Consider the following 72,089-nt stretch of genomic DNA (forward strand, 5'->3'; position numbering starts at 1 on the left):
GTTTTCACAAAATAAGACACCATGACCTGTTTGATAGTGTGAATGTTCTCGGAGCTGCTCTAGCTATCACAGCCTTTTTAACTTGCAGGTTTTTGTAAAGCCACTTGATGTAGATTCATTTTCATAAGTTCTGCTTTATCAGCCTCCTCACAGGTTTGCATTCCACTGAAAACAACTGCTTCACAGCAGTATTTTTTTTAAGTTAAGGGCATCAATTGTTCAAAACTTTTGTTATGTAAACTTTATGAATGTTAAACTCCTGGAGGCAACAAGGTTACAAATGATTCATTTCGATGATTCATCCTTCACAGATTTAAAAGAAAAAATATTTTAAATGCAGAATGACAAATGTTGCTAGTGTTTGAGAGGACGTTAAAGTAACAATGACAAAATATTTTTTTATGAGAAACATCTGAAGGATCTTATTAAAGCGGACACTTTCAAATTTGTGCATTGCATAGCCTAGGTCCCATTAAGATGTGCACACTCCCACAGTGTTGGGTTTTTTGCTCTCGAGAATCAAAAAGGCCATCTGGCCAGAAAGCAACACAATGACCACAAAGCAGAGTGTGCCATCTATTTCACCTACAAACCAGCTTTTGTCGCTCCTCAACCCCCCAGTCTTTCCCCTACGTTACTCTTTTCACTTGCTGCTCCTTACCACATTCAAAGCCTGGATTATCACTGAACTGAATGTTAACTTTCCTTCTTGCTTTATGTTTGCTTGTATATCTCTGTTGTAATGGAGACTACTCTTATTCAGGTTCAATTAATAATAATAATTTAAAAAAAAAACTATATATATATTTATAGTTTAGCGGTTAGTTGTTTCAACTAATGGCACATTTCATTAACTTATTAGATTCACCAAGTTTGAAGGCATAATATTTAATGCAGTCAAGCTTTCATTTGGGTCCCAAAGGTTTCTAGCCACCCACTCACCTCCTTAATTAAATCCTGCTAAAATGTATGGCACTCTGCAAATTGTGCAGTTCATCACCAGCAGATAAAGCCTTCCTAAAAAGTTTTGCAGTGATTTGGTTAAATGGTCATGGCAGTTGTTAAACCAAGATAGGATGCTGTGTTGTGTTATTCTGAAAAGTTTTAAGTCATTAAATATGTTTGAAGTTTGAAGGCAAACTTATAAGGCATGCTTGTAGAAACATGCTTCACCATGTTTAAAATATTTTTTTCTGGGGAAAATGATTGTTGTAGTGATGATGGATTTCCCTCCCTGAATGACCAAAAATTGCACCAGTTATCAAGTTTGCAACCCCCAATCTTCTTTTCTCAGCATAAAGTCCAGCTGCACTCAACACACTTTAAGTGGGCGTAGCCCATTGTTTTGGATACCCAAGGCAGATGGTCATTTGGGCCTTTTCTCTACATGACCACTTGTGTAAAGGAATCTCTGGACACCCCATGAATGACCAGTGAAGAGAAGGTCACCATCTGCTGCCCAAAGGTCTCTCATCTAAAGACCAGGGTGTTGCATGCTTCAGTTATTTACATATTCCACCCCCCTCAGAAGCTCATCACAACAACCTCTCAGTGACAAAAGAATCTCTGCTGACAACAAGAGTGATGCATGATAGTGAAGGAAACACTTGAATGCAACTAATCACACTTGAATGGGAATGCATGATTGAGTGATGCCCCCCTATCCAAGAAGCCTAATTATATCAAAACGTCAAATGCAAAGAACACAACTGTTGTGGTAGGATATGAGATCATCCTATTTATTGACTGAGTTTTATCAGACCAGTTGCCAAGTTATCAAATGTTTACATCATGGTTACACCAATAGACAGATAGTGACAAACATTAAAGACAATTGTTCAGGTAAAAAAAATGAGCGGTCATGTCATCACTGTTTCAGCAATCGGAAATGTCCCATTTTCACATGCACATCAAAAGCAGTAAATGCTGCTAGGCAACACGCTGGGCCACTGTATTAGTTTGTATTTGTTATCTTACATGCGGCAGAGACCAGAGAGACTTCATAAACATAAAAGCAAGCTTGCAATTAATACCTTAGTGTCTGATAAAAATGGCTGGTAGTGTCTAAGCAAAATGCAAGCCTTGACATCTTTAAAAACAAGGAAGAAAATAAATAGACAATGTCCTCTTCATTAAACACACTAACTCCTGTGAACCAGATCAATACAGAAGATGTATCAACATTTCTGATCAGACAGTCTTGTCATTGCAAGAAAGGTATGAATGCTGACAGTTAAGTATTAGTACATTAGTGTTGTTCCAGTTTATTATTCTGAAGCTTTTTACCACCTAATGGGCCTCCCTTGGCGTGATATCACTCTAAGAACAACATGTACCCAGCGAACATTTCCATCTGGGCCTCAGGTAGGGCACGTAGGTCTCCTGGGTACAGAGCGCGCATGGGCTAGAGGTGGGCAATGGTACTGGTTTACATGCGGATACCATTTGGGGTTTGAGGGCATGGGCTAAAACAGGGCAAACGTTGTAGGTGATATTAGAGTTATGATACGGGTTATGTGTGTGCTAAGTGGGCATTGATTAGAACTGGTTAATTATGTCTGGGTTCCGAGAACTGGTCACCCGTGTATGGTTCTCATATGGAATGTATGTAGGCTAAGTGGGGTTACTCATACCTATAGGCATGAACTATAAAAGTAGTGAATTATTTAACTCAAACTCAAAGGCCAAAAGTACTAGTATATACTGTATGGGCACTTTTTTCACAATCTTGACGAGCAAATGTGTACGTGTGGGACACATGAATACATATTTTTACAAAAATAGCATCACTTATACATCTTAGGCCTGTAAAATAGGAGTACTTTTAATATCAGTGCTGCAACTGACCAATCAAAACCACTGGGAGCCTTAAACTGGCAAACACAACTTTGGCCTACATGGGATGCATATAATTTGTTCAGCTGGAACCCAAATAAGGACCGTCCCACACTTGAGGGAAACATGGTTAAGACTTTAAATTGCCACTTTAGGACCCGCTTAACTCCCAGTCAGAAACCCACCTAATCGGCTGACAAATGTGGCGACCCGGTGGGACCTAGGAGCAAAACCGGATGGAATCCATATTGGGCAAACACAAGTGTGGCATACATGGGTCACATATAGTTCATCCTGCAAGAATGCAGTTCAAGCCCACAAAGGGCAAATACACTTGGGGAATACATAGATCAGACATAAAATTGCCCCTTTAGAACTTACCTAAAACCCAATCAGAGACCAATGTATGCCCATATGGGCTATGATCTAGTGGAACTCAGGAGAAAACTCAAATGGTACCTATTATGGGTAAAAACAAAGGTCATATATAGTTAACCAATTCAGAAACCTGATAAAGCCCATTCAGTTCAAGCCCATATGAGCAAATACAAGTAAAACACATTTGGTTCCCACATAACATTGCCCAGTCGGAAGCCACCTAAGACCCAGTAAAAAGCCCATGTGAGCTAACATAGGTGTGCCAGCAACTGAACCCAGGAGCAAAATCAGATGGGACCCATGCTCATGCGCCCATGTTAAAACCCCTATGGGGCCCAGATGGAAATGTTCGCAAGATAGTTTAGAGCAGGGCAACTCCTTCTGCTCAGTCACGAAACTGACCATTTTTCTTAATCTGTGAAAAGATCAAAGGCATGGAGAGAAAAGTAATGATTCGACAATGGCATGTTGTTAGTTGTCCATTTAGTTGCTTGCTGTTAAGTCATATTGCTGTTAATCATATTGCTCTGTCATATCAATGATGCTGATATAATTACTATATCTGGGGATTCCTATGTGATACTTTATTATTTGAAAATATCAGACTATTGTTCACAATTTTTGAAAATCAACTATTAGGGGTAACAACCATGTTGCTTTGAATTCATGCCAAATGAATGAGGGAATGCTGTTTAGAGTTCACACATTTAGCCATTTCTGAAGTAAAACGTTTATTTTTTGTTTATAATTATTTTGATGAAATCATTTTTTATTTTAAACACATTTTGTCACTTGCTGCCCACTGCTTGACATCACCTGCACTCAGGGCTCATGTAAGAACCAAATACGACTCAGCTTGCAAACATAAGAAAACCGAACCCAGAAAACAGGTTATCTGTGATGCCATTACATCATGCCCTGTATAGAAACAAAATGGCAAAATTAAGTGTTTAAACTTATTCAGTGTATATAAAAAAAATTTGAAAAAAAAAATCATAATAGCTAAATAAGTAGACGTGATACAAGATACATGCTCTGATACAAGATACATGTTCTGGGTAGAGCAACATCAAAATGTGTGCGTTCCCTGTAAAGCCAACGTTCTTTGTATTTTCCTTTCAATTTACAGTAAGTACTTCTATGCCTTTCTGAGACTGTAATAATTGGGGAGTTCGCAGTTTTACATCTGCAAGCAAGATTTGAATGCAGCCTCCACATATCCCCTCGAGTGTCTGACTAAAGTGCCCCCACTGATGTATTGGAAAATGAGGGAAGTGGTTTTCCCTAAGGTGAATATTTTGCCATAGTTTCTGCAAAACTGCCTGAGTGTGCCAGAAAATACATGTCACTTGTTTGTCCTCAGCACTGGTGGTTTCTTGTAAATCAAATTAGAGGCGCAAAATGGGGCCATACAGAGTTAGATTTTAAACACATGATTCTTCTTAAATGACTAAAAGGCCTTACCTTATCTTTATCAAATACCGTATAGCAAAAATGTGCTTTTTTTTTCCCTTTTAATTGCAAACTGCCTCTTTCAGTCAAGCATCCCGGGAAGGTGAACAAGACACTTTTCGCAGAACAAGTCACTTCCACATGGATACCGCTTCTTCCTGTGTTGTTAAATTAGGTAGGCAGAGGCATTTGCAGACCACCTCCAGTCTTTCATGTGTTCGGTATGCATAGATTTTCTTTCACAAAAGTCCCTAAGATTCTGGTTCAGCACTTGTACACTTACAGGGCCAGAACATCTTGGGCAATTGTGCAAAGATAGTGGCTTTTTGGCAAGGGTCAGTCTTCGGCGGACCGTGACTAAACAAAATTGCACGGTGCCTTTTGACACACTGCATTAGTATCTCCACCTTTTTATCCTTTAAATGTAGCTTCCTCTTAGACATTATTTTCATGTTTCTTTGACAAAAGTGGAGGGTTTTCTTCAATAGGACTATACTTTGGCCTGCAGCAAAGCATTATTATTAAGCGTTTCCTAAATAAAATTACCGGTAGTTTGTTTGTGGGCACACCTGATTTGTGATAGGTAAAACTAAAAATCAATTGGTTTTAATAATCTAGTGCAGGTGTCACCAACTTGGTGCCAGCAGGCACCAGGTACATTCAAAGAACCACTTGAATAGCCTGCAACCTCTTTATAAATCATCTGTTTCATTATTGGGTGACAGTCTCCTTGTCAGTCATTGTCAATCACACATTTTGGTTAAGGCTGCTGTTCATAGAGATATACACGCTAACAATGGATTGGTGAAATTGACCTACAAAAAAGAGAAAATCTTGACATAGGTAACCTTGGTCGAGTCAGAGGTGTCAAACTCAAGGCCTGGGGGCCAGATCCGGCCCACCACATCATTTTATGTTTATCTCCATGTTTCTGAATAAAATACCAAATTTGTAAGTTGATTTCAACTTAAAAAAAAAAGTGTGTGTGTGCGTGTGTGTGTGTGTGTGGGGGGGGGGGGGGGGTGGATTAATGGATTCACGTCGTAACACGGGGGCCCACTGTATTCAAAATTTCTTTGTGACGAGCAGTACAAGACAAACATATGGTATCCTCTGGTGACATTTTGTTGACTGTTGACCTTGAATGAACTGAGAAGCACTAAAAGTTGCTACCTTTGCCAAAACTTGCAAGCGTTCACCTGTCAGCGTGATAGTGGTTTTAGAGGACCAGCCAAACTGCCCAACTCAAAAATGGAGCCGTGTCCAGTTTTCAGCTTCCTGGCTCATCAAAGAGCATTTGAATTGTTTTAATATGCACACAACATACATTATAAATGCATATGATCCAAATAATAATTAACACCCTATAATGAATTATTTGAGTCTGCTTTTCACCAGTTCATCATTTTATCATGTAACAAGTATGAGCATGCAGGCTATGAAGAGTGGTGAAGTATGTCTGCAAGTGCCAATGGACGGGTCTCATCCTGTATCTAAACTGGACACCCAGTAAAATGCTGTTGTGAGTATTTCACATATAGCTATCTACACTACTACAATGATTTAGTTGGGCTAGGTCTTAAATTCTAACTTACTGTTGTCAATACTAAACTTAGCGTTTTCTGTCGTTCACATACCCACAATGGTGACAGCTGGATTTTATGATAAGCTTTGAACGATTGCCAGTACCACACAACTATGAGGGTTTTGATTTAAACAGCACTTGAAATATTATTATCCGTCGTTCTCTAAGGATCGTGCCTCCGCATTGTCTTCTTAAGAAAAATCTGTATGAACCCCGAGTAGGAATTGAGTCTGGACTGGGAGAGCAGAAATGGAAAGATCAGGGAGGGAAATAAGTGCTGTTTTGTTGCTGAACTGAGGTTCAGCATCTTCACACTTGATTTTAGTTTAGCTTTAATGTCCCTTTTTTTTGCAGACATTAAATAGGCATTTAAAATGATCTTAATCTTTGTATCAAATAAATGTATATTGATAAGTGAAAACACAGTTTTCGGGGTGTAAAGCGATTGCATCTTGATTTTTGATTTGGTCAAAAAGCTTGTTAGTGAGTTTGGGAATATGGCTTGTAGTTAAGAGAAATATGGTACTTTTGTAGGTCTTCATTTTGGCTCTGGTATTTGGCCTGAAATGCCATACTAGTAGGTAATATTTGACATATGAGTAAAAAAACATAGATCTAATTACAAAGTAATATTTGACATACGAGTTAGAAAAAATATAGAGGGTTAGATCTGAATACAGAGTAACATATAAGTTACAGAACATGAATTGATTGAGCAATCTATCCCTCAGTCTTTTGTGGATAGCTGTTTATAGCTTGGCAGACCGCCCTGGCTGGAGTTGATATTGCTGGCGTGTCCTGGCTGTGGTTCGACCCCACTAGCGTCCGTTTGATCCGGTGGGATGCTCAGAGCATTTGCAATACGGTTCAACATCAGATCCATGTGTGCTATCTAGAAAAAGGAATGCAATATATGAATCATGGTCAGGAAATACAACGGTATTATATTGACACTAGTATATCCAGAACTTTGCTGCCAGACTGGACATATGGTTAGCGCTTTGTGGAGTTTGTTCTTCTCTTGTTTGCATGTTTTAAAACCTCTAAATTGGCCACATACTCTATGTGAATGTAAGTATGAATGACTGTTTGTGTGCCCTCCATTAGTCTGGCGTACCCCGTGCTGCACCCCAAAACTCAATCAGGATAGTCTCAGGTTCATTTGCAACTCTAGTTGTAACTAATATTTTTCTTAACATTCAATTCTACCCATTCTAAAACAACAAGAGAACTTTGTTCACATTGTCCTGACCTGAGCGCATTTTGAGGAAATTTTACATTTAGAAGTGTGTTTAGTGAAAAACATTAAAAGGTGTTTAAAGAAAAGTGAAAGAAGATATACTTTACCTTGTCCTCCATCCTGCTGAGCCGGGATCCAATAGAGTTGTTTCCCTTGTCTTTTCCTCGATCTAACAACAGTAACAGGAGTTGAAAAGGTATATTCCCGCTTCAACAGTTAATATTTATTAAAAAAAAAAAAACATTTCAGTGATTAATTACCAGCTCCGGTCTGGAATGAGGCTATCTTCCCCAATGAATGGTCCAGTCTGACGACATGAAAAATAATGAGACACTCAACAAAGCCTTAAAATAACATTATTCCTTGTGACCTGAGTGAGTAAGATTAGCTTGCTTTGCTATGTATAAAGGTTGTCAAAGAGACCCATTTACCTTCTCTGCAGTTCCTTAAGCCGCACCATTACGTTGAGATGACCATGGCTGTATTGCTCAATCACATCTCGGACCTCATATGGCTTACGAGCTTGCTGTTAGGAAAAACAGTGCTATATTTTATCAAACCTTTTCAAATTATATGTGTTATAATCCTTTTTGCACAAGACAGATTGGATTAATAAACTGTAAAATGTATTTTACCATACAATATTTCTTTATTATTTTAACATAACTGTTACAAAACAAGTGTTTTTAATTGAAGTTTCTGGTATAGATTAGGACTCTTTCACATTGTACATGTAATGAGTTTTTGGACCGTCAAACAAAAGGCACCTTTTAGTATTTAATGTGACACTGTGTCAGATTTAGGCCGTTTTTCAAGAAAAAGGAATAAATTAAATGATTAAAAATTTCAAAAAATTGCAAATAGATGTGTTCTTAACGATAACAGTTTGTTTTAAATATAATCGTAGGTCTAGTTATCATTAAATTATATTACATGGGTGGTCGCACTTCTCCGGGGGCTGCCATGTTCCTTATAGCTACGGACAATGGTAAATGCAGCACCTCCTGCTGTCCATAATTAAAAACTGTCAAATCTTACATAGTGTCCGTTTAAAACCATTACAAACGACAACTTTAGTTAAATTATATTATCAAATGCACTGTACTCTCTCAAAGTGCCAGCTTAAACTCTTTCTTCCAAAAAAAAAAAATCCCGTAACTTAAATTCAAATGTTTTTCACTATGCAAAAGTATGCACTGACCTGGAACTTGCTCTTAGCCACAAAAAAGCGCATTTTCTGGATCACGTGGATAGCTCGCCTGTGGGACTCTGTTAGTCTGTTGAAAAAGTTTTCAAATGAAATAATGTGAAGTTGTTCATATAAAAAAAAATAAATCCACATATAATTATTAAAAGCATTCATCAGAAGCTGTTACCATCACAAAATATATCTAAAATAAAAAAGATGGCTCACCACCCTTTAAGTTACGATGGCTACCTAATTTTCCAATAGAAATTTGGTGGATTAAAGTTAGGCAATCTAAGAGCTCCATCTAAATAAATTTGACATATCGAACTATACCAATGAAATGAATTCAAATATAAGGTGTTTAAAACAGGAAAGGCACCATATTATACACAGAATGATTTAAAATGGTGCTGTTGCCGCTTTTTACACAAGTAGTCCAATGAAAAATAATCCTACTGGAAAAATAACAAACAACAACAAAAGCTAAAAATAAATACTTCAGATTTAGCTGCTGTAACACAGAGCAAAGTGTACGTGAATCTAGCTGAATTGTGAAATCCGCACAATATCGTCCCACAGAGATTTTAGATGGTAGTGTATTTAGCGACAGTTATTATGGTGAGCTAATAATTCTTACTTGGACTCATTACCCAGGAAAAACCATTGAATGGGTAAGTACAAGGAACAGCATTGTTAATTTTATTATGGAGAGTTTCATCTGGAAATATCAACTGCCCAACACAAAATAAGTATTAGCTCATAAATGCTGTGTTTTGTATAATTGTATAGTATAAAAAAAAAACTATGTTGAAGACGGAATCTATTGTTGACCAATTTATCATGAACAGAGCAAATAAATCCTAATCCAACTTTGAAGCTTTGCAAAGAATAATGAGACACTGGCACACATATAGTAATTGTGTGTTAATGGGTATTGAATACTAAGGCTGTAAACATGCTTATAGCTTGGGATGAAGACTCATAATTGGCTTAAGACAAAGAATGGAAAACATCCAATGAGGCGATCTACAGAATATTTTTGAGACGAACCTGTTACATAATTCTTATTCAATAATAAAACAGTATCATCTATAGAATCTTGTAAGTACACATTGTTACATTGGCAGAGGAAAGCTGATGGATGATAAATTTGATAAGTTGAACTCAGCACAGCAGAGATCTTTCCCAACAACTCTGCTGCAAGCAATTCCAGCTCTGCATCATTACCCTACAATTTAGTAAGAAGGTCCCATGGGTCAAAACTGAAGACCTCATTTGTTTCAATTAGTGTAAGCTCTCACATTATAGTGCAGTTACTTAACAGTTATTTCCTCTGATTAGACTCAGCTTCTCGCTGTCCAAGTACTTGAGCCACATCACAAAAGTGCCACTTTCCCTAATAGACAGCCAATTCACATCAGTGCTCTTTGGATGACATCGTACAGGTTAATTGAAGACAACAAATACATTTGTAGGGCACTTCATTAGAAATACACGAAGAATGAAAGGAGAGTCAATATACGACTCGGTCAGACATTAACCGCGGCCCGCAGGCCCTTGGCTCATTTAGTACTGCGTTGGGCATACAGCAGGTATCCCGTATTTGTATGGCTTGGCAACAGATGACAGTGTCGAGCAGTGTATTTTGCTGTGTGAGTGTGTATGTGCAAGATCATGTGTAGGTGTAAAGATAATAATAAAGCACATCCGTCTGTTTGTCTGTCTGTCTGCCTATCTATCTATCTATCTATCTATCTATCTATCTATCTATCTATCTATCTATCTATCTATCTATCTATCTATCTATCTATCTATCTATCTATCTATCTATCTATCTATCTATCTATCTATCTATCTATCTATCTATCTTTTATGAAGTGGATGTCGAACCATGATCCCCCCACCTTACCTATTCAAGTACCTAATTCCTTACAGATGAGCTAATGCTGGCTTTTAAAAAAAACCCCACATTTATACACTCTTACACAGAATAGCCACAGTTTGACTAAGTCTAAACTTACTGTGACATGGAGGTAACTGCAGTCAGTGCACCATCTCGTTCCAACTCCTGCTCCAGGTTGTCTGCAAAATTGTTGATCCCTCTCAAGCCAGTTGAAGAATGAACATCCGGAAGGCCAGAGTTTTTCTCTAGAAATATACAGTTCATACTATTTTGTAAACTCGACTCTCATGCTCATGTTATAATCCATAGCTTATCTAAGGATATACTGCTGCAATATTCATATTGTTGGGGTGCAAGCGTGTGACACAATATGTGAAAACATTAACCTATCTCTCAGAAAATTGTTTTTTTTTGTTTCATTTCTGATTATGATGATGATGAGCATCAAAAGTGAATTTTGAGAGTCACATTACTCTAATAAAATTGCCAAACGACGACTGTCACACAAAAGAACTCTGTGGTGATGATTATAATAACAGTTCTTATTCTTGTTTTTATGTTGTAAGGCTGAAAATAGTGCTGTCAGCTGTAATTGTCTAATCAGTTTCCTAGGAATTTGAGTGAGTACCACATTAGCAGGTTCTTTTCATCTGGGGCTCTATATTCTCTGGATAATTTGGATGGCGGATGTCTTTTCAAGCAGACAAGATTGAATTAATACTGCAACTATGACGCTTGCAGCACAACAGAGTGGCAATTTAAAACTGAAAAGAAGAAACCTCATTACTTGCTGAAAAAACACACACATTAGCAACAACGAGTGCAGGAACCTCTGAGGCATTGTTGCACGTATTTTTTTATTTTTTTGTTAATGCGAATAGTCAAGTTAAGAAAATGAATGCCAATTAGTGTCCATTGCGTTCTGTTTGACAGGTTAACCCTGTGTAGTGTGAGTTGCAGGTGTGACACCAATTTGGGACTTAACGCACAAACTATGGATATTAGAATACTGGTTGATGGGGAGATTCGTATTTGTTTTCTGAGCACTGCCAATGTGGCCTTAAGAAAAGCAACAAATGCTCAAGGAATGAGCTATGAATCTGTGCAAGTGTGTGGGATGTGTTTGAACTGGGAAAAAAAAAAGAAATCAGTCACTTCACTGGACTGAGAATGGTGTGACAAATTGTGTGCTGTGTACCTTCTATTTAAGTTTTCAAAGCTTTATACAATAAAGACGGGTATTCAGATGTTATTTTCATAAATTATGGAGACAAGCATGTGTATGTTTTAAATCATGGTAATTCCAACTCAGACTGTTGCTAATCTTTATCTTATTATAAAAATTAAAATACATATTTAAAACTGATATTTAAGACTTCAATTTGATTCTAAAACAGCTTGTCTTTATGCTTGCTTTAAATCTTCTTATTCTGCAAACAACCATATATACAGGTATATTAGGGATACACTGGATTTTCGGCCACCAAAAATCTCGTCCGAAGAGGACCAAAAAAACAATTAAAATCAAAACAATACTTCCAAAAACCTTGTTATGGCGCAAAAACCAGCACACATCTGTATGAATTTCACACAAGTAAACAGAAAGAGAGGGGCATTGTTGTACTACTGTAATGCATTTCAACGAGTGACACCAAGGAAGTTGAACAACATCACATTGCACTCCACTGTTTTACAAAGGACAACTTCAAAATGAAACACCGGATAATAAATGGACAGCAATGCAATAGGCTTTGGTTTTGAAGTTGGCTTTTGTAACTTTGGTAGCAGACTGTATGTACAGTATGTATTTATTTCACCTACAAACCAGCTTTTGTCGCCCCAGTCTTTCCCCAACGTTACTCTTTTCACTTGCCGCTCCTTACCACATTCAAAGCCTGGATTATCAATGGACTGAATGTTCACTTTCCTTCTTTATGTTTAATTGTATATCTGTTATAATGGAGTCTACTCTTATTCAGGTTCAATTAATAATATATATATATATATATATATATATATATATATATATATATATATATATATATATATATATATATATATATATATATATATATATATATATATGTGTATGTATGAGTGATAACCAGTGATGCTTTTCATCAACAATACATGAATATAAAAATAGTTGAAAACTTAAATTATGTTAAGTGTTATGTTATTTATTTAATTTAATACTACTACTACTAATAATAATATTTAATAAATTTAATTTAATTACGTACTTACTTAATTAATTAATTAAAGTGTAGCAATGCTTCACTTGTCAGATAATAATCCCTAAGAAATATTCTAAAAGCTTTACTTAAAGGGAGAGTAACGTTTAGAATGTTTTTCTTTCAAAAGGAATACATGAAAGGATTGTAAATTTCAAAAACTTGCAAATGAATGTGTTGTTAATGACCAACAGTATGTTTGAAATATAATTGGAGGTCTAGTTATCGGTACATGATATTAAATGGGAGGTGGCACTTCTACGGAGGCGGCCATGTTATAGCTATGGACAGTGGTAAATGCAGCACCTCATGCTTTTCCGTAATGAAAAACGCTCTAAAGCGCTCTAAAACGCTTTTTAAGCTTACACACAGTCCTTTTAATCCAGTGAATGTGACGATTTTCTTTATTTTACACTACTTAGATGCAATAGTCCAAGTCTATGGTGATCAACAAATTTAAACTGTCAGTTGATTGTAACAGATTCAAAAAGCAGCACAGTGATCTATATTCAGGGGTGCACATAACTGGTACGCTGTGCGCTGTTAATGTGGGAGCAGTACTAAGAAGGATATTGAGAAAGAGGTTTTTTTTTTTTAGTGTCAAAAAGTGTGCGTATCAAACACTATGTCCTGGTGCATGTGAGTAATTAAAAAAAAAAAAGATGTGCACACCTGCCCTTATTGCGTAACTCACTTTTTGCGAAAAATGTTATGGACGAAGGGAAAGTGAGGTGTCCAAATAACTAGCTATGGCCCAAGACTGCTCATTTGCAACTCAACTATGACTTAACCACAACAATAAACAAAACAAACATATAAATAAATGTAATGAATTAATCTGTATTTGATTATAGGATTCAAATTCAGTTATCATGTGTGTATCAGAATCAATGGAATCAACAGTTCTTTCAAATCAACTCCACTGTTTATTTCTGCCAGGAGTGATCTCAAGCTGCTCCACAAGCTTCTGAAAATGGAACCATTTTTCTGAGCAATTGGCCGCAAATGGTCCACAAATGCTTCATTTGACCATCACTAAAAATGTGCACACATTATTCTTAACATTGAAGCGTAATGAGCAATTGAAAGCTCCATATTCCTTGCCGTTATATTCTGTCATTCTTTATTCACGCATGCGTGGAGGATGACTCGCAGATCGACACTTTTCCTGGTAGCTTGGAGTGACGTCATCTCAATTTGCATTTTGTAGCTCAAACCAAAGTCCAAAGCCGTAGCCTTGCAACGGAGACTTGTACGCAAATTACTGTATTCCTAACTTTTACAGATACAAATAGTTAAACATGCACACGTCTTTTTGATGACAATGTTACTCCATAGAGAACACCCTGCCTTTAACTGATGTCTTACCAAACTTTCAACCTGTTTGAGCAATTTCACCTGTGTGTTTTTTAATTTGTTTTTTTAAGTATCATAAGAAATAAGTGTTGTTGTCCTCACAGTTAATATATACTGTATTTGTCACTATGGCAATGAGCAAGACCCAATTCAACAGTAGTCATAATTAACATGCACATAGCACTTCACAGGGGTAATGTTGGTAGCCTACATGATACATCAACATCAGTATCACTGTAAATTTAAAAACTGCAAATAGGAACTGAGACATTTTAAGATAAGTGTGAAAGGGATTACACCATATGGTACGCATTTCAGTTTGAAAAGCTCTTCTGGCATTCTTTACATATTTTTTCCTCACGCTCCGTCAACCCCATGTGCTGAATAAACGTTTACATGCCTTTATATGAAGCAAATATGAACATACAAGATGCAAGTACCTATTATTTTTTGATGCGCAAGTTGACTTTTTCCTGCGGGCAGAGAGGGTGAGAGCAGTGTGCATTTGCACATGCACGCAGCTTAGAGGGAACGTTGAACATAACACTGTTATCTTTCCTGGCACACTTTTGATTTTCACACCAAATACGATAGCGAATGCACTGTCCATTCTGTTTTTAATCATTAGGGTTGACTTTGGATGAGAGATGGGGTAAACCCTGGACTCGTCAGTCACAGAGCACATAACGAGAACGGTGTTCTAGCGTTTTCAATAAACCTAAGAATATTTCAGCAAAAAGGAGGAAACCAGAGTCCCTGCAGAAAACCCATGCAAACACCACATAAGAAGGCTGAAGCAATGATCCTAACCCCCAACCTGAAACCTGCATGGTCAAGGAGCACACCACTCAGCGCCACCACTGTCACACTCGTGCTGCTCATTTCAAACTGCCATTGCATGTCGATTGCTGATTCACGAAAACAATAAGAATACACAATGAATCACTGTGCCCTTTTATGTCTACATGATGCAAACTACGCTTAGACTTGTTGAGCGATAAAAGGTTTTTCAGCTTTGTGCTGTATGGATTTTACTCATAAGATAGAATGTATTATACCTTTTCTGATATTGTATTTTTTGCTTGTTTGAAAAAGCATCCATTAAAAGCTTGAGGGATTGGTTGAATAAACGGTTTATGTATCCACACTCGTCCAAACACAGCAATATGACTAAAATAATGTAAGGAGTTCATTCAGCCGGATACCTGCTGTCAACTGAAAATGGTGCTTGGGGCTGAGCTTGTGACAATTACCATGCTAAACTCAAACAAACGATGAACAACAAACATGTGTTAGGCTTTCCACTGGCATCTAGCTGACTTTGCACGATGAGTTCCGACCGCCAACGTTGGCTTGGTGTGGTGAAACTTCATCGGAACGTCGTTGCGAGGCGTTGAGCTGTTGAACGGTCGGTGCAATGCGCTGCGCAAAATGCACACCATGTGGCAGGAACAGTGGCTATCGCCGCTTATGGCACAGAGGAATTCTACATGAAACGTATGTGCAGATGGTACGTAGTAGTAGCTGGCGTCGCTGCAGTGTACATAGTGTTTCTGAGCCGATCAGCCTAAGTCATAGGCTGACGCAGGGGGCCACGGCGGCCCATTGTCGGCTTGGTGTGAAGAGAGCCTAAGATTCATTGAAGCTCGATGTTTGTTTACATGTTCCCTGTATTTGGCTGTTGACCAATTCAGTGTGTACCCCGCCCCATGTCAGTTGGGATAGGTTCCAGATCACCAGCAACCTAGTGAGGATAACCGGAAAATAAAATAGATGGGTTGATGGATGAATTGATTGTAATTACACTAGGGTTTGACTAGTTTACAGGGTTGTGTAGGGCCTATTAAAGTAAGATGTGCTGAAACAGCTTAGTGTTGGAATGAGAAAATTAGGTATGATGATTTACAAATGTATTTTCTCGAGGTACATATTTACCAGAACAATTTTCTCCATCTAATCATAAATTCCTCAAATAAAAAAAAAACAAACCAAAAAACTGTAAAACATGACTAGCAGATGAACAGAAAACTCAGCCGTGAATTACATTTCTCATTCTCAGAAATGTGGACATGATTGTTATGTGCAGGGTGCACAAATCCATCAGCTAACACTGAGAAACACACATGCATAATTCGCTTTGCTCCTTTTCGCCACTTCTTTATCATTGCCGCACCATTACAGTTTATTATCAGTGGAGTTTTGTAAATTCTGTTGCGAAACCTCATATTTTCATGCTACGTTGCACTAATGATATGTGTGTGTATTATTGAGAATGAGTCACATCAACTGATTCCAGAAACATCTAAAAAAAAATATCTATCTATCTATCTATCTATCTATCTATCTATCTATCTATCTATCTATCTATCTATCTATCTATATATATATATATATATATATATATATATATATATATATATATATATATATATATATATATATATATATACAGTCAGCCCCCGGCTTACGAGCACCCTGATTTGCGAACATTTCGCCTTACGAGCGTGGATCAGGGAGAATTTTGTCCTCCGCTTACGAGCAAACCTCTCGTCTTACGAGCATTCCGTCAAACCAGCCATTGAGTATGTAGAAATGTTCTCGCCCAACTGCGTCAACATATTCAGCAGATGCGTCATCTACAATCATTAACAGATACTTATGGCGGCAACGTGAACGCTATTGCTCTTACAACCTCACACTGACTGTCTCACTCACGGTGTCTAAATATATTACCATTTAAGTGTAGTGTTTGTACAGCTAAAGGGAAAAACAGCTGACATGAAATTAAATGTGCCGATTGCAGGACAAAGAATTGTCATTGGTTTAAATGTGTGGTTTTTTTTAATTAATTGTCAATACATTCCAACCGTTTAAAAAAAAAGTGCGAATAATTATCAGTCAGTCAAGGAGACGCCAACATGCTATTGGTCGATTAAGGTCACCCGGTCTCACTCACGGAGATGCCGATATACTATTGGCCGGCGTCACGTCAATCACAGAAATGCCGATATGCTTGGCCGAACGCCTTCATCCAGCTCAGTGTTTCCCAACCTTTTGATCACCGCGTCACATTTAAAGCCTTGAGGGTGCTGTCCGCGGCACAGTCAATGCCGTAAATGTATACAGCGGACCGGGGGGTGGAAGGGTGGGGGGTGCTGTCCGCTGCACCGTCAATGCTGTAAATTTAGACAGCGGACCGGGGGGATAATTTCCCGCGACACAACTGACAATATCTGTACCGCTGTGCCCCGGCACACAGCGGTTGAAAAACATGGATCTAGCTTGATGGCACAGCTGGTCGGTGTGTTGTGAAGACTTTGCAAACTTTATCTGTTAGACGTGGCTGCTAAAATTGCTAGTGGCTGTAAAGGAAGAAGTAAGAGGATGATGACAATAGAAACCAAGCAGGAGATAATAAAAAAAAAAAAAATACGAAGGAGGCGCACGCATAGTTAACCTTGCTCGTGAGTATGGCCGTAAACGCTCGGCAATCTTCTAAGGGCAAGACTTTCCTTGCCGGGGGACGAACCTCGGTCGACAACAAAATGACAAGGCTTCTTCTATTATGGATTAAAGAGAAGGAAATCGCCGGTGATATGTTCTAGTTTGAGAAAAGTTCCCGTTTAAGAAAATAAATCAATAAATTCTGCGGGTTGGTCTCTGCTCCCCTCCGCCTCCACCCAGCTCAAGTCACGTCACCCCAAAGGTAAATGTCATTTTTCCTTTGTATATGTTATTTAATTTAACTGTAAAGTAGATTATGTTACTCATTTTTAATATGTGTATAAAGTCGTGATGTGTTTACCTAAGGTTTTTGCACGCGTTGCACGCATTCACTAATTAACATAGGTTTGGATTGCCCGTCATACAAGCAGTTCGAGTTACGAGCATAGCCGCTGAACGGATTAAGTTCGTAACACGGGGGCCTACTGTACATACATATATATACATACATATATATATATATATATATATATATATATATATATATATATATATATATATATATATATATATATATATATATATATATATATATATATATATATATGTTGTTGTTTTTTTCACACCAAATGTGCAGTTTTCACATTGAGACAAATACACAATACATGGTTAATCAATGAATAAATGGACGCTGGAAACATTGTAGCAGCATGTGGTCTTACCTGTGTCCATAGTATTGCACACATCAGAGTTCAAAAAGTTGTTCCTCTCATTGTCATAGGTAGAGTGAAGAGCCATGCTAGGAACTGTGAGAACATTTGAGGTGGTGTCGTGATTCAACTTGTTCTCCTGTTAATGAATCATACACATCTCAGCCCAAAAAAATGTCCTCTGCAAATAGCAAATTATTCAAGATATGCATACACAACCCCCTTATGTGACCCAGTAAATGTGCCCGACATATTATTGAATACTATATTTGATTATTATTTTTAATGTTCAGGTCGACAAAATATGTACAATTTTGGACTAAACACAAATTCCTACCAAATGCTCATGAGGAAAAGCTACACTTTGCAATATAAAAGTATGTTTTATTTCAAACCTGCACGTTAGGTGAATTGAGCATTCTTAATTGTCAATATGTGTAAATATGAGTTTGCATAGTTATTGGAGCACAGAAATGCTGCTAGTGAAGGGGGGTCTGCCTTGGGTGAAGCTTTCCTCTTTCCAAAAATCAGATGGGATTAATTCAAGCGCATCTTCAATGTTAATGAGGACAAGTGCTATAGAAAATGGATGGAAGGCTTGTTTTGTTGAGGATCACGCTTTGATGCATTATTTCTGCCTTGTCACGCATGGATTTTTAACAGATGATTTTTTGGGGACAGGTACAAAATGATTTTAGATGTTTTTTGTGAGATTGCTATGCCAAGTCGGAGGTAGTATACCAGATGTCAAAGCAATGTTGCAGAGGCATGTCAACCAGGATAGCCCCACAACATCCAAAGCCTCCTGGGCCCTACCACCAACGAGGTTTGCTAACCAAATCATAGCCTGCCTCTGGCTCTCCAAACTATGCTTCCTTCCTTTAAGAGCTTTGTTCTGGTACATAAATGAAGCCACATTAATTAAAATAAATAAATAAATACCAACCAATTTCTTTGATATTGGGGTCATGACTGAAGGATTTGTGTTGGATCGCTTCCTAAAAAACATCTTAAATGTGGCCGAACCACGGTTTTCCAAAGCAAAACATCTCCATGATGTCTGGGGAGGACATATCATACATTAGAAATAGGGAACTCACTTAATGTACAATACTAGTTGTGAAAGGAAGAGTCATGGTCACACCATGTAACTACAAATTATACTGGCAACATACATATTTTACAGTTAAATACCTGAATAACACTAGCAGCAGCAGGGATTTGTCTGTTAAAATGTTTTCGTCTTTGCTTCTGCTGCACCTCCAGTGCAAAGCCTGAGCCTAAAATTCCCTGTGAAGAAAATCATAGCTCAAAATCACAGCCATGCCACTGTCCACCAGTGTGCTGTTGAGCTGTAGGCATGGTCAAAAATATTAATTTAGTGGAAATCTGAAAAATAGATTATGTTAACACACACACACACGCATATATATATATATATATATATATATATATATATATATATATATATATATATATATATATATATATCATCTGAAACTCTACTTACAGCAGGGAGTGCAAAGAAGGATATGGCAAAGACACAGAAACAAGATGCAATGATCTTCCCAAGCCATGTCTGAGGTAGGAGGTCTCCATAGCCCACGGTTGTCACAGTTATCTTAGACAGACACACGAGATTGGAAGCAGACTTGTAAAATATGATTAACAACACAATAACATAAAAAGGAGTTTAAAAACTACAAACTGATAATTAAACTGCATATCTGAAACACTTAATGTCTCAGTTTGGTATCACAGTTCTGTTAAATAAGCAAAGTATTATTGTAGATATATATATATATATATATATATATATATATATATATATATATATATATATATATATATATATATATATAAACAACTAAAATTTGAACTAAACTGCAACTGCTAGAATGATCAATTGTTTGATTGTATTTTGATTTCAGGCACATATTGTTGTAATTGTTATTCTAACAATATTAAAGGATAAACTACTATTATGATGGCGTGGCATGATCATGATGTAACAACCTCTAATAGATTCTCACCATTCCCCACCACAGGGCATCAGCGTATGAATTAAAGGTTTGAACTTCTTTTTCTGCCAGGTAGACCAAGTATGAGGCGATGATGAGGCACAGAAAGCCAATATAAAGGGTCGCGATCAGCTCCTGGAGTACACATTTACATAAAAATGCTTGATTATTACCTTCTTTGCGATACAAAAAAAGAGTACATGTTTTTACTCAATCCGAAAAGAAAAAAGGCATTTTCCCTTCATTTAAGAACAAGACACAAGAGTGGGTATGAAACACTTGTTTTTACACGAAGAGTTTTTTTTATTTTCATTTAAATGGGGCAGGAGGATATTCCAGTGATGTGAAGTGAATTACGCAACACGTCACACACAGCAGTGTTGTATTAAGTGTTAAAAAATTAAAAGCATATGTGTGGAGCATTGACATTCATTGTAAAAGAAAGAAACATGGTAACCAGAGTTGTTCTTCAGGCAAATGTATTCTAAGAACTCAATATCACTACAATGTACTATAATATAATATAATATAATATAGTGCTTTTGTGACATTTTTTGGACGATACTCTGTTATTATTATTTGTGGACGATACTCTGTAATTATTTACAGTGATTTCTTATGTACTGTAATAATAATGTACCAGAGCAAAAATGGAAACTGTCATATACTTACAACACAACAAAAAAGCAAATAAACAGAAGTTGATGTTTTGCAGCCTTCTATGTTTGTCTGAAGAGGTCCAACCGGGATTGGGCCCTTCTTTTTGCAAAAAATGCTCTCTTGAAGTTCATGAAGTGAATACTATCTTCAGTTTCCCCTTTAATATTTGTTTAATAGGTGCGCAAGCATTGACAGTATTTTCAGTTGGAACATAATCAAAAGATTTTGATTTACTGGCCCAGAAATGTTACCATATGTTTTTTTGCAGCCTGCCACAAAGGAGAAGAGGCAGGTCAATGCACATGGGTTTATTTTTTTCTTTCATTATTTCCCCCGACAATAGCTTCACTGTTTGTCTTCTTTAAAATGAACCTGGGGAAAAAATGGAGTAAAAAGTAGTAAGACTCCACAATTTTTGCTGGACCACGGACATTAAATCCAGCAACCCCTTAAAATCCTACCCTCAGCTTATCCTTAAGATTTCTTTTATTACATACATCCATGCATGTCTTCCTGGAGTCATTACCAGATTTTAGTAGAACTAGCCACCACATTTATGAGGCACTGCTGCCCATCTGCTCCTGAGCCAGTGTGGAGCAATGGTGCAAAGTGTGATTACAAGCCAGATGCAAGCAAATGCTATTTAGTGTGTATTTAAATTACATTATACGAGTAAGACTGGTTAGTGATTAGACTAAATGAAAACAAACTGAATGTAAATTTGAAACCCCCAGATGTTCCCACAGAAGGGTGTTCACCTAACCGGCACTGTGAAAACAAAACCCCAGCAAGAAACACACATCAAGGATACAATGCAGCATTTTCACATAATGAAATGCAATGTGACTTCCAGTGCTTATAGAGTGCTGGGGAACTGCAGCTGTAGGATACAAAACAAAATAGTAACTCTCCCACTACAGTGTGATATTATGGGAAAGGCACAAATCGAGTGTGGTTGCGACACACTGAGCATGAATTCTCCCCGGTCACTTTGATAACCCTGTCATTTGCATGGTGGCTCTGCCATAATGTAGGTCAATGTGACTATGCGCTACCTAACTTTTACCTGAGGGTACAGGTGTCCTGACATTGTAGAATTAATAGCATGTACGGCGTGGCTCAATTCAAAAGCAAGCAGCATTCTTTTTTTTTCTGGTATATTCGTCAATTTCCCCACATGACAGCGGTTCAATTAACAAGTTGTCACTGTTGCCATCAAAAGTGGATGAAACAAAATCTCCTTCAGTTAACTAATACAAAACTGAGGTAATTGTTTTCATTAATAAAGAATAGAGGGGTGCTATTAGTGAATACTTTGGGACCTTTTTTTCTAGTCTAGTCTAGCCTCCGGTGTAAACATCACAAGGGCAGGCCAGAGCCTAGCTTTGATCCCATGTTCCCTGCACTGAGAGGCAAATGTGCTAACCAGCTGTTCAGCAGTTTTTATTTTTTGTATTCATGCATGTGTATCGCCATTATTGCACAGGTGTATAGCTTGACAACTGAATACCGAACACACAAATAATGACACACTCGCTGTCATTTGTACCTATTCAGCGGCGATGCATTTGTTCCATGGTGGATACACTGTGAGAACTAGTCATAACTATTGTCAAATGTATGATGTAGTCGCAGCAATGAGAAATCATGTCACAAAAGGGTTGAGGAAATAATGGCAATGAAAAAACACATTCTTTTCTGATGGCTCAATCCGTGGCTAGCCTTACTGAGGAGTAATTTGGTCATTAGCTGATACTAACAGCTTAGCATGATCCAATCACAGCAGGAAGAAATAGACATTGAAAAGTAGAACTATTGTGGCAGGAGCGGGTAATCATAGTCACCTCTCTCAGGTGATTGAAACTCAGAAGGGAGCGGAAATTCCATTAGAGTCGAAAGCCATAAAAATTGCGCACAGCATCTTTTTTGAGCCCTTCTGTCAATATTCCTGGCAATAATGTATGAGACTTTGCGAGTTTAAAATGTGATAATATTAGAGTATCAAATATTAATGAAGATGAAAAGTATCACCCAGAGAATTTCGGACTTGATAAAATAATGAAGTACCTGGCGATGGGCATATACAACAGACCCCAAGAGACGCCATGTTCCTCCCTGGCGATCTACGTGGAGAATACGCAGTATTTGCAGGAAACGGATCGCCCTAGAAAAAATAGTTAAAAGACAACAAGTTTACTTGCAATTCTTTTGATACTCAAGTACAGCAAAGGTTTGCTTCTCTAAGACGTTTACTCAAGAAGTCCCCCCCACTATCCAACTTTTTGCTATTATACTTTTACTCAAATATCTCATTCAGGTCATTTATGCAAGACAGAAGGACAAACATGTGACGTGTGCAGTAAAGGAAGGACAGAATTACACACAGTATGTTCGGTGTGTAGAATGTCACATTTTTGCTAAGGCATTAGGGTCAGCAAATAAACGGCCACTTAAATCCATTGTGTAAAAGAAACCACAGCAGCCCTAACCCTTTGGACATCTAAAATGATGACAACTTTTCTCCTCCTTTTTCTTCCTTTTCATTTCTGCTAGACATCTATTGAACCAGTTGGTTGATTCAAAGCAACGTCAATGCATCCCCCGTATTGGACGTGACACATTCACTTTGACACATTCAATGTGGCTGTGGCGTTCAGCGGTTGTCACAAAGTGCAGGACTTGGGAAAAAAGTGCTATGTGAATACATAAAAACGTATAAAACAGTGCTGTCTGTCGCGCATTAAGAATAGATGGGCCGTCTCCAGGCATTTCCTGTGCCCCACTAAAGTCTAAGGTCTGCCCTTCACCACTGCTACTCGCATATGTGCAGGACAAATTGCTGATGTTGGTGACATGCTACAGAGCTATTCCTTACTCTAATATGACCACGTTTTTTTTTTTTTTTTTTATTTAGTAACATTCAATCTAAAAACGTTATTATTTCCAGAGCAGTGATTAGATTTTTTAACTGTCTAATAACTAATAACTTTACTATTTTTTTGTCAATTTCCTTTACCAAAGGTTAGGCACGATAACATCACAGAACAGAGACAACACTACTAATGACAGCATGTCACGGACCTGTTGTGATTGCTTTATGTTTTCTTATGTTTATGTTTTCAAACTGTAGTCATACAGGATCAATTGTCACTCCAACCAACCTTATAAAGTGCACACAATCCTTCCTTGACTGACTTGTAAAGCTCCATATGGTGTTGATATATTACTTAGATGGTCTCAATAATAAATAGTCTGTTTAGCTATTATTATTTACTTTGAATAAAACCAAATCTATTCTTCATTAAGCCATCATCGAAAATGACTATGACTGTTGAATTTAATGACAAAACCAGTTATCATTTTTATGTTGAGGCAGCTGCTGAATGGGACTTGAAAACAAATCACGTGTAAAGTAACTAATTCCTTAAAATAAATAAACAGATACATAAATAAAACTAATCAGCAGAGTAACAAATCTACATGTTTAAAATCAAGTCATCAGTAAAGTAACACAGCTCCTTTTTGAAGCAATATATGCCATTTGAATTAGCAAGAAGTCATACCTCACAGCAGAGGTTGCAAACACTTGTCCCTTTGAGCCAACCGCAAGCACGATTATTGAAGCAACCACAACAATCAGATCTGTGCAGAGAATTGAGAAGGAAAGACTTGGAAAAAGGCAAACTCGGTGTACAAGTGCACCAGTAATTTAACAATACAACAAATTCTGATTTGGACTGTTCAAACTAAAAGATATTAACAAATCTTGAATGGCAAATGGCAAATTAAAAAAGTTTTTTTTTAACATAGTAAATAAGATATAGAATAGAAACATAGAAAAATATGACATTAAAACCATTTAATTGTTTTGCTTTTTAAGTAATAAAATGATCAACTGATAAAGTCACAACGGCAAATTCATTTTAAGACTGAGAGGAAAACATGACACTAATTGCATGGAATTTGTTTGTTTACATGTACATGTGCATGCAAATGAATCTATTGAGTGCGTGCATGTGTGTATGTTTGTGTATGTAGTTCAAACCTATGACAATTATTGGCTTCCTTGCAAATCGTAGTCTTCCACAGAAGCCAACATATAAACTGCGACAACCTGCTGACCAAATCCGGATGATATATTCCAACCCTAAGAAGACCACGATGAAAATTTCCTGGAAAGATAGGAAGGCTTGTTAAATTAAAACAAAATAATATACTAAATTCCTCGTATGGGTGAATTAATATTTATTATGAACAGTGTTTTATTAACAATTTCTTATTATTGTTCGATTTTTATCATTGTATTTATGAAATAAATATTTGCACGATGACAATTATGTTTTTGTCCTATCCTCGGTGCATATTTAAATTGAGTTAATAAATCAAATCTGCTTAATAGAACACACTTTTGTTTTGAAGAACGTTTTGTGTGCCTGATTGGAATGACCTATTCCCTGCTCTATTTAACCGGTACTGCCCTTCACCTGGGTGCCAAGGTGATGAGAGATCAAGCAAAAAATGAGAGCATGTTCTCAGCTTCAGGGGAAAATAGTGGGAAGGAAACGGTGGGCTGAATCTTTGTAAAAGCAAAAAAAAAAAAAAAAAAGAGTACAGCTAGTGAGGACAGAGTGAGAAATTGGTCAGAAGATGTGGTGGAGAGTGTAAGCAGTTGGTCAAAAGGTGGTGAGGGATAGTGAGGTCATTCTAAGGTTGCTAAAATGAAATGGGTTTCTTGCGTGCTGCTGGATGTGGGACAAGTTAGCTTCGAGGAGTGGGAAGTGATGATTGACTTTGAGGGATAACACTTCAGTACAACATTTGACGGAACTTATCAGTCCTGTGAATGTGCAATTTCCCTCTATTTCCTTCAATTTTTATCTCCACTAAACGAAAAGTTGATATTTCAGAGTGGAATGATTCAGTTCAATTCTGTGTACTTGTATCTTTTACATCAACCAAACCAGTAACAAAAAATGTTTTTTTTTTTTTTTTAACTTATAGAGTTGCATTCAGACTGCAGGCATATCGGATTCCAATCGTATTCTTTCTCAAATGTAAATTTTAGGGCTGTTTTTAGCAAGTGTTCAAGTGCAATCTGGTCGTGTTAAAACTGGGCCATATTATTGAGCCATCTAACAGGTTGATGTAGAAATTACATTGAAAACTGGGCACTATCCAGCATGTGTAGTGTTTGATATCACACAATTGTGACAGCATCAACTATGGTACTCAAAAACGTCATAAAACGTCAGAAACGTCATTATTTTTCAATCAGCAGCTCATGCTTAAATTGGTTCAATCTAAATAATTTGATGCACAAGAGCACCGTGTCCCCACTCGGGTGGGTAGTGTGGTACAGAGGCAGTACCCTCCTAAAAAATGGTATTCCCTTCCCCTAAAACGTGCGTTAACATGCAGCGTTCTGATTTAGGTTTAACACATACATTTCTTTCCACATCCACCTCTGCAATGTGCTCACGTACGAGTTGCTAGCGCCTTGAAGGAATTTCTCTCTGTATTTATTCAATTCTATACTGTGAGTGATCATTGAACGCACCTGTTCTCCCAAAAGTGAGTGAACAATTGCTTTTGTTTTGCCTCTCCAAGATAGAAAAAAAGTCACACAAAAGTGTGTTCTTTAAACCTTCAATAAAAACAAGCGTAGTAATGTCCCCTGGCTTCCACTCTTCGCCTCAATGCGCGCGCCCCGTGTCGCAGCGTGACATCACATACAGTCAAATCCAATCTATGTGTTTGGAGCTGTTCAGACTGAGACGCATCTTGGCAAGCTCAGATACGAAACTACCTTCCGAAAGTGGTCTCAATCTGTCCGGCAAAAACTGGAATTTTATGTACTGTGTAGTCATACCACAAACAAGTTTCAATCTGCGTGGGCTGAAAATTGGATTTTGGCTGACGGTCTGAACAAGTCCTCACATGACGAAGGTAGACGGCAGGGAGTGTTATTAAAATCTGCCTGTGGTACTCAGAAGGAAACGTACATATGATTTGTCAAAACATTTGAATGCAAATCTGTTTTTGGTTGAGATTTGAGCAAAAGTACTTCTCAAGGTGCACACAGCCATACTTGCCAATAGAGGGAAGACTCTGCTGGAAAGTGCATCACTGATATCAGGTCTTTTTGCTGTTGTCTCCCATTCAATGCGAGAGATTTTTTTGATCAGCTCTAAGGCTAGGTTCACACTGCTGCTTTAAGTGACCCAATTCCGATTCCAATTCCGAACGACACAGATCGGATTTTTTAAAATGCAACCCAGGTCACTTGGGTATGTGGTACTAAATCCAATATGTATCTAATCTTTTGACATGTGACTTCAATCTGAACGACCAGGTCTCATTCATCCAACATGCATGTAACAAACAAGCAATGAATGTCACAATTTGATATTTTTAGGTACGGTAAACTAAAACAACAATAGCGGACGTGGCGGAGACAACTCAATGAAGGGAGGACGAGGTGTATTTCGGTTCTGTCTCATTCTCTCTCTTCATAGTCTCTTTATAGAGTCTTTATAGTGGACTGCTTGCTTGGAGCAATCAAGAGACGTTGCTGGCACACACAAAATGCCATGAAAAAAACTAAACACTTTCAATTCTTAATTTACTCCTTAAATTTACCACTGCAGCCGTTTAAACATTGGCAGGTACTTATGTAAACATACTAAGCACGCCCACTGTCTGTGACATCACAATGTCCCCAATGCATATGTGGGGCAGTCATTTTTATTTTTATTTTTGGTGTGTCTGTGTGTGTGTGTGTGTGTGTGAAATACAATTTTTTTGTTAGTCTGTGTGCTCCTAACTTTTTGAGCACAGAAATGTGATGTTTGCCAATTGTTTGTTATGTGCGAGTTGGATGAATGCGTTCAAACTGAAGTTGCATGTCAAAAGATTGGAGACATATTGGATTTAGTCCCACATACCTGAGTACCCTGGGTCACATTTGAAAAAATTCGGATCTGTGTCATTCGGACTGCCATCAAAAGATCAGATACAACTCAGATAGGGAAAGTAAATCTGAATTGGGTCACTTCAGGCTGCAGTCTGAACCTAGCCAGCTTTTCACAGAAAAAAAAAAAAAATCTGAATTGAGCATTACGCCCCGCAATGTGAACCTAGCCTCAAGTCAGTCTAGAATTTTCACCCCAGTTAAGTCTTAGTGCACCTTCGGTACACAAAGAGGAAATCACTTGGCGGGGATAGGATGAAGGCAAATGTGCCTGGTGCGCGTGCAAGGTGGAAAGGGATGATATCAGGGATACAGCTGGATGCGGAAATTCAAAGTCAAAGGGGGAAAAGTGGTTGAGGCGAGAAGGATTAAACATAAAAGAGGTGCTATCGTACAAGATACATTGACAGCGATATTGCGGTTAGAGGACAATCCGCCACGTCTGGTGCAGCTTGGTTATATGAGCTATAATGTGAGCGAGTACCTACCCAATCCCATATAAGGAGTTCCTTGCGTCAGAATATTGGAGAATGTTGCTATAGGGATTGAACAAGAAGTTAGGATGTGTCAGGTGTGGAGGACAGCATGAATAATGTGGAAAGTGTGGAAATAATGCAGTGGTAAAATATTGTGATTGTGGGGAGCTCACTGCTATTTATGAAGGTTGTGTAGCTCAGAGTAAAGCAAGGCACAGAGATTTAGGAAAATGGACAAGGTAATGAAGTGATTAACTGAAATTAAAAACAGATGATATGAATAATGTTCCTGGATTTCTTAAGGGACAAAGTGGAAGACAGCATTAAGGTTGTGATAGGCTTATGGAAATGTGAGTTACCATAGGTGTGTCGTGGATGAAAATTAAAGGGAGATGAGGAAGGAGAATTTTGTGAAATGTGATTTGGCCAACGGAACAGCGATAGAAGATGTTACTTGGAAAGCAGATGTATTTATTTTGTTGAGTATCAGTAGTCTTAGCTCGGGGTGTCCAAACCCGGTCCTCAAGGGCCGGTATCCTGCAGGGTTAGGGTTAGGGTTTCTTTCCCCGACACACCTGTATCAAATGATACAGCAAGCTCAACAGAAGCCTGATAACAATCCTGATCATTTCAATCATGTGTGTCGGGAAATAAATCTGGATTACATGCAGGGCAGCGGCCCTTGAGGATGGACTTTGGAAACTGTGCTTGGTTAAAAAGAACTGCAGTGCCAGATTGTTACTTGTAATTGCAGGGCTCCAGAGAAATGTTTCAAAACTTGAACCTGTTTAGAATTTTGCTGATTTCTGACCCTGCCTGTTCTTCCCAACTCTCCAAATGTTGCCATACAGCAGGGCTGTCCAAACATTTTCTTTTCAGGGCCGCATGCAAAAATATAGAAAGATGTAAGGGTCAATTTATTCCTTTTTAAATCATTACATACAGTAGTGTCTACTACATTAGATAAATACAGCTACACAAGTGTTGTTGATAAGAAACCATAAAAAAACATTTTGCCCTTCACTTTGCACAACTTAGAACAAATTAAAAATATAAAAATAGAGATGTACGGTTGACTTCAGTCTGAAAAGTGTTTTTTCCACGCTTTAAGTCACACGTTATTATCTTGCAACAATCAAAATCAATAAAATCAAAAGTGGTTGCAACTTTTTCTCCATTGGACTGTCCAAAGAACAAATGGAAGGAAAAAAAAACAATCAAGCCACATAATTACACGAACATGTGGAAATTAATTAACTGGTTTAAATGAGGAGTTAATTACTTCCACATGCTGCTGAACCTTAAAAAAATCAGACAGTAAATCACTTGCTATTAAGAGAACTTAAATTGGTCACTATGATGGTTCCGTTTTTTGAGTTATTATTTTTCTCATGGCATTAAAAGGGTAAGACATTAAAAAGATACATAAACTATCATAAGTGAAATTATGAGATGGACCTAGGAATATTGTAACATTTTCAGGTAAACATCTATCATTGTGTGTAATTACAGCTTTGAATGTACTTGGGAATGGATACAAAATATAGTCAAATGTACTTGTAAATACCTTACCCACGACGCCATTATTTATCTTTATGGTTTAAAAACAAAACTGTTAGAAAAGTCCAATTACTGGTATTGCTGGCAAACTATAAACATTTGCACCCCTGAGAGTGTCATGTTCAAGTTGCTAGACAATTCATTTTCTTGTTCTGCTTGTTATATTTTCTCACTTGGAACTTTTATGATATTTTTAACCCCTATTCATCCACCCACATTGTCATTCTACCAAGGTAATCTGCATTCAAAGGTTATACAGTTTTCCTAGGATGGGGGATGGGGGGCATTGTTCAGAATTGTTATATAAAATCAAGCTTGGAAAGAGAATTTGAACTTTTTATGTTTTTTTTGTGATGCCTTTTTCAGAAAGAGGTAACTTCTCTGAGGAATGCGTTGAAGAAGATGAATGAAAAAGACAAAGAAAGTTGTTGTGAACTAAGGGGGGGTCTCACATTCAGCGCTAAGAGACCAACTGTGATCTTTGTATTTCAGTGTCACTTTTTGACATTGTGGGGGAAACATCTTCATATACTTGTATGATAGTTTGTAGCGATTATTTATGATGAAGAAACAATGATTTATTTTTACACAGCTGTTCTAAGGTTACTTTAATGGAATGAGGATACATTTTACGAAACCGAGGATTCAGATTTACTGAATTGATGGCCCATATTAAGTAAATTGAGTCCGCAGATTGGTAAACTGCGGCGACAAATATAATTTTTTCTCTCATACGTTGGCACAAGGGGCCCTAAGTAGAACCCCGACTTAAATGCACTTTTCCAGAATCCCTGTTATGAAATATTTCATGGCCATAATTATTACAGTTTTACAATTATATTTTTGCTTTGAGTATTCTACTACTGTAGAGATAAATTCAAGGGCTACCATGTTGTTTAGGGTCAAACACTTACTCGAGACATATTTTGACCTGTTTTGGGTTGAAACTTCACATTGACTATGCATTATTATATACGTGAACAATTTCCTTCCTTTTCGGAGTAGTAAATCATTAGCATATCATTCAGCAGGACAGTAATCAAGTGACCATCAAAATAAACACTCACCACCCAGAAGAGAACTGATAAAGCAAAGTCTTGGTACATGTGGATGGTTGACAAAATGCTGAGAATCAAGCAAGCAATGATTAAGAGGAACCTGAAAAAAAGAAGAAAATAGAGGGAAAATAGAGCAAAACCTGTTGTTTTTATATTGGCATATTTACTCATTCTACACATACATAAAAGTGTCCTTTTAGATATATGGTGATGAACTGCACATTCTAAACACATTAATTAAATTGCTAAATTAATTTGTCAGTTGTTAAATGTTCTTAAATGCACTTTTACAGAATCTCTGTTATAAAATATGTCAACATTTTAAAATATTACAATTTTACAATTATAGTTTTGCATTGAGTATTTTACTACTATAGAGCCAAATTCAAGGGCTGCCAAGTTGTTTAGGATCAAACAGTTACTGTAAATGCTCTTTAAGAAATAAATATGAACACACCAATACACAGTGTCAAATCAACATAAAATTGCTCCCGAATAGTGTCCCTTATGGAAAGGAAGATGTTATCTTGAAGTCACAATAAAGACACACTGTTTAATATTCTCTCAAATATTTTCCAAAATGAATTTGAGATATAGGCTAAAATAGGCAAAAGTAAATTATTAGCAGGATGAATGTGCTTACATTCCATTCTTGACGACATTGCATTGTCAAAACATTACATTCAGGTAATGTAGTGTGGGGTGAGTCTTAAGTTCACATACATGTGAGATGCAGCAACAACACTGTACATAATGGATAGGTAAAGAGCTATACATTCACTCATATAATTCAACCAGGATTCCATTTGCCCAAGATGTTGTTTTTAGATCTATTTCTTCATTCCTGCTGCTACCTGAGGGTGAGGTGATTGGGATTGGGGGTGATTGTGACAGCTCATGTTTGAAAAAACACTTTTAAAGCTAATGAGATGCAATTGCTATGAACAGGAACACATTATAAATGACCTTATTTGCCTCACATGTTTGGTGACACAGTTTCAGTTTTTTTATGTTATATTAGTTATGTTTGTTGGGCTGCATTCCATTGAGGTTGTTTGTAATCTTTTTACTGTTAATCTTAATCTAAAATGGCTCGTTGCTGATGCAATCAGGGACAATAAAGACATTTGCCTGGAGTAAATGGCACCATTGATAAAATGAAGATCATTTACCACAGGAAAAGTTTGACTTTCACCTGTATATATGTCATTTTTTATTGGAAAAACAAGTGGCCATTCAATCCAGCCACATTTGAAGAAGGCGAGTACAGACCTACACATTGATCACCCAGCTACAACTCTACCAACCAACCATGCTTGTGCTCCAAACCTCTGCCTCATCTACTCCAGCTCTGTAACCAGTCTCAACTGAAGATACTGACTAGGCTGAACTCTAGCCCTACAGTTGTTTCAAACTTCAATCCAAAGTTTAAAGTCTGCACAAAAATACAAAGTACAAAAAAAATACACATGGGGACGCAAGGAATGCTAAGACAGGAAAAAGTATTGCTACAAGGAGCATATTAAAAATGGTTCTAGGTGATGACAGTTCAGTACCCTTCTACAGGATGTGATTATATTGGAATGGCTTATCTTGGTAACACAGTCTTCATTGCACTCAGCTATACTGCCATAAATCTGATAGTACATTTAGTATTTTTCAGCAGCCCTTAAAACATTCCTATTGCTATAGAGGCCATGAGCAGGTTTGATTGAAACTATAGCAGAGGGAGGTCTTCTTTTGACTGTAAGGGTGCTTATCCTACAGCATGAACAGCACAAAGCTTTTTGTGTTTGTGGAGTGGTGAATTTGACAAAGTTGTTCTCAGGGCATTTTCCACAATAAATTAAGATTGCATTCTTTCCCTTGTCATATCACACCTCAGTGCACACCTTACAATGTCACAATACGCATAATGGAGTGGGAGGTTTATATCCAACATTCCTGACAACTTCCAAGTCTGGATCCAAATGGCTGTCAAGCCACCCAAATGCTATGCATGTGAAAGTGATACATACTGGAACTGAAAGTCATTCAAAGCTCACTTGGCACACTCCTGGGGGATATATAGCCATTTCCTACTTACAAAGATATAATTGGGAGGAAAAAAAAAACATTCAAGGTACCTGACTTAAGTGCCATGATGATTTTGCATAGAGAAACATAAAATCTACCACCCACGAGCCTTTCAAATACACATTTGCTGGAAAGGACGTGTGAAAAACCTCAGCATGCTTTGACAAGTATGAATCTTTCATTTGTTTTTGACTAACGCATGCACATGTTTTGCAGCACAACTCTTCAAAATGAAGTAAACACTCATGTTACTATATTGTATGCTGTAAAGTGCCAATTCTTAACTGAGGAATCAAAAGGAACAGAGTTTCATGGTTAAGGAACTCAAACCATAACTTTCAAACGCAATTAATTGTATATGCATAGCTGTATATGATATACTAAGGCGTACGGGCAAGGGCATTAGAAAAATCAGAGGCTCCTACATTAGTGAGGATTTTTTTTTAGGAAGCCCTTTTTTTCGTGCAAAAAGTATGTCTGGCTGCACAAAGCAAGGACCAGAAAGAGCTGCTACAACGACACTGCGATGGTAAAACATTAAACAAAACGTGACATCAATGCAAAGACCACTGGAACCAACCAAATATGCCCTCATTTTCACTTGGGGCAACCTGTGGGCCAATATCTTCTTGCTTGTAACTGGAAGATGAGCAGTCATGCCTAGTTTCTTGTTTTGTTGTTTATTCTGTGTGTGCAGTGGTGGTTAAGTTCTCACTAAGGACTTCTATGTGTGCAGTGGGGATTAGGTTATTTCTTCCTTTCTTACTTTTTTTCTTTCTTTCTTTCTTTCTTTCTTTCTTTCTTTCTTTCTTTCTTTCTTTCGTTCTTTCTTTCTTTCTTTCTTTCTTTATGTCTGTCTGTGCATATATTAACTGTATGCAGCTATTTCTACATCAAATATACGAGCGCTTTGGAGTGAGAGGAGCCATGCATGCATTACTTTACAGTGAAGAGTGTAGTATATTTCCTCTCTGTTGCTTCTTAAGATGATAACACTCACACGGCAAAGTGATAAATGAAGCACTTCCAGCCCGACGGCCTTTCCAAAAAGTTATACACGCGTCCTTGGATCGAAGGATGAGTGAGGGCAGGTCGAACTCTGCTGCTGTATACAGAAATGCGCCCCGACATAATGCGGGGCTGAAGTAAATACGGCTGAAGATGAATTTGGGGTACTTCCATGGTTGATCGGTGATTGTCTGACGCGCTGAGGTTGGCCTCCGAGAGCTCCCAGTCTGATGATCGCTTTTCCTGGGACTCCTCTGAAAACTTCCGTGTGATCCCTTGAGAGCGCGCAAAATTCGACACATGTGTTTTTTCTGCGTTCTTTCGCCGCTTGGTTTACTTCTCCGCTGTTGGTCTTCGGTCAGTAGTTGACAGCTGTACTCCCCTTGTTGCGTAACAGCTGCTCTCGAAAAAAAGAAGAAAAAAAACAAAACAAGCGTCTTCCCTGCCCAAGATCTACGGGGGGAGGGATCTGAGGAACTTTGTGTTGAGCACAAAAAATTGCTGAAAGTACCACTTCATCTGGGTGCCTTGGAAAGTTTCCTGGGTAGTGTTGGGTCATCTCTATGTCCCCCAGGCAGTCCGTCTCCACCGGCAGAAGAAGAACTCTGAAAAACTGCTTTAAATAATAAACAGCCTATATATGCAAATGATGTACACGCATAGCAAACAGAATGGATGGCTAAACAGATCAAATGAAATCATGTATCGTAATACTGGATCAATTTTAGATTGATCATTATATGCATGTGCGCTGCAAATATCACACTATAAACAACAATAATCACATTGAATTGCATTGATGATTCAAAATAATGCCGCAATTTCAAATGTAATGTACCTTACTTTGTATTTGCTTCCACACTTATAAATGTGATGGTCAACTGTCTGCATTTCAAATCATATGTGTTCCTTGTTAGCACCGACACCCCCTTAACATCCAGCAACATTTCAAGTCACACATCCGATTTGGCCATGCTTACGTTCCAAGAAAACACTAACAACACATCAAACACACTTCACGCGAATCGTTAAAATTGTATGTACCGGTAAATAACTCCACAATCTTATTTCATTAATGACACCTCTAATGTTGCAAATGTAGAAAATATGTATGTAACTGTTAACGATATTGACATAGTTGATGGTATTTGCTTATTTTCTTTCATTTGTTGTTGATTGGTTCTAGTGTTTGTGTTTTCTCAAACTCCAGGTTTTCTTGTGTGTTATCATGCCACCATCTATTCTTGGAGACTTTGGTTCAAATTAAGCTTGACAGGGTACCAACTGCGGTAAACAATTCTTACTTGTCACTGCTGCATCAGTTCACATTTTTTGCCATCACAGTTAATTTTCAGTTTCTGCACCGATGACACATTTGTTTCCCTGCAATGACAAGCATAAAACAAACATTTATCATGCAGCAGCTCTTAGCTAATTTCACAGTGAAACGGCGAAATATGGTAAATCACCATCAGCTGAAGTTGAAGTTGGAAGGTCTTTCATGCCACATACTGTACGTTTAATGGTTTCATAACATGAGCAACAGCATTGTTACAATGGAGGCCCAGGGGAGACTTGCCGATTATTATGACAAGGTCAGCATACACATTTCTGTTTTCATGAGACTGTGCAAACTGATCCATGAAAGAGGTGGGTGGGAGAGTGGGGGGGATTCACTGCAGCCAGTTTAATAAGATGAAAGGAATCATGTGATGATAGGTTCTGTTGCCCAGAAAAAAATCAAACACAACTTGTGGTTCTTGTGTTTTAACACTACCCTCTTTATTAATGCTTTTCCCCTCATAATGAGAGTATGTCCAGTCATTACAAAAGTCTGTTTTATTTTATATAAAAACTATTTGTCAGAGGCAACGCTATATGGAGCCTGGAGGTGGGTCTGGTCATCCCATTTCCAGCACTGCATTTAAGGAGGGCATTTGATATCTGATAAAATATCAAATCAACTAAAATGTACTCCACTTAAAAAAAAAAAAAAGTAATCCATACACACTACAGCTTGGCCTGAATCAAAAGCAAAGGCAAAACTTTACAGTCTTCAATTTAATCCCTCAATAATCCAACAAGGATGGATAGCATGTCCAGCTCACAGGGAGTTCAATTCCTGCTTGCTTCGGCTTTCCCTTGTGGCATTTGCATGTTCTTCCTGGGCAGCATGGGTTCTCTCCGGGCACTCAGGCTTCCTCCCACATTCCAAAAACATGTATGCTTAGGTGTATTGGACACTGTAAAATGTCCTTAGCTTTGACTGGGTTCGTGAATGGTTGTTCGTCCCTGTGTGCCCTGCAATTGGCTGGCAGCCAATTTAGAGTGTCCCCCACCTACTGCTCGAAGACAGCATCAGTAAGCCAGCAACCCCAGTGAGGAAAAGCAGCTATAGAAAATGAATGGATGGATGGACAATCCAAATAAGGTAGTCAAGTTTATTAAACAAATGTTATAAATATACAGAACAATGCCTAGCACACAATGAATAGCTTATATGTGTGTGTTCATACAACGTGTACAACAAAACAATCATGTCCACTAGAGAGAATACACAACATTTTGATTCAAGTAGTCCTCACTCAGAAGTCATTTAATCAATTTTGGTGACAGAAAACAAATCCCACACGTGAGCAAATATCATTAACATCTACATATACTAAAAGCAATGAGCGACATTACACTTGTCACTTGCTACTTCTTAACTTTTAATTTGCATTTCCTGGCTAAGAGTCAATCAGAGTGATTGTCACCCCATACACTTTGCAATGTGCCCCTTTTGGTAACTTAAATGATGTCACCGCTGAAACGCATCCCAGACTGCATACTATGTGCCAGCAATTTATTCATTCAGTATCACAATCACCTTACTAGTACTAGTAGTCAAGTATTCTTGAGAACATAATGTTCAAGATTTCAAACTTACAGAATGTTATGTACAACTGTTTTATATTTAGAACTCAACCTTTCACATGTAAAGTTTAAGCTCCCCAAATTGCACACAGTGCACCAGGAAGCCATTTGTTTATTTATTGATTCTTTTTCAAAATATACAACTTGCTAACAGACAGACTCACACTGCACATTATTTAGAATCCAACCTTTGTTTCCCAAACAATTACTTTAAAAAGCAATTTCCGTTGTGGCCCCCTCAAGATTTTAATTCATTTGAGCCGTGTGACATGCGAAGGAAAGCAAAAGACAGCATCACCTTTAGGGTTTTGCTTTTGGCTAAGCACTAAAAAAACATTGTTAGAGCTGACTTGAGGAAATGATGAGGTTCAGGCATCAGGGAATGTTGTAAATCCTTGGCAAAATGTAGGCTTGCATGCTTGTGTCTCATGGGAATTCAGAGTAAGTTTGAAATCCTGCAAACCCCTCCCAAGTCAAAGCAGTCTTTTCTTTCTTGCACCCAAGCTAAAACGCAGGATCCACTCTGAATACATGTACTGTATAATGAATAATTACGTATATATCACTGGAGATGATCAAGATTATACTGTTTTAATGGTATACACCATGCAATTACTGTCATTTTTGTTTTTTAGAACGTTTCAGTGTGTTGTTATGAGTGTCTTTTACAGTGGCTATAAACACAATCAGCTCATCTTTCTAAATTCATCTGTGCAGTGTGGATACAGAAAAAAATGCCTTGTATGTACATTGGTCGGAAAAAGTCTGAGAACCCTTTGGAATTAAAAAAAAATATGTATCAATTATTCATAAAATGCAGTCTGCTTATAAAATGCAGTCTGATCATCTAAATCGGAGTAATTAAAATAAATAATGCACACAAAGAATATATACATATGCATATACAATATATAAATATACAGAATGTATATATATATATATATATATATATATATATATATATATATATATATATATATATATATATATATATATATATATATATATATATATATATGTAGTATTTGTTAAAATAATGCAAACATTCAAAGGACAAGGAGGAAAACACAGTCTAGATTTAATAACAAGCCACAACTCCTTTTGTAGCATTGACCTTATTGAAATAGTTCAAGTAGTTGCAGACCTGACCATTTTTTTAAATTATGAAGCCATTGTGTTGTTGATTTGCTCTTTTGTTTTGGGTCATTGTCCTGATAGCTGTCCCCTTTTTAGCTTCAAGCATTGGACAGAAGAGCTCAATTTCTTCTGCAAATAATCTTGATAAAAACACATGAATTAATTTTTCCATTGCTGTTTGCAAGCAGTCCAGGACCTGGAGTAATAAAACACAACCATACCATGATATTCCCATCACCATGCTTTGTAATTGGGATCAAGTTTGGTTGTTGGTGTGCTGTGTTATTTTCCCTGCACACTTGGTGTTGTGTGGCATGAAAGCTATTCACACCAGACATCCTAGGACGCTTACTCAACACTTTTGTAGAAAAATACATCCTAATTGTTGTGCGCAATTGATCCGCAACTACAGGAACCATTTGGTTGAGGTAATTACTGTACTGCCAAAGGCGGATCAACTTCAATAGTTTACTGACTTCTTCCCCATCATGTTAATGCTATTATTATAATAACAGTATCATATATTATTATGTATTATTATTCTCTATTTTTATTGCATTATTTTCAATAAAAATACAAAACATTTCATAGATGATGTGGTATTAGGTTGAGCAAACTCCTTTGTTTACTTTTGTGAAGATCTGACCAGAAAGAGCAGATGTTTTATGTCCAGTGCAGAAATGACAGGAAATACATTCCGACAGATTCACGTAGTTTTTCCCTCCAACTGAAGCAGCATTCATTTAAACAAGAAGACGTTGTATTTTATTTTGTATTGAATGTAATTCCTCCAGGACAGTTACATATAATGGGTGATATTGTTCTACAACTCATAGGCAATTATGAACAGAGTGGGGATTTGAGACTGTGCGCTTGATGATGTGCTTGACTGAGAGGAATTGAAAAAGGGCATTTCTCTGACGCCAAATTGGCTCAAGCGTTACAGATGATCTGCAATCCAATCCCCAACCATCATTCAGTTCTTTTCAATAATACCAGCAATTCATTACCAATTCGCTAAGTGCAGTCATGATTAATCTAATCACGATTGCATTATAACATTTATCTCTGTCTTGAGCAGAGACTAAATAACGTAATTATCGCTGGGTTTTCCATGAAGATGGATCTATACATATATGTTTCTTCCTGCCTTGTTGTTCAAAAGCTGAGCAAGCATGATTCTTTATATTTATGGTATTATACAATGATGGTATGGCCAAGCTTCAATTATAACTTGAAGAAAATAATTGCTCAGTGACAGTCTAAATAACATCATCCTGTGAAATCTCATTGCATAGTTTGGGTCTATGTACCAAGCACACACGTTCTCCCTATAGCATAAAGGTTGTCATGGAAACAGACACACAAGTATTGGTCAGTCTATATTGTCCTTTAGGTGTATTTGTGAGTGTGAATGGTTGTTTGTCTTTATGTGCCCTGCGACTGGCTGGGAACAAGCTCAGAGCGTATAAAACCCTAAATGAAGGACACGACGGTGGATCTCTTCCATCCTTGGTTCTGTAGTTTCATTGAGTTGGAACATCCAATTTTGTCTTATTAAACCAAGATACACATTGTGCCTTTTCTGGAGGAGCAGCCTTTTGATAGAGGCTTAATGAATGTTCCCTTCCATCAACAGTAGGGTATCAGATACACACAATTTTGATATGGATAAAAACTTTAATAAACATTTATTAAAGTATATATATATATATATATATATATATATATATATATATATATATATATATATATATATATATATATATATATAATTTTGAAATACCGCTGTAAATTTAAATGTGTAAATACATTTGTTGTGTATACTCATAGATCTAGTAACCTGTTAAAGTCTCATCATGGCAGACGAGAGAACAAAGACAGGGTTACTGGAGCCCTGACCACCTGATCCTACCAAACAGTTAAACCAATTGCCCCCTGCAATTTGAGTAGAATAGGAGAAGACAAATTTTAGAGGGGTTTTTAAAAAGAGGACAAAGAGCCATGTGGGTGCTAGCCATCTTGACCTCATGAGCGAGCCTGCTCAAACATCAGCAGTATAGAACTGTAGAGTTCAATCTTTTCCCAACCAAGATGCCTGATGCCAATTGCCTGATGGCAGATTCTGGAAACGCGGCTGGATCAGAACCACTGCAAGCATTAAAGAAATTTCCCCAAGTATAATCAAACTTATTTCCACTTGTTGACCTTCGTACACCCGAACGAGTCATAGTTTCTTGCAAATCCAAGAGCTTTGGGTTGAACTATACAAGTCTGAATTTCATACCAAGTAAAAGTAAACTCCTGACTAAATTGAGACCTGCTCAGTAGTTCAGCTGTGCATTTTTTTGTAAAATGTGATCCCTGTATCCTTCTAAATAAATTCATCTTTTTTTTTTTCATTTTGCCATACTTTCAAGGCAGTTCTAGGTCAGGAAATATGGGATTTTTGTTGGTATTTCCAGAATTAATTATTTAAAAACAAAGAGGAAAGCATATGCTTAGTCTTGTGATTTGATTTTCCCAACTTGTGCCGTGTTTAACCACCAATTCTGGAATAATGTGCCTTTTGGAAATACTATAGAGCAATTATGAGAATAATTTGACCGTATGGCATTTTTTTTTTTTTTTTTTTGTCGTATCTACCTTTGTAACCTTGGCTTGTGTAATATGTTAAACTGCCTGCCTTTCCCCATCATGCAGTTATCCACATGTGCAGCACTCTGAGATGTGCGTCGTGTCGTCTTGTCTTGTGCCATGAAGCAGAAGCTGTCCCTTTCTGTGCCTTCTGAGATCACACTCCAAGGCCTCGGGGGTAGAAGATGAGCAGGAAGGCTTTTGAGGACGCAGAAAATGGGAGCCAGAGAAGAGCAGCAGCTAAGAAACGGAAGGAGCAGAAAACAGATAAGTGAGGTGTGAATGAACAGCAAAAATAACAGACAAAGCGCTAGGCAATGTGACTCACGCGTTTTGTTTGAGATTGCTTTATTCCACAATGCTCAACAAATTGGATCAAGCTCAAGTGCAAAATACACCAAATCTTGATCATCTCTGCACAGATTTAACCGTCTTGAATATTTTACAGCCTGAGTGAACCCACATTGTGTAGATAGTACATCAGTGATGCATTCCTCATGGCAGGGATTCTTTTTGGCAAAACCACCAATCTAAAAACAAATCAAAATGAAAGAGTGCTGTTGTTCATGTTGTTTAGGACTTAGAGCAGTTTGATTATCGACATGAACTAACATGTGGGGTAGGGATAAATATGTTGCAGGCACGTTAAAAACATTTTCGGGACAATGTTCTATTTCTAAATCATTCTTAATTTTTACTTTATAATGCTATTTGTCACATAGGAACAATTACTTAGGAGTAGATTTGAATAGATTTGTCAATTTTAAGTGAATATGTATGAGAAATCCCTGATGACCATCAAATAAACCAAAATAAATCAATTCACAGAAAAATAAGATTCTCTTTTCCTACGATTCAGAATCGATATAAAGTGTCCCAAAATCAATTTTGTTGATTAAAAAAAAAAAAAAAAAAAATCCGCATTGGCTTTCGTATAAACACGCCGGGTGCACACTCCCAAGGAAAACACGAAGACATCATGCCACAACCCGGGGACGTTCTGCTTAGGCCGAATAAAACATGGATGACAATGCAATAGCCATACCATGCTTTTATTTTGAAGTTCATAATCGCAGCTGTGGGCTTGAGTCTTCATGACTTTGTTTTTATCGGCATCACATCATGTCTCTACCAACACACCGCCCGTAAAAATATTACATTCACTCTAGAATTAAGGCTGCTAAGTAACAGCTTGCCAATTATGCCGTCTTTATACGATAACAAGTCTCCAGTGATGCATTCAAATGCACTCAGAGGTTTCAAACTCAGTTGGAAAAAAGGGCCATCTATGCATTAAATGTTAATTGCAGCAAATATCTAGATAATGTGGACTTTCTATTAATCAATAAAAGCTGATGTTCATCAAGAAAAAGTATGACTCTGAAATTGCTTTGATTATTTACTTGACAATTATAAATAGTCCATCACTTCATATAGGTTTACAATACCTAATCAAATAACACGGCTTTTGTCTTCCATTCTAATGGTTGGACTATCAGTAGTGAACACAGCAATTCAACAATTTGCCATTTCTGGTCTCGTTATAGCCCAGTGGCAAGACTACTATTATTACCAATGTCCATTGGGAGCCATTGTATTGCTTTTTCTGATTCAGTTTGTCTACTTATTTGTAATTTACAACTATGCTTGATCAACTGTGACAGTTAGTGATGGACTGCTGACATTCATAGCTCCAGCGCATGCGCTGTAGCTCATATAGCAGTTGCATCGAATCACTGCACCGAGGTAGGGTTTGGTCATATGACTTAAGAGATCAGATGCACTATATTGACAGGTAAGTGCTTCGAATCAATGAACTGGTTTGTTTACATTCAAGTCACTTGGCAAGCTCAACTCCACTGTCCACTGTTTATTAGTCATGCTGTACAGTGGTTCAGGAAGGTTCAAATGCCATTGCTTATGTAACCCTAACCCTAACCCTACCCACGCATCGAACCAAGCTTCACTTTGCAGCTGCACTGTTACTCGACTCAAATGATTAATTCTCTGTTCATTTTCCCCATCAATACTTTCAAGTATATGGAAATGTAAGCATTCCTAAGAAATTACGCAGATTTAACTGGCAGAGTTGATTAACCATCACCAACCGTGTCAGGTGACACAGGCGATAACAATTACAATGACGGATTTGAATCTCGGACAAAATTCACTATTCCGTCAGTTTTAGTGTTTTGTCATTTGTCGGTTGGTGACGGACTGACGGACAGTCTGTCAGTACTGACGTACTGCCCGCAGATTTGCGAAGCACTCAAGGTTCACATACTGTTTTGTGGAAAAAGGCACTTTGCTTACAATTCAAAACGTAATAATGGTAATAAATATATACATAACAGTACATTTTAACGTCTGCAATTGTCATTCTGTTTTACAAAACAGACTGGAGTTGATTATGACCATTTTTTGTACATCGATAGATTGAAGCAGAAATTACTGTCAATCGGGGGATTAATACACGAGGTAGCTGTACCACTAACCCTAATGAAGACAAGTGGCGTAAAAATATATGGATGTACTTGTAAAAGAGCTGGTCTGGCAAGAATCTCTTCCAGAATAAGCTTTACAAAAAATCCTCTAGGAAGACTCCAAAAGATGCACTCATTTTTTTCCTTGACATAGCAGAGATCATTGAGCTAGATCATCGTTGCCTCTATTCTGCAACAATAGTCTTCCAACACTTCTCTCTTTCTCAAATCATTAGGTAGCACACTGCTGTCATGGCTTGTCAACAGGTAGTGCAAACACAGAACAAAGAATCAGTTAAATCTCCTCGTTAACTTGGGGAAGCACAACCGAGGTTTTCAAAAGCGAGTTGAGAGTCTTTAATGAGTGAAACGACACAAATTGCACAAACATTTCAAGGGTGACTTTGAGGTTGACAATGTCCCAAGTCTGGGAAGTTTTCAACTAAAGACGAGAACAATTACAGAGTAAATTAGCTGATCACACAGTGTGTCTGGCCATTCACCAATTCACCTGTCATTTAAAAATGTTTTCTTTTTCTACCTCCAAATGAGAGAAGCCCTTCAAGATAGTGTGAAAAAAAGTGAAAACGGTATGCAGCTACAAAAGCCTGAACATGAAATTCTGAGTAAACAACACATTTGACTGCAAACACCGCTGTCAATCAAGCTACAGCCCCACCGGCTATGACTGTAACCAATGTCACACTTTGTTTGTGAGGCGTGCGGCAAAAGTAGCTAGACATAGATGGAGTATGTTGCATTTAATAACGCAGTGCTTCATTGTGTAGTTTTTAACTGGTAACTTGAACTAGTCTTTGCACAACATGTTTCCCATCCATAGAAAAACAGGACCAAACTTCCATCCATCCATCCATCCATCCATCCATCTTCTACCGCTGTGTTCCGGGGTAGGGTCGCAGGGGCAGGCAGTAGCCTGAGCAAGGAAGCCCAGACTTTCCTCTCCCCAGCCACTTCATCCAGCTCCTCTGGAAGGATCCCCAGGTGCTCCCAGGCCAGTCAAGAGACATTGTCCCCCCAGCGTGTCCTGGGTCATCCCCGGGGCCTCCTTCCTGTGGGACATGCCCGAAACATCTCATCGGGGAGGCGTCCGGGGGGCAGCCTAACCAGATGCCCGAACCACCTCAACTGGCTCCTCTCAACGCAGAGGAGCAGTGGCTTCACGCTGAGCCCCTCCCAGAAGACCGAGCTTCTCACTCTATCTCCAAGGCAGAGCCTGGACACCCTGAGGAGGAAACTCATTTCAGCGGCTTGTATCCGGGATCTTGTTCTTCGGTCACGACCCACAGCTCGTGGCCATACGTGAGGGCAGGAACGTCGATCGACTACATCTCGGCTCAGCTCTTTCTTCACCACGACGGGTCAGTGCAGAGTCCGTATTACAGCAGACGCCCAGAAGTCGCTTTTTATGGCCTCAAAGAATTCCTCCCACACTCGAGTTTTTGCCTTGGCAATCGCCGAAGCCGCACCCCGCTTGGCCAGCTGGTACCTGTCAGCTGCCTCTGGAGTCCCACAGGCCAAGAAGGCCCGAATGGACTCCTTCAACTTGACGGCATCCCTTACCGCTGTTCGGGGTTTGCCGCCACGGCAGGCACCGACCAACTTGCGGCCACAACTCCGATCAGCCGCCTTGAGGACCAAACGTCTACCGCTATAACCGCATAATGAAGCTGCGAACTATTCTGGTTATGCACGATGCAGAACAGTGCGTGGCTCTAAAAGAGAATTATTAAACAGTGTGTCAACTGCAAATTAAAGTGTAATTTCTCTATATTGTATTATGTATGTATTGTATATGTATTTGTGTAGGTATATGTCTTTTTTCAACCAATTTTTAACACATTTTTTCTCTCCAACTTTCAAATATATTTTCTTAATTATGAAAAGTTATTTTGTTTAAAAGTGGCAATTTTTGTGTGTTTATTTTTTTAATTTAACTGAACAAAGCATACAGTATTGGCAAAAGGTTTAGACAAACCTCATTGCAACATTTGTATTTTCATGACTATTTAGATTCTAGGTTCTCACTAAAGGCATCAAAACTAGGAATTAGGTGGAGTTTAATACTTAAAAAGGACTACTTAAAATGTTTTCTATTCTAGTTTCTTCGAAATAGCCACCCTTTGCTCCGATTACTCCTTTGCACACTTTTGACATTCTCTCGAAAAGATTGAAGAGGTAGTCACCCTGAAATGGTTTGTACTTGCCAGGGTTAATCAGCTTCATCAATGGGGTTGTGACCATCAGTTATATTGTCTGCAAGTCAGGTTGATATACAACTGACAGCTGTATTGGTCAACTGCTAAAATTCATATTATGAACAGCTGTTGAAATTCGTATAATGGCAAGAACCAGTCGGCAAATGCAAGAAAATTGAGTGTCCATCATTCAATAAAACGTTACACTGCATTCAGTTTAAAGTAAGCAAGATGAACAAAATTAATGCAAACATAATGCATAAAAATGAATGACACGCCAAGCTTGTCTTCAGTCTCGTTGTTTTTCTTCAGATTTGGTATTTTTCTTGCAACTCCAATTAGAGGAACAAAACAGGGCCAGAGTGGAGTGATTTTCTGACAGATCATTTTCCTCACGTCCTACTGTGAGGACAGACTTCTTTTTTGTTTTCAAATTCTTCTGTTTAAGCTCTGACAAATGCATTCTGTTTAAGTGTGAAATAATTGCACAGTTCATATTTCCTTTTTTGTTGTCTTTATTATAGAGCTTACATCTCCTCTCCTTCAGCAGTATACAATTAACCAGAGGGATGTAAAAATATTTATTTGGAAATTTGCAGTGCAGTCACATTCTGCCGGTCAAACATTGACAGCTGGAGTAACACAAAGTTGATTCAAACGGGATTCTTCCACACAAACTGCATATTTGCCGAAGTCTTAGAAAAACATAGGAACAAAGAAATAGCCTGATGAGGGATTCATAGAATGTTCACATCAATGCAACTCACCTCCTGTTTTTGAATATCTGCAAGCCTCTGTCACAGAGATTTTAACCAAGTGCTGGTGTTCATCTGGTGATCAAGCAGTCTTCGAGCAGTAGATGGGGGACACGCTGGGCTGGTTGTCACCAAATTGCAGCCAATTCATTAATGTAATGACCATATGCATTTGAGCTTTTATTCATTTATATATATATATATATATATATATATATATATATATATATATATATATATATATATATATATATATATATATATATATATATATATATATATATATATATATATATAAAATGCAATGATGCCAAATAATTTGTTGTAATCATTGTTACTTGGCAGTAGTTCACTTGTTTTTTTTCATCTGCTTAATGTTTATAACAAGTACATTTTCCCTATAGGCTCTCTTAACCTTGAGCCAAACAAACCATTCAGTTTATGTAGTTAGCACTGCAGCTCATGCTGAGAAGATGGCCAAACTTATTCATTTTTCTTTCAGAATTCCTCTATTCTATCATCAGGGAAGGAAATGCCCATCCATCCATCATCTACTGCTTTATCCAGAGTTTGATCAGAGGGGCAGCAGCTTTAGCAGGGAAGCTCAGACTTCACTCCCCTCGGCCAATTCGACATTCCCAGACCAGCCAAGGGACATAGCCTCTCCAGAGTGTCCTGGGTTGTGTCCTTAGGCCCCTCCCGGACATGCCCGAAACACCTCACCAGGGAGACGTCCAGAAGGCATCCAAACCAAATGACCAAGAAGCTAATGAACAGAATTGGTGACTAAGGGCAGCCTTGGCAGAGTCCAACCTTCACTGAAAATTAATTTGACTTACTGCCAAAGATGCGGGCCAAACTCTGAAATCGGTGGTACAAGGACTGAACAGCCTGTATTAGTGTGTTTGGTACCCCATACACTACTTTTTCAAAATATTACTCCCGCTGGCTAACGATGTCCGGAGTTGAGGTCAGCGGCGTGATTCTCAAACAACGGCCTAAGGTGTCCTGGTACCAAGTGCACATACACTTATGTTTGAACATGGCGTGTGTTATAGACAGTACATCCCTCAGATTAAGCTCTGGTGGGACTGTTGAAGCCCCTGTAGGTCTCACTGTCATTTGCCCATATAAGCGCTGAAGTCTCCCAATAGAACATGGGAGTCTTGAGGGGAATGTGCTTTCCAATGTTTGGCTGCCACCCAGCTCAGACAGCACCGAACCCCTTTGGCTCTTCCCACAGGTGGTGTGCACAAAGGAACGGGGATCCATGTTGTCCTTTCAGGCTGAGCCCGGTCAGGCTCCATGGTTGTAGGCCCAGCCACCAGGCTCTTGCCAGTGAGCCCTACTTCCATGCCTGGATCCTGAGGGGGGCCCCGGTGACCCGCGTTTAGGCAAGGGAAACACTGACATCAATAGTACTCACCCTAAGCGGTCTTTGAGGTGTCCTTAGTCTGAAAGCTCACCAAAGATTTGTTATCCTTAGGTGACCTTGCCAGGGATGTATAGCCCCATATAACTTAGGTCTTAGAATCATTGGAACAAACAAACCCCTTCACCACAGTAATGTAAACTCATGAATGGGGGAAGGAATTATAAATTTTAATACATCATTTTTTTTTAGCACCGAAGCACTGTTAAACAGATACCATTTGTCATACTACAGTATATATACTATCAATGCACTTGATACTTTGTGTTTCCGATCTGTTACTCTCTTGGCTTTTGCAAATGTTTTGCAATAATTACAAATATAAAATGTTGGATAATGCGATAATTTCTAGAGGCTGGCTCCATCAACACATATATATCTGATACTTGTTGAAACAGGTATTTGTCAAAAGGATGATTTGGAATGCTGGTCTTATGAAGTGTCTTGAAGACAATGGATGGCTCATATTTTAACTTCAGCACAGCCCCTGCATCAAACATTCTTTTAGAAGGTTTTTTTTTTGGAAAACTAATGTGATAGTCAAAACATGTTTTCAAAAGAAAGAAGACGTCGCCCCAGCACAGCACCTAAAGTCTATGTTCTGAAAGAAGCTGTCTTGACATTCAGTTGTGGTTATGGATGCATTGATTCAGTTTGATCTTCTGTTTTCTCTGCAAACGATAAAGTCTTCAATTGAATTAGTTTTGGTTTTATTTCTAAAAGGTGTTTTATTAGCTCTAGAAATCCTTCAGCTATTTGAGACTTTTTTGTTTGTTTGTTTGTTTGTTTGTTTAGTTTTTTCTGACCAATGTCAGTCAAGTGCAGAGTGCAGTCTGCAGTGATTGTGCACACGAGTGTAGTTGTCTTGGTATTTTCAAATACCAGAGCAAGTAGAAAATGGTGTCCACGCTGTTGTGGGAAAGAGCACTGACTATTTATTCCAATGGTTTCACTCAATCCCTTCAAATTTGTAGCAAGTGTGCCGCACTTAAAGTGTTTGACATTGCTTGAGATCAAAGTGTGCCAAGTATAAGAAATCATAGCTCCACTTGAGAATGATGTAAAGTTGGTCTCGTTCACCAGCTTATTTGTTTGTTTGTTTGTTTTTATCTGCATAGTTTCTTGTATGAGTATTAGTTTTTACTACAATTTTATGACGTTATTGATATTATGTCTTAATCTACTCTTATTCATTTCTTTTTAATGTGCCCTTTGGCTACTCTGATGGACCCCAGGAAGATTATCTTTTAGATATGGCATGAGCTAATGTGGATCCAATACACCATCAGGGGACCACAGATTCTGCCAGACTACACTTAGATCATATCAAAAAAAATCTTGTCATACTGTCTGTTCCACAACTTTGACTCGTGGGGGATGTATAAATGGAGATGTTCTCGATCCCCCAGAATGTCCAGCTTGGCCCAGATGCAGAAAATTAGACGTTCTACCACAAAAATACAAATGTGCCTGTTTTGACATCGAGCACACATTTCCCTGTCTATGATTATAGAACCAGGCAGTTGCTCTGGCTATCACTTTTGTCATGTTTGCTTATAATTATATGATGGGTTAATCATATTTATGACATGGTGAGATGAACAAAGTTAGTTGTTTAGTGAACCTTTTTCTTTTTTTTCCTTTTTTTTTTAATCATTCAGCTATCAGCTAATTCAGTTTTAAATAGACAGTTTTTGTTCATTCAAAGCACCCATACCATGCAGTACAAGACATTGAGAGTAACTCACTGAAAGATTTTGTTTGCTAATTAGCATACAGACACATCCATTTTATTTAAAAGTCAATTTCTTTTTAAAAGTGGCCCTGAAGTCATGCTAGCACGAGTGCTGTGCTCCACAAGTGAATGGCAGTAGTCACACAATAAGATCCAAGAAATTGTTTTGATCAGAGATTAATTTTAGATAAAGCTGATCCATTTTAACATGACTGGGTCTACCCCACGCCGCCCGCAAAGAGGGCTTTGGACATCTATTTTGCTTCATTCCGAATCGCATGCCACGTTCTTCCACGATCCTCTTTTGTAAAATTTGGAAAACCCAAACATGATGTTGAGCAGTCAAATGGAACTGTTTATTCTCTAGCTCAACCCCCACCGACAGATTAGGATATACTGTTATATTATGATATAAGAGCAATGCTTCCAAGTTGTAGGAGGGCTTTCAAAATGTATCCTCAGAATTTCCTCCTGCTGTGGTTCTCCTGTTAAACCCAAAGAAACAAGGCAAATTCATTTGCATCATTACAGTGATTGTGATTCCCACTGCAAATGATTTTGAACTAATTGAGTTTTACCACTCTGATGACAAGCATTGATACATTCACATGCATTCAGTGCTGAGTGCGTGTCGCCTTCTGGCAGTATCGCAGGTTAGTGTTGAGATCAGAGGTGCAGTTATTATGATCACAATCAGCTATTCACAGTAGCCTATATGACTCTTAGTAATATAGAATACATGAAGCTGGTATATACAAATCCTTACCCAAAAGAGTGCTTATGTAGTAATGCCTTTGACATATCTTTTTTTAATCAGAGATTGACTACTGTATTTTTAAATGTCGAGGATCATTTGAATGTCACAAATCTGTTGCTATGGTGACAGGATTGCTTCGACCAACCTTTCATTATGTCTGTGACATTCTTAACACAATGTGCTCTATTATTGTAGACGGCACATAGGAAAGTGTTGAGGTATTTTGATTTTGGTGCAGGTGGGTGCAAGGTTCTGCGCCATGTTGTGCATATTGGCATAGCGAGAGTGTACTCTTGAGGATGTGCCAGGAGGAATTTGGTTATCCAAAGTCAGTCTAGGATACATCTGCTCATACCACATCTAGAGGCTCAGCTGTTCTATACTTTCTGCTTGTAGAGAAACTACAAATCATTATCAGTCCACATCTAATAGTAATTGAAAAAGCACCATGATATACGTGACTGATAGTGTTCATGTTCTTCATAACAGGCAGAAGATAACATCACCAGATCAACATCACAAAGCTAATACGTATCTGTGGCTCTCAGCTAGTAAACAATGAGGAAAGATGAGGAGGCGTGTGGAGCAAAAAATCCTGAAACACAAAGACATTTAAATACACGTTTGTTTATTACAAGTGTAATCAATGATGTGAATAAAGAGGGTCAAGTTCAGTTTATTGGTGAAGCGCCAATACACAACAAGCGTTACTTCGAATGATTTTTTTTTTACCCCTGATGATCCCATTGCAGTATGCATCATTCTGTTCATGCTTGCTGTGCATACTCAGTATGTGCACAGCAAGCATGCACACACTCACGCAAACACACGCAATTAGTGACAGTTGAGCAGAAATGAACTTAATGCAGCGGCTGATGAAAATATTAGGGAGCAGGTGCACCTACTCCCTGAGTGGAATAATCAAACCTTGGTCCCTTCACTCACAAACTTGGCCATAGGCTGTGTTCTTTATGCGTTCAGTCAGGACTGCCTCTAAGTGGCTCAAAGACGGCAATTCGGTTGTGTGTGGAAAATTATGTACTTATATTTGCTTAGATATATGTTAAAAAAAAGCACTGTCTTAAGGACAGTTATAAAAACATTCAGTTTTCTGCTTTTTAGTGAACAGAATAGATATGCTTTTACAAACCCCACACAACTTACTAATCCTTTTGCCATAAACCTTATGCCAATCCACTTCACTGAGTAAATTAAGGAAGCGATAAAGAAACATCCTTTTTTCTTAGCCAACGAATTGCTTGTCAGTTACACGACAGTCACGCTTTACATCCTCAGGTAGCTATGTGCAAATGTAGTGTGAATGTAAATCATTAACAAATGGAGGTTTCAGTTGAAAGGAACCAAACATGACTCCTTCTAAATCAAAACAGATGAGTTGACACAGTGCTTCGAAATCCCTACCAGCACAAATTCCATACACCTACATACTCTGCTTCTTTCAGGTCTTATTTTTGTTTCCTAAAATCCCATTTCCAGTTTGTTTGTGCTTTGGGACTTCTTGTATTTTAAGCTCTTTTGGTGTAGCTTTACTAGTATGGTGGTTACATCATTGCCTTTGAGAGGAAGAGATAGCTCAAAATGTGAGTTGGAATTTGTAAACAGGTGGAACATGTTGACATGCCGATAAGCTATATTTTGCATATGGTCTTAATAATTGTGACAATAAATTCTGTATCAATCAATCAAATGTTATTTGTATAGCCCCGAATCACCGAAGTCTCAAAGGGCTTCACAGATGAAAAGAGGTCATGTCGAGACTTCTTTCGAAAAAAGAAGTCATACAGAGACATATTTTCGGTGTAAGGTACACAACAGCATCCCCTGTCAAAGCTCCCAGAAGGGGAAGGAAAAACTCAAAAACCCCTATTTGAGGAAAATTAGAAACCTTCAGAAGGGACCACAGGTGGGAGGAGCCCCCTTCCAGGCCCACAGGTTGATTTGGATGCTGCATGTAACAAATACAGACAAATAATGTACATGTAGTTGTTATATCACCATAAAGATTTGTCATTAATGGATAAGTTAATCAGCTTGAACAAGGTGACTGCTGACACAAATGCATGTTTCAGTGATGTGAAGTCAGAGAGAAAATCCATCTATGATCAGTCCATTTGGCCTCTATTATCATAGCCATATACTGCCGGTATACAAATATACAATACTATACAGTATGTATACAGATTTCCACCTACCTAAATTGCCAGAAATCACAAACAGATTGTTGGGTAATGTGGCTGAAGCAGGCTGATGGTAATGACGATACAGGTGGTGACCAAAGGTATTGTAGCGAGGAGATGGTATTTTGCGCCACTTTAATGTGATGAAACCATGTAACTATCGGCTTGAGATATCAGTCAGAATTGTCCTCGAGTGGATTTAAGCATTGATTGTTGAAATTCTGTTGTTAAATAACCCGTCACGAGACACAATACCCGTACGCTCCCAGCATATATGCAATTACGTTTGCCTCGGTTGTACTGATCTCACGTTGGGGTAAGCTTCAACCCAACCTATGCCTTAAAACTACGTTTAGTAATAAAGATAAATCCGACGATGAGGTTCATGGCAGCGTGAGCGTCTTAGTTCATGATACGTTATGACCCTCACGACGTCCACTGGTCACACTCCAGGAGAAAAACCTGCAGACACCAAATCATCTCTGAAGACAACCTGTGTAATTGATGCCCTTGAAACCAACTCATAATGATGACTCATTATGAGGCCACAAGATCAACGCAAGCGTTTAGCAATATTCATGCTTGTTCTGCTCACAGTAATATTTGTTCAAATATATTTCGAAGTGTTGTAGTTCTTTTGTTCTATTTACAAGATAGTTATGACATTGTTGAGCCTCCAAACACATACGTTTGTTCGATGTAGTTAACGTCCGTACCTTTTTTTATTTTGAAGGCGTAAACAGGAAATTGCTGCGTGACGGTAGCGTATGGGCCGTGCTTAGTAAAGAGAACGTGCTGCAGCCTACCTACATCCGGCAAGACATCGCGTTTGTCTCAGTACTTTCTTGCCCCTCCGAACGCAATAGGTTTAATTATTGTGTTTTATAGTGTTCTGGACATTGTTTTTGTTGAATGTATATGAATATTGATGGAATAATTACCATATTCAATGATCGCGAATGTGTTCATTTAGCATTGCCAAACCAGGCTCAGTCACCCAAATTGCAATAGGAGCAATTGCAAGGAGCAAGACGCCCAGCTACCTGGCTCATGAGACTACCGAGTTTGGCTTGCTGTTGGACAACTTTCACATACCACGTTGCGATAACAGTACAATGCTCACTATGTACTCTGAACTGCAATTGTAATGTCTTGATGAATCACAAGTGTTAGGACTATGTTCAGGTTAGCTCAAACCGGATAGACACTTTTTTAACTTTAGAACCAGGATGCATCCTTTTCGACACCGGCTTACGCAGATGTTCGTCTGGGCTAACTGGACGTCTTAACCCTTTAAATGGAGAGTCTGTCAGGACTGTTCGTTGTCCTTAGACGATTAACAGGACTGTGGTAAGAGCGGGTCAGTCAAAATCTATAAGCTGCATGATATGTAAACAAAATTTCCAGCATCCATGGGGAGCACTGAGAACACAAAAGAAAACACAATGGAAAGCAGGTCACTGTGGTCAAGAGCAATTCGAATACAATGCACACACACGTACAATGCAAAAAGCACAAATACAAATGAAGTACATGGGACATTTGGTCTTATGGCTCCTACAGTGGTTGAAATGTTAAGAAGGAATGTTTGAAAGAAAGGCATAGGGAAACAGTTTTGCTCTAGGGCCACGTGTGAATTTTAGAACACACAGATGGCCCAGGTCATGCTTAATGCTTTGAGGGGGTTAAACAAGTTGCTTGTACTTTCTGTATTTGGTTAAAGGTTTTCCTCAGAACCAAAGTGACCTGCTTGAAATGGGTCAAGTTCTCTTCTGATATCGTTTAGATAGTTAAAAAGAGTTAAAAAGAACATGCAGTTGACTCGTGGAGACAGGCTATGTTTCCAAGCGGTTGATATAGGACGGGTTATGTCAAACGGGTTTTTGCAACTTTCAGAATTTCTCAGTTTACATGCTTTAGTCAAGGGAGTTATGTTGATTGAAAGTACGATTTAGGGAAAACATCACGACGCAGACAAACAAAATCTCAATGTATTAATTTCTACCATCGGTAAAACACCTTATATCCATGTCACACACCACAGTAATTACAGTAAGTGTGTCTATCGCATCTGAGTTTCATACTGCATGTTTACTCCATGGAAAAATCAAAGTGCTCAAGTTAGGCTTGCTAAGTGGAAAAGTAGCACGGCAAGGTTAGAACTACATTGCGATTACATTATTTCAAGTACTTTTGTATTAAAGACCAGGAATCCTTGTGGTTACATTACTTACTGTAATAGACTCGCCAGGAACATTCATCTGAACTCACCAAAAAATGACTCAGTTCAGAAGGTTTGTTTGCAGCTAGGCTGAAAAATATTTAAATTCCTTTAAAATAATGACTTGGTCTACTGTATCACACATCTAGCAGAACCAGTACCATCAGTTTCTCATCATCAAGATAAGCCCTAAAAGAGAGAGGAATTTGTCATGTTTAAAAGCTCTTCTCAATGGAGCCCATAAAATGTTTCCAATATTTTAAAGATAAAAGTTGGGATTGGGTTTATTAAGATTTCATGGGCCTCACAATTTTAATGGCAGTGAGCAGTTTGACAAAGATTGTAAATCAGATATTATTCATATTTAGCATGTGTTTTGGGCTAAGCATGGTATACTCTATACAGTTAATTGCAAAATGTGCTTTAAAGCAGTGCTATATTACCAACCTCTAAATAACCATATAGTTGATATCGACCATTTAGCTTGTCCTCATTCATCATTCAGGAGCTACAAAATCACACCGAAACAGGGAATTAGGCTACCAGCGATCCTCTTTTGTCTTCTACATCTTAAGGTGATTTGTCTGAACGGTAGCCCATTAAGGCCAGATACATCAAGCATGAAAGGTGGAAATTGGATTTCTTATCTGGCTAATTCCCAATGTATGTCTTCAATCATAAGTGGATTTTATCTGGAATTGAGACTCAGCAGGTGACAAGTGTAAGTTGGCCTTTTAAAGATTTAAAAGATTAACAGATTAATCAAATGGATAAACAGATTAGATTTTGAATAATTGGCCGTTTCATCATTTGGATGCTATTAGTGCATTTTTTTTTTAATTGACTTTTAAACCAATTGTTTTGCTGGTGTCTGGGTATTCTGCTCCAGAGAAACGGTAGCCCCCCAATTTACCTGTCAAAATATTTAGTCCCCAGGCGTATGTGCTTTTCCTGCCTCATTATTCAAACTTGTGGTTTTTTACCCTGAGGTTATTTCTCGACAATACTGATCTAATGTCTTCAGCAAGCTTTGAGTAAAAGTAACTTTTTTTTTCGCTTCAAACTTGATAATAACGCTCTCAAAAACAATGGTTTCGTAACCACACATTTTTTGAAAGTGGGGTGTACATATTGTACTGACAGTGTTATGAATTGATATCATGGAGTGTTTCTGTAGAATTTCCTTTTTCTCCCTTCTGCATCAATGCATTTAAAATTTTCAGGGTTACTTGGCTCAGCATGGTCCAATAGCTTTATGACTGTGAGTGCCTCTGTAATCCGAAAGCGTGTCCGGCTCACTTCTCTTGTTGGCAGTCGGGGAATAAATATGATTATATATCCTTTCAACACTCTAAACGTCACTCTTATCACTGCGGCCTTTGGCAGCTGCTGTTCGCTTGATGAAGCTGCGGTTGAGTGTTGGAGCAGTAAAAAACTCATAAATCACACGGAAATGGCTTTTGCTGTCATCTTCTGTCTATATATTATGCTTCAATAATGAAATTAGGAACGCTATTCTAAAAGCACTGCAAAAAGGGTGCCTTCCTTAAGCCTTTTTTTTTGGGGGGGGGGGGGGCTCTGAATGAATTTCAACTTCATTCATACCAACTACTGAAATCATTCACATGCCACATTCTGAGTGAATCATAGGACAATATCATTTTAAATAAATGATTATTATTTTTAACTGGAATGTGAACCATCTCATTGGGCTTCTCTCAATTCAACCACAAAAACATGGGGTAGAAAACAATTGTTACAATTTTCTGGGGAAAAAAAATAAAAAAAACAATAATTGAAAGAATTGTATTTTTAGATTAGTTTTAAGTTGTGGACTTCTGAACCAATGGGCCACTGTATTTTTTTCCCCCAGCTTTTCTGTCTCCTCAGATATGATTCAGCTCTCTAAAAAGCAGAATGGGTATTTCTAGGTAAACTGGAAAAACATTGTACACAATGACAGCCTCCCCCCTCACCCACCTACCAATTTGTCTTTTGTGGGAACTTTAATAAACCACCATGTTGCAACAAGAGTAATAAATTAGCACATTGTTGTACATTTAACGTTCAATATCGTTTTTGTGCTGACTCGTGGTCCCTGATTGACCAATAAAACCTTGCTGTTTCTCTTCTGCCCAGACTTTATACGGTCAGCTTGGGAAAAAGACACAGCACTTCGTTTGGAGAGCGGAAAAAACAAAACAAAAACATTGTCCACATCATTGCATATTCTGTTTCTGTCACTCACTCCTTTATTGGTTTGACCTTGTCTGACCACCATTTCAAATGGGATGGGAGGGCCTTCCTCTAATGAAGATCTGATGAGGCAAAATAATACCTAGCAGACCATTGTGAATTGATGCTTTCTGCCACCTGTGGTGTACAAAATGTCACCGATGGGTGTGAATAACCACATTAATATGTATTTTAAATGTTTTTGGTAATAAGGCAGGATGGTGATGATGGGGGTTCCGGATTATCAAGTACTTTATTTGCATATTTTATATTCTCATCTTGCATCACCATAGCGTTCCCAAAATTCAAGGTTAACTTTAACTGAACCTTTTTTAAAAAAAATGGGGTATTTAGATTTGAGGAGCTTTTAACATTTTTAAAAGAACCTCTGGGGCTCAAGATCATGACCTCATCAAAATCTAGTGGAACTGGATGGATAAAAACGAATGCAATGTTGACTACAGAACAATTCCTTTTTTAATGAATTTTATGGAAAGAACCTTGATGGCTAAAACAGATCTGTGGGCAATATTTCGGTATACATATATTCCTGTTTTGGAAAACTTGAAAGATACAAACGAAAAATACATGTTTAGTGTCACCTTTTGTATGAATGGAAACGATACACCAAATGAACAATTGGGCATATAGTGAACTGAAACTCGGCCTTCTCTCTCCATTTAATTTCATTTGGGAGCCGATAAACATAATAGTAAAGTATTTTTCATATTGCTAAAGGAAGTCAACTATTCTAATGATATTAATAGAATACATTTTACAATACTCCGCATAACTCCAAGACTTGCTTGCCGGGTAATTGGGATATAATATGGACTTTAGGATGAATGGTGTGTTTACAAAAATGAGAGAAGCACAGAATCCTCATAATAGTCAAGGAGTGAAGAAAGGAAAATACTCTTATGTTCAAAAGTAGCGTGTGCATTTTTCTTAATAAACTCAAGCATTTTGATGCAACAACAGAAAACGCTCGAGGAGTTTAGTATCCTGCTAGTCTTTGAACTTACAAGTCATTTTGTTGTAAAATATCTATTTCAGAAACCTACTTCACATCTGTGCCAACCAACTTGTGGCACTTGTTGAACTGTTATCATAACTCAGGAGAATGAAAGTCCACATCTCCTCGACTTGCTGATACCTTCACATCTTGCAAAAATGCTACTATTGATTATGTTTTGGCCCACAGCTCATTGCTCATCAGCAAACTGCTCCAGATGTTTTAGGTTTGAATGGTTCCATCCTTGTACCGCATGTTCTCGCTCATTCCACAGATGTTAAACCTGATCTAGGTCAGGACCCTTCAAAAAAGCCTGATATTTGGCTTCTCACCATTCTTTGGTATTTTTAGCTGTGTATCTGGGTCATTATCCAGTTGGACGACCCATGACCTGCTGAGTCAACGATTTCTGACATTAGTCAGCACATTTTGTTCCAGACGGCCCTTATAGTCTTAAAATTTTATTGCACCCTACACAGTTTAGAAAACCTATGCCAGATGCAGCAAAGAAGAATAAAAAAAAATACCTAATGAGCCTTGTTTATATTTTATAAAATCTACATTGTTTTTCTTCCTTAGCATGTTTGATTTTTTTTTTTTTTTCTGGAAATATAGAGCTGACATGACTTGCTAAAAGAAAGTTCCAGTTTTGTCTCATTTATACGAGGGACATTCTCCCAAAGGGTTCATGACTTGACATTATGTGGTTTGGAATTACCTATCTCATGAGACATTGTTTAAACTAAATACGGCTTTGCTGTATCTGACTTATGGTACCTTTAATCTGAGCTCGGTACGAGCAAAATGTGCTACCTCGAGGCTGAAAGCTTGGTCTCAGACATTGGTCTTTGTTCCTCCAACAAGATAATGACCTCAAAAAAAAAGTTAAGAATTGCAAACATGAGCCTCAAGGATTTCACTTTTTTCATGCCCTACAATAACATCCTGGATTTTATTAAACATACTGTATTCAACTTTTTTTTTTTTTTGCCAAATGACTGAAAATGCAGTATTTCAAATTAAATAGTTAAAACAAGTTAAAACAAAAGAAAAAAGAAAAAAAATGATTATATACACCTGTGAATAAGATTCGTCAGTTTTGTTGGTGCATTATACAGGAACATGGAAAAGTAGGTATACACTGCAATGGGTAAATTGCCGATTTAATTGAAAAGTATAAAGTTACATGATGTTTATTTTCAATAAAACATGTTTCATGGCATCAAAATTGTGAAACATTTGACAGTTGGCACCTCATTATACATGTCATTAACTTCATCAATTTGAAACAACTGTATGCCTAGTTTTTTTCACCCTCATGTATATACAATAAATAATGTACTTTTACCACAAATTCACTTTACACCACACATTTTTTAATACACAGTTAACGACTGTGGTTGTGTGTGCTTTATTTTACTGTGCTGATCCTTTACTGTGCTGTTCCTGCTGTGCATGAATTAGCCTTTATTATACATACACACGTACAAGCACAGGCATACACTCATATATTTGTGTGCACATTTGTGCATATGAATACATACATGGTGGAATGGTCCAGCGATAGTGATCTTCGACAAAGGAGATGTGCGATCAATCCCCGATTTTGGTGATTGTCGAAGTGTAGAATCCTGTTTACCATTATTAGCGCTCCTTCATTGTTTTTCATAATCTCTACAATAGTTTTCGGAAATAAATGAAAATATACCACATTAATCATCAGTCTTTATAGATGTTCAATGTAGTTTAAAAAAGCAGTTTTTCAATTGAAACTTTGCCATTTCAAAGAAATAGACAGAAAACACAGCATGTGCAGCAATAAAATGACCCCTTCTTTAATATTTGATTGCACGCCCTTTGGCAGCAATGATAGCTTCCATACGATTCTGGATGCCATCTATAACCTTCTCAAATGGTGTTTTTCCCACTATTTCTTGGCAAACCTTTCAATGTTTGCAGGTTTAAAAAATATATATGCATTATCCCCATTTGCACACCTCAGTCCATACCAGAGATTTTCAAGAGGATTGAGATCTGGACTAATTACTGGGCATTTACAAGCAGTCCATTTTTTTCCCTTCCATTCCCTTCCATACCTGCATGTTTTGGATGTGTGCTTCGGGTCTTTGTCATGCTGGAAGACCCATGATCTTCGACTCAAGCCAAGTTTTCTCACATGAGAGGTAGAAGATGACGCTTTAGCTGTTTTGATAATTCACTGATTTCATGATTCAAGGCCTCCCATACCAGATGTAGCCCCACAGCATCATGAATTCTCCACCTTGCTCAATCGTTGGGAAGGTGTTCTTTTCCTTATAGGCTTCATTGCACCATTTGTAAACAAACAGTTTGTGTGCAATCCCAAAAAGCTCAATTTTTGTTTTATGTGTCCACAGCACATTTTCCCAGAAGGATTGTATTTCATGCAGGTACTCCTTGGCAAAGAATATTTGTTCCTTTTTATGTCTTTGCCTCCGCAAAGGCGTCTTTCTTAGCCGTTACCTATAAAGCACTGTTTGGTTTAGTGTGCGGCATATGGTACTTGCTGAAACCATAACCCGCGACCAATCCAAAGTTGCCTTCGAGTCTTTGAGTGTTAGACGTGGTGTCTGTTTACACTAATTTCACCAACCAAAGACTTCTGTCATCATTTTTTTTTCTTTTCTTTTGCCCATTTCGAAGAAGGTTCCTTACAGTTCAATGCCAGTGAAACTTCTCGATACCATTTGGCACTGCTTACACATGAATACCAAGGGCTTTGGAGACGGCCTTATAACTGTTGGAAGTCTTATGTTTGCAAAGTATTGCACTTCTGATGTCCTCAGGCAGTTCCTTTGTAGTCACCATCGTAACAAAGGAACAAGAGATAACAGGTGGCTTTTTAAATCATTAAAATTAGTTTATTCATGTTTCCTGGGCGTGACAGTTTATCAGAGGTGTTCCTCATTTGTGATTTACCAAAGGTAAGTCACAATGGGATTTTATACTGATTTACACATTGCATTAATCTTTTCTCATTTTTGTCCATTGTTTATCATTTAAAATTGCCGTTTAGCATTTGCCCTTTTGTGTCAAAAACGAGCTCTCGATTGAATCAAAATGTTTCACTTGACAAATTCTTTTTAGAAGATACTCCACATTTGGTACATTAACTTCATAGGTGCTAATAAAAGTGACTATATGTACTTGAGCAAGACACTGAACCCTATTTTGCTCCCAATGGACTTAGCAGCACCCTCCATTGGTGTGCAAATTTGTGAATGTGAGGCTTTGTCTATATATTAGTTCTGTCGATAGATTTAATTAAGATTTGATTAATCTGAGATTAATTAGTTAAGAGAAATGAGTAAATTCATTGATATTGTAAAACGATAACTGACAACAAATTACAACACATTGTCTTGACCTGAGCCATACCAAATTGTAATCTCACTAAATCGAACCTAACCAAAGCATTCCACTTTAAAATACATTATCCTTGAATAGTACCACATCCCACGTACCAAGATATGTATCAAATTGTCCTTTATTGGGGAGAGAAACAACCCTGACAAATGAAAGTGCACACGCATCAATATAGGAACAACTCTTGGATATGGACATAAATTCTTAGTCATTCATCTCAAGCAGGATTTTGCCCACGGTTTTTGCCTCTCACTCGAGGTTGCCTCAGTCTAAATACACCTCCCAGAGATGCATTTTGTAATCTATACTGTCATTTACCCTCATAGATTTTAGAGCCTCCATTTGGTGTTTAAGTGTTGAAGTCAGGGTAATGAAGTGTCCACACATAAATAACCCTAATTCACAGTTTCAATGTACAGTATAGAAAACTGTCCGGTAGAAACAGTACATTTTGCTAAGGTTAATTTGACACTTTCAAGCACGCTAAAGGCAGCTTTATCCCAGCTCAAAACCTCATTGCACTAGCTCATTGATAATGTTCCAACTTGATAGACATGAGAGGATATGGTGGCTATCCATCAACCATCTTGAATAAAACCCACCTGGTTGATACAATTTAAAAAATAGTTTTCATATACCATATTGCTGAGCTTTCTCCAAACTTCATTTTGTGATATTGTCTAAGGGTGGCCAAAATATTATAGCTTTATGCATGACTGCAAGACTTTGGAAGATCATGCAATGAGAGGTTCTTGAGGCTCTAGAGACACCAGCCACTTCGAATACCTGCTTGCTGCTCACAAGTGAATTTTTAACAGCAGCTCTCTTAATAAGATGCATTTGCCTGACAGAAACTTTCCATCATATGCCTTTATCTGAACAAACCCGTTTGCACGAGTCGCACACAAATTATTAAACAGTACAAGGATGGTTTTTTAGATGTCCAGTGTTTTCATTCCTTCTGCAAGTTATATTATTCTGCGCTTTTCATCAGTAGCGTGATTTTTTTTCTCATTTCCATTTTATGTGTAACTATAACATGCTTAATAAATAAAAATTGATTGCTTGAGTAATCATCAAATTTGTCCGGAATCGCTATATGAATATGCAGAAGAAACAACATATGCAAAACCCTTTCTGGAAACTAAACTAACAAATGCCTATATAACATGAGTCCTATATCCTTAGTGTGAAACAGAATCCTCAGATGTCCAAATTTGGCCAGTTTCCTATTTTCCCCCTCACACAAATCAATACCATTGGTTTGACGCCTTTGTACATCTGTTGTATTGACTGATATTTGCTCTCTAATGTGTTGAAAATGGCTTACGATGCAACATTATTGGCTAAACGATTTTCTTTTTTGTTTAACAGTTATTCAAATGGATCAGCTGGCGGCATGTTGGCAGACTGCTTAGCACGTCCGTCTCACGCAGAGACCATGGGTTCACATCCTGCTCCGGCCTTCCCACCTTGAGCTTGCATGTTCTCCCCGTGCCTGTATACTTGGCTCTGCGTGTCTCGGTTTCCTCCCAAATTGCAAAAAGATGCAGGGTAGTTAAATGAGTTATTCTAAATGAGTATGACGGGTTGTTCGTCTTTGTGTATCCTTCTGTTAGCTGGTAACTAGTTGAGGGTGTACCCCGCCTAGTACCAGAAGACACTTGGGATAGGCTCCAGCATGCCTGGGACCGTTGTGAAGATGAGGGGTTAAGATAACGGATGGACGGATGCAAAGTCAGTTACCAACAATTGCTCATTTAAATCAACATTTGCTCATTCACAATACGATGACCAGGACTTTTTTTGAGGTGCAGGAAAATCGTGGATTTGAGATGCAAGAATTATGCCCAGTGTGCAAATGTACTGTGTACTGCATAATACTTTCTGGAACACAGGAATGCAAAGAAATAACGCATTTTTATTCCTTTTTCTCCATGTAGGTCCAGATTTCACCAACGCATTTGCATTTAGAAATAATAGCAACTGTAAGGATTTGAGCTTCACTATTTTTTGAAAAACACACAGCTAGTATTCCCAATATAACTAACACTAAATCATAATTATTTTCAAAGTGATTATATACTGCACTATTCATTTGTTGCATTTTGAACAGTTCTTACATATTCCATAAACATTAGACCTGCTTTCACTTTTGAAAAAGGGTACATCAAATACATAGTCTCTTCTTGAGGTTATAATTTGCTTAAATCCCATCCATAAAATGCATTGCAAAGAAATAAAATATTTTTTTTTAAAAGAAAAAAAAAGTACAACACAAAAACATGTAGAACATGTCAAAATATTTGATATATTTTCTTTGCTGGCAAAAAAGCTCACATTCTGGCCTCTTATTCATCTTTGTGTGTTAACATGCCCACCATTTATTATAATGTAATGGAACCAGATTAAGAATAAATTATTTATTTCACTTAACCATTAAATCTTAATAACATGTAACACATTTCAAAACATATACAGTACTTCATATAGATACTTAATATGTCTTTGCTTGATTTGTGCTGATTAAAATGTGCTTTTCTGTATCAATGGCGATTTGTAAGGATGGAATCATATTGTATGTATTCTTAATTCAGTTAATTTGTTTTAAGACTTGTTTCACTTGTGCTTGTCATTGTTAACTGGTGTACATTGGTTACATGCAGGCACCCGATATACTGTAAGTGTGCATGTTAACATACTAGAGTATTGCCAGAACAGTTTACAGTTTTTGACGTTTTCTTAGAAAAAGAAGTTTGAAAGAAAGAAAGGAAGAAAGAAAGAAAGAAAGAAAGGTAGAAAGAAAGAAAGAAAGACAAAGTACATAGTGTCAAAATGATCTTGCAACTGTGTAACTGCTTTCACTCGAGTACACCTTCGAAGCAACCATAGTGCGTATTCCCACTGAGTTCATATGTCCAGAGTACCTTTGTGCTTCACATGATTTTCATGTTGAATTGTATGGGTGTCTCAGGTGGACTAGTCTCTTCCGTTTCTTCTTTGCGTGGTACATACTCGACCTCTATACTTGGTTTTGTGTTGTCTTTCCCTCTGCTCCAGAGGAACAGTATCACAAGACAGAAGAGTACAACGCCAAGGAAGGAGATGAACCCCATCGTGGTCGCAATGATGAGGGTCTTTACATCAAACGGAAACGGAATTGTGGTCCGGGTCACATTCGCGCCTTCTTCGCTGGGTTGGTTGAAAATGAAGGCAAATGTCTTGTTTGGTTGGTGGGGCCAATTAGGAGAGTAGCTATGTACAAAAAGGTGAGCAACTTTGGTGTCGTTGCCTGCTGCGTTGCTTGCAATGCACAAGTAGGTCCCGTTGTCTTGAATTTGGGCGTAACGGACCTCGAGCCTGCCGTCATCGGACACAGACAGTCTTGATCCCACGGTTTTTGTGGTAATGTAGTCCTTCTTAGGAGAAAGCCACATGATAACAGGGACCGGCTCACCCTCAGCTTGGCAAGTAAAGCTAACCGTAGTTCCTTCATCCACGTGGCTCTCTTGAACCTTGTTCTCCAAAATCTTAGATTTCTGGCAGATGAAATTATCAGAAGGCAGGATATCTGGGAAGTCTTTAAATTCCTTTCCCTGCACCACACTAGGTGACGCACAGATGGGCTGCTGTCTATTAAAGTTTAACCTCCACCGCCGGCGGAAAACCCAGAGCAAGCGGCAGTCGCAGGCCAAGGGGTTGTCATGCAAAGCCAGCGTTTCCAAATTACCCACCGAGTGGAAGACGGACTCCTCCAGGGTGCTCAATCTATTACTAGAGACATTGAGAATGTGCAGATGATTTAGTCCTCGGAAAGAGTAAGGCTCAATGGCAATTAATCTGCCACCAGCCAAATGAAAAGCCTGGAGCTTTTGTAGATTGTGAAGTTGGTTCCCTTCTACAGTAACAATGGGGTTAAAAGACAGGTTCAGAAAGCGTAAATATCTTAGGTGACTGATTGCCTGGTACGGGATGGCTGTAAGATTACAATTTGTGACTGCTAAAGACGTCAGGTTGATTCCAAACAAGCATTTTGGGGTCATGGTATCCAGGGACGGCATCTGTGATATTTCTAGTACTCGAAGCCTATACAGCCGCTTGAATGAGTAATCCCTAATGGCAGTGATGTTCAGATAGCGTAATCGAAGTGACAGCAGGTTGTGCAGATGGCTCAGGGCATCGGTGGGCACAGAGGACAGCTTGTAACCCTCAATGTTGAGCGTTTCAAGATTGCTGAGGCCATGAAACGATCGTGGCGAGATGAAAACCAGGTCATTGTCACCTACTTCCAATACCCTCAAGTTGTAGAGCTCCTGGAACATGTAGTCCAGCAGAATGACAATTTTGTTCTCACTAATATCCAGCTGTGTGAGGTTGTTAAGGCCTGTGAACACCCCGAGCTGAATGAGCTTCAGCTGGTTGTTGCGCAGCCCGAGATTCCGTAGATTCATCAGGTTGCTAAATGCCCCGGACTCGATGGATGAAATGATGTTTTCATTCAGCTGCAGATCCTCCAGCTGTGGGTAGTTGATGAATTCCTCTGGCCCAAGAAGTTTTAGACGATTCTTGCTCAGGTCCAGGAGCTTGGTTTCAGTTGGGATGCCTTCAGGGAAAGTAGCCAATCGTCTTCGATGGCACACGACCGAACGCTCTTGGGCGTTGCAGTCACATCGGGAAGGGCAGCCGGTGGTTGAGCCAGAGAGGACGGTTCCCAGCATCAGGACGAGGATAGGCTGCCAGCACGCCACTAAGTAGCTGTGCCCCCCTGCCTCAGCAGAGACCATCCTATTGTGAACCTGCGGAGGGATGAAAAAAACAAGTTAAGGGCTGGGCACAATCAGAAAGGAACTCAGAATGAATGTTGCACATACATTTGGTTCTCAGCTTATAAAGGAGTCTGTTCTTATTGTGTTGGCATCGCCCAGTTTTTCTCAACTATATTTTGCCAGGACCCCCCTAGAAAAGAGAAATCTTTTCGCCCCCCCCCAGTCGATGCACTGAATATAAATAAGATCATTATTGATGAAAATTGTTTAAGTATACCTACACATGTATCCTTTTTAACATTAACAACAGAAAAAGGCAATATAAATCAACTTTCAACAACTGTTAATTATTTTTATCGTGTTTGAACGGGTATAGCTTGAAGCAAGTGCACCAAAGTGCCTGAAACTAAAAGAAAATGATGAAAATTATGACTTTATTGCAATTACATTCCACATGACAAAAACAAAGCCTTTTTCCTGGGATCATCCGTGCCCCCCCTGGCATCACCTCGCTCCACTATTTGAGAAGCACTGGCATAGCCCCAAATTGTAATTGTACTTATATATAATATTATTCATTGTACACTAGTGTGTGATTGAAACACTAATTGAGTATAACTACTTAGTAGCTTGGTGATGAAAATAGAGAACATTGTCTGTTTTATCATCATCATGTAGTCTTTTGTGGACTTTGTTCACTAATTCTTTTAGACCTTAGGCTGAAAAAGTGGTCACCAGCTTTGCACCTAGTTGCCATGGGAACAAAAGCTGTTCTTCCATTAGCAAACCCCACAGTTGAGGGGCGCCGTGATAAATTAGACAGAATCATCTCAAAAAATGGTTTGCAAGTATGTTGTTCCTTTGGGTATATTGACCTGAGCATGTCAACGACTTTTATCAAGGCACATGGGAATCACTTTAAAAATATTCTGAACTAGGAGGAATATTTAACAGATTTCTGCCAACTTTGAAATAATGAGTGCAGTGGAGTGAGAATTTCATTTTCACTTTGATGCTCTCAATTCGCTTAGCAAGTGCTACTTCACTATGCATCAGTCGTTTTTTTTTTTTTTAGTCCGTTATACCTGTGCAGCAGCTTTGTAAGGCACCGCGTTAGCAATGGAAAGCGCTATGTGAAGCAAATGTATTTGGAAATAGGAACAAGTTAAATTGATTTTTTTAATACCCACAATGAAAATATGAATCACAGGCTTGTGGCCCAGCTTTCGTGCATTGCATAAACCACATTCTGTGAGTGTTTCAAAGTATTAAACTGCACATATGCAGTGATCTTAAAAGCTTTGGCTGTCAATTATCCTGCTTTTAGACATCAAAATTGGTTAATAGAAAGGACCAGAAAGATTCTGCTACTGAACAAATATGAACTGTGCCTCATTGCAAGACAGAAAGCAGCTTTAAATTGTTTTAAATTTTTCAAAATGCAACACAAATCTATAATTCCACTCAACACAGTGAGTGCTTATTGTTAATGAATAAGGCATTGGATGAAAAACAATACTGCTGCAGTAATGACTGCAAAAATGCCAATGACATGTTTATCTCCTCGACATGTTATTTCATTATTTCAAGAGAGAAATGTGAACGAGCATGACATGTCCCCTGCCTTTACGAATCCATAGCAAATAAATGCAAATTCTGTGGTGATTTTCTTACCAGAGCACATGCATGATTTATGACGCCGTGTTGTAAGGAACGGGGAGCAATCCGTGTGATCTGGCTTTACAGCACATATCTCACAAAAACATCACTTTGTTTTGACCTTGAGCCGCAGCTTAGAAAGGAAATTCAGCAAACAACCCTGCGCAAATATGACCATGATCTTTATAAAAGGTTGTCATGCATTTTAAAATGTCTCTTACACGTATTACTGTTTTTTTTTCTTGGTGAGAAAAAAAAAAATCAATGTTAGCTGTTATTATCTCCCTCAGTACATCAGTATTTATTTTCTCTTTCTTTGAAATGGGTCTACAGGGGAAGAACATCAGTAGCTCTTTTCCATGCTGTGACGGTTTGCATTAGTCTACTATGTCTTCTTGGTTTACCACTATTGTACTCCTGTAATGCCCCAACCCTCTGCATCGCCTCTGCTCTTAATGCCGTAGGATTTCTTCAAACTTTGCCGTTTAGGTCTGCAGTCTAAACGGATGCCAAATGAAGTCAGCATGAAACAACCTTTTTTTAATGGTGTCACTGCTTATGTGGTATATGTTCCAGAGATTTGGTTAAAGGCAATACGAAAATATAAAGAGCAAATCAAAACGGAAGCATGCTATGTAGTTAGAATATTTCCAAAAAAATGTCCATTTCCAGCATGAAAATTAATTTTCGAACAGAACATTTATCCATGTGGTTTTGCATTTGAAGTTCACTCAAACTATATCACAGGAGTGCACATCATTATTTTTGTGGGTTACTCACATGAGTACTAGGACAAAGTGTTTTGTATGCACTGTTTCATGAAAAAGTCTTCCTCAATATCATTCTCAGTGTCGCTCTCACATTAAGCCCAGTGTCCGTGATATTGAGTTGTTCTAGCCTGCATCCTCGAAAGGTTTCATCAGTTGAGTTATGGCTTGCGAAGTTAATTTAGGACCCAGTTTAATTATTCCAAGGAAGTCAGAGGTAAATTCTCCGTCGCTGCAGAGTGACCTCGTAAACGTTCACACCCTCACGAAAATGAAATGGAGCACTGACAGCGAGTCCAAGCCCCTTCGGTAAACAAACAAATATCCTCAGAATAGGAAGGCCTATTGTGTCTAAGATTCACAGTAAGCACCAGTGCTGGGCGAGTTACTTCCACACTGTAATGCATTATTTATTAGTTATTTCTGTCATTTCAAAGTAATTAGGGCATATGTCCGGCATATGTCCGTCTTGTGTTCATATTTCCATATTTAACCTGTGGTCTGCTCCTGACACCTTAATCTCTGCTTTAGTAGATACTAACAACAGCAAGTAAACGTTTCGCCCCTGACTATTGACAGTGTTCGGAATTACATCATAAACTCGTATTAAATCACCACACATCAACTGCCATTTTAAGTATCTTTGACTAAGCTCCCATAAAGTTCAGATGTTTTCATAGCTGTTTGCTGATATTTGTGTTGTTTTGTAGTCATATCTTAAAGCATGGTCCATGCAGAGCTCTTTCAAAGCATCAGAGAAATCTCATTGTTCAAAGGCACTAATCAAGAGAAAGATACAAATGAATGTCCAAAGCATTTAATACAAAATGCTATGTAACAGAGTGAAGACACTCAAGTACAGAAGATATGGCACTTTTTTTCATAACAAAAACTTGCCTTTTAAACAGGGCTGAGCCTGTGTAGTCATAAAATAAAAGCCAACAAGTTACTTAGTTGTGCTTTCTTGTCATATCCTTTCAGTTATCTGAAAGGACAATGTTACTGAACAATAATAATCATAACAACAACAAAAAACTGTGAAAGGTATTTGTAAAATCCAATCTCCAATAATTCATTTTGAATGTATCCAAAGAATTGTGGTAAGATATGACTACAAAACAACACAAATATCAGCAAACAGCTATGAAAACATCTGAACTTTATGGGAGGTTAGTCAAAGATACTTAAAAAAAAAAAAAAACGGCTTTATGAGGCAGACGTAAAATCCAAATATGTGCTCCACAGAGAAAGGTGAAGCAGATGAGTAGTATATTTTAAATATGTAATAATGAATAACAATCATTCGTTAGTTGTTAATTATCGAGAAAAAGCCCTCAGGATTGCAGCCAGAAAATTACACACCTGGCCTTCAGCACTGTATACTTAAGCTGTTAGATTGACGCATTAACATGGAGTACTTCTGCTTGCACGGATGGTACAATTGTTTTTGGTCTGTGGGAGCAAGTGGTTAGCATGTCCGTCTTACGGTTCAGAGTAAGCCTTAGAGTTAGACGTCTACTGTATAGATAGGGTGTGCTGGATATAAGGCACACTGGGATATCATGTAGGCCTACATGTCTGTACTTTAAGGCAAACTAATACAGCAAATTAGTCAAAAATTGTATTTGAATCCGAGCTTAGAGCGTTTTCCGTGCAAATAAAGGTGGTTATGTTGTTTTTCTAGTCTAAAACATTGCCCGACAGATTTTTGGAAAAAAATAAAAACAAAATAAGATAAAAATCTGCAAGCCAAGTTCAAGCCCTGTATTGGTTGTTTCTCTTTGGCCTAACATCTCAGTGCAAAACATCCTACCAAAGTTACCTCTACGATATACTTCCCTTCACAAACACTTCTGGAGTGCGCCGATGGACAGAACAAAAGCTTAAGAGTTTTGCTAGTTTATGCAACAGCATACAGGAAAAGTGTTATCTCATATACTGGAAAATAGTAAAATGGTAAATGGACTTTCGCTTATATAGCATTTTTCTACCTTGGGTACTCAAAGCTTTTTACACTAACTAGTCATTTAGGCCTACCTACTGATGACGCAGCAAGTGGGGACCGAAACCCCCTCTCCACGTGAAAGTAGGTATGTACGTATTGAAAATGTTAAAAGTTAGCTTTCAGAACAGTCTTTGAAATGAAATGTTATTTTTATGCGAAAATATCTGTTCCAGGCTTTTTAGAAAGTCTTTCAAAATGTGGTTATTTGTGATGGGAACTTCTTTTGGCTTTTCCTTTCAGGGGTTGCTATAGTGAATCAGTTGCCTCCATCTAAACCTGTTTCCTCCATCCTTTTCTCTCAGACCAATTACGTTCATGTCCTCTTTCATCCCTCCGTTTTCTAGAGATTCTTATCCTCTCAAGGGTCGCAGGCTTGCTGGGGCCTATCCCAGCTGGTTTTGGTCAGTAGGCAGGTGACACCCTAAACTGGTTGCCAGCCAATCGCAGGGGACACTGAGATAAACAACCATTCACACACTTAATCACGCCTCAGGAAAAAATAGTATGTCCAATACACCTGCCATGCATGTTTTTGGAGTGTGGGAGGAAGCCGCAATGCCTGGAGAGAACCCACGTGGACTCGGGGAGAACATGCAAACTCCACACAGGAAGGCTGGAGTGAGGTGGATATGAACTCGGGTCCCTTTAACTGTGAGATGGACGTGCTATTCACTGCCAAGCAGCCCGTCCTCTTTCACTACATATATAATCCTCCTCTTTGGTCTTCCTCTAAGCCTCCTGTCCGGCAATTCAAACCTCAGCCTTCCGTTTACCTGTATATTCACTGTCTCTCCTCTGGACAAACAATCTCAGTCTGGCCTGTCTGACTTTGTCTCCAAAACCTTATTGTGCTGTCTCCCTGATGCATTTTTTTTTTTTTTTAAGTTCTGGTACGGTAGTTATGTTTGAGTTGGCAAAAGTTCTACGTCAACAGCCGTTCTTGACACAACCCTCTGTATTTATCCAGGCTTGGGACAAAAAAGCATTGGCTTGTACCCCCTTGCGGCTACATTGGATCCTGATAGGAACTACTGTATCACTCAGAAGCTTTATTAACTTAATTCGGGCAATTAAGGGGGCAGTCAGTGACAGTTATTTTCACAAGTTAAAAAAAAAATAAATGAAGCAGTTGTATAAATATGTGTGAGTGCACTCTACAATTAAAAAAAAACACTTCAATTAATTTTCCAGATTTAGTAATGGTTTTGATTGCACGTTTTCAATAAATGATGAGGAAGAAGCAAGCACCTGAGAGCACTATTGTATAAAGAACAATTATGCTTCTATCTTATTAGGCATAGCTAACAATGTATTTAATACATTAGGAATTAACATAAACATATATTGCATGTACTGTACTTTATAGTGAGTGGCACAGTGGCAGACTGGTTAGCACGACCAACTCACATGGGGTCCCTTCCGACTCTGGCCTTCCTGTGTTGAATTTGCATAGGTTCTCTCCGGGCACAACAGTTTCCGCCCACATTCCAAAAACTTGCATGCTAGATGTATTGGGCACTCTAAATTGTTCTTCGTTTTGTTTGTGTGAATGGTTGTTTGTCTTGTTTTTGCGCCCTGCAATTGGGTGGCCACAA

General features: G+C 38.2%; 2 protein-coding genes across 2 annotated transcripts in view; both read right to left on the reverse strand.

Annotated features, from left to right (window-relative positions):
* Positions 1 to 1,718: 1,718 nt before the first annotated feature.
* Positions 1,719 to 34,571, reverse strand: kcnq1.1 (potassium voltage-gated channel, KQT-like subfamily, member 1.1). Its single transcript, XM_088413838.1, has 16 exons — positions 34,148 to 34,571; positions 31,081 to 31,171; positions 25,053 to 25,179; positions 24,571 to 24,649; positions 23,075 to 23,171; positions 20,360 to 20,482; positions 19,837 to 19,947; positions 19,521 to 19,616; positions 19,273 to 19,386; positions 18,339 to 18,465; positions 10,701 to 10,827; positions 8,692 to 8,767; positions 7,922 to 8,016; positions 7,751 to 7,797; positions 7,598 to 7,659; positions 1,719 to 7,142 (listed from the first exon to the last, which is right to left on the reverse strand). Exons 1-16 carry the CDS (start codon positions 34,327 to 34,329, stop codon positions 6,978 to 6,980), a joined length of 1,719 nt encoding a protein of 572 aa, XP_088269964.1. The 5' UTR covers positions 34,330 to 34,571; the 3' UTR covers positions 1,719 to 6,977.
* A 28,627-nt stretch (positions 34,572 to 63,198) lies between these two features.
* The window catches only part of lingo1b (leucine rich repeat and Ig domain containing 1b), a 13,311-nt gene continuing 4,420 nt past the window's right edge, over positions 63,199 to 72,089 (reverse strand). The window contains exon 2 of the mRNA XM_088413142.1: positions 63,199 to 66,093. Coding sequence (XP_088269268.1) covers positions 64,234 to 66,093 — 1,860 coding nt within the window. The 3' untranslated portion in view covers positions 63,199 to 64,233. The remainder of the gene's footprint in view (positions 66,094 to 72,089) is intronic.

The sequence above is a fragment of the Hippichthys cyanospilos genome, chromosome 4, assembly GCF_059441005.1.
Source record: "Hippichthys cyanospilos isolate Australia breed blue-spotted pipefish chromosome 4, RoL_Hcya_1.0, whole genome shotgun sequence".
Lineage (NCBI taxonomy): Eukaryota > Metazoa > Chordata > Actinopteri > Syngnathiformes > Syngnathidae > Hippichthys > Hippichthys cyanospilos.

Bases quoted from the DNA above. Each gene is read 5' to 3' on its own strand.
- kcnq1.1 (XM_088413838.1), bottom strand. From the start codon at position 34,329: ATGGAAGTACCCCAAATTCATCTTCAGCCGTATTTACTTCAGCCCCGC. The intron at 24,650-25,052 runs GTTTGAACTACA...TTCTCTGCACAG, and splicing joins GAAGCCAATAATTGTCATAG to ATCTGATTGTTGTGGTTGCT. The intron at 7,798-7,921 runs GTAAATGGGTCT...TCATGTCGTCAG, and splicing joins CTTAAGGAACTGCAGAGAAG to ACTGGACCATTCATTGGGGA.